The following is a 72,089-nucleotide window of genomic DNA, read 5'->3' on the forward strand; positions in this document are numbered from 1 at the left end:
ACCAGAATGCCATAACCTCAACCCCTAAATAACTTGATGGTAAAAATATAAAGAATGTCCTGTAGTACTAACTATTGAATGTCCTAAAATACTAACAATTTTAGCATTTTGGAAAGTGGGCTAGCCACATTTTGCCTGCTCTATGCTTTGTGACAAAGCTCCTCAAGGAAATTTCATAAGAAGAAAAAAACAAACTCTATTACACTACATAGAAACAAGCAGACCCAGAATTAAAATTAATGATTCTTGATTTAAGTTACGATTTAGCAAATGTAGAAATGAGTGAAAGAAAAACTAAAAAAGCTTCTCCAGGAAGGTTCATATAAAGAAAAAAAAACAAAATCTATTACACTATATAGATACGATAAAACCTAGCATTAAAACTACTGGTTCTTAATTTAAGTTTCAATGCTACAAATATAGAAACTAGTGGAAACATTAATTACTGAAAAAACATATATAAATTTATCAAAATATATCAAAAATTTGGAAGAAAATTAACTCGACATTTAAATTCTCCAAAGAAATTCACACAGAGAAACTCCTCTTCCACACACATATCATCACGAAAGGTTGTGGAAGAGCAAAACATTCAGAAATTGCAAATATTTATGGGAAAATCGAAACCTACCTGAAGCAGAGTCATCGAAGCCAGATGTTTTTCCTTCGAAGCAAAGAATTATAAGTAACCCACTTCATGAAAACATAACAAAAAAATTTAAATCTTGACAACAACAGCCGCAACTTGATTCACTCTAAACTTTGGAAGTAGATTCAAATTTCTAATAGATAGGGATAGAGTTCAAATCAGCAAACGAAAATACTTGGGTCACTAGTGGAACCATAGTTTCATAGATGGTGTCGTAAAAATTATCCTTGAAAGGATTTAAAAAAATCCCCATTTGTGCAGTAACGCTGTTGTTCAAAAATCGCACCACCACTTGAAAGATTTTAGACTATAGAGACGATGGAGGAGTACAAGAAGAAACGGGAGAGATATGACATGTTCTTATACCTCTATCTCATGGAGATTCCAGCTCTAATGCAAAACAAACGTATTTAATGTATCCAATATTTCAGATCTATGGCAACTATACTCTCTTTTAGAAAGTTGGAGAGATTTTTTAAATTGTTTATGAATTTTGTTTGGTCAAATAAAATTTGGAGTTAGTGTTAAATTAGTTGGAAGGAGAAGAATATTTTAGTGAAAACTATAAAGATACACTTTGCAAGTGTTGTTTTAATAATTATAAAAATAGATCAATTTAAACGTGTAGTCATTTAGATAAATAGGAGTGGCAATTATATGATGTGACAACACTTATAAAGTGTAGTCTATACTACTAAAGAGCACATTTTATAAGTGTTTCCAATATTATCGTGGCCAAAAGCTAAAAGCTAAGGCTACACCTCAAAAGTGTAACCTTAAAAAGTTCAGGCAACACTTTAAAAGCGTTATCTTGACTTAGTGTTGCTTTAGGCCTAAAATGGTGTAGTGTAGGGTCCTTACCTTACTTTTATTGTCCATTTTACTTTAGGGAAATTATAGTATAAATTTACACTAAGACCATTGGTGCTAAACATTAAAGTTGGTGTTTTAGAGCCTTAAACCAATAGAAGGTGCTCTACCTAGCAAAGGTAGAATATCAAACATGTTAACATAGTAGTGAAATCACTTGATAGATCTAATGTGGCACACATAGTCAAGGACATGGAGATATACATAACCCTCTACATTCTCATTAGCATTGGAGCCTCATCTCATGAGAAACCATGGGTGAATATTCCTCAAGGAAAGTTAACACGTCATGTGGAACCATAAGTGTGTTCCTCCAAGAGAAGTCAAACCCTTATTAGAAACCAATGGTGAATCTTCCTCCAATGGAAGCTAACACCTATCATTATCAAGTTCACTCGGTGCTAAACTAAGTTCCCTTTATTGAAAAGCCTTTATTACATTACTTTATAAAACATAGTCCTTAGGATATTGACACGTCATATGGTTAACCAATATGTTATAGATGAGAAGTCCTTTCTTCAACTTATATCATGTGAGAAACCCTTTCACATTGACATCATATTCAAGCACCATATAGTGTAGGGTACACTTGAGTACATATTTTAATGCCCCCATTGACTAGATCGTCATACATATGTGTGTGTGTATTTATATATTAGTGATCCTTTCACATAACACATTAAGGCCACACATATTCATACATTAAATCATAAGTATATAGGTGTAATTATATGAGCAATCCTTTCATATAAGCATTCTAAGACACTATGCACATTCACATCATATCATACACTTGATATAATAGCATATAAAAATATTCACAAAATGTTCATACATTCCTATTCATGTACATAGAAGACCAACCTAGGAGCTATCCTATCAAGGTACACATGTGAAATGCATGGACAAGGTCCCCTACCCTTATCTGTACTACTACACCTATCAAGTCCTCCTAGTTAATGATACATCACATACTTTCACATAGGGGTACATAGGTAACGTATCATTAACAATTTATTATAGTTTAAGGAAAAACCTAATCAAACCCCAACATAGCCATACATATACTTGTAATATGATCAATACAACCTAGATCATAGCTAGAATAGGAAAACTATGGAAAAGTTTCACATAGGGTGGTCATCACCAACACATATTCATAGTATAATTTCCTTCAAGTCCATGATTGCATCACATATATTTTTACAATAAAGTAAACGCTGCCACCATAAGTGAATCATTCCACACAATGTCATACAAGTCCAATTCTATCAACAATACTATAGAGAATTAGAGAAATAGCGCAATAGAGCAATTCTTACCAATTCTTTAGATTTTGATTATCATTGATCAATACTACTCTTTCATCAACAATTCAAGGATAGGGAAGTAGATAAGGTACAATAATCATATACAAGTCATTCATAAGACACTATAAGATCATGTTACTAATATGTATACTACATTATCAATTCACTATAAAGTAGAGAAATATAAATCAATTACAAATATCCCTTCCTTTTATCATCAATTATCCTTACTTACAATTCATTATAACTCCTAGTCATCTTTTTTTTTTGAGGTAAATTCGTTTTTGAGGTAAATTCCAAATAACACCTTGATCAACCATTGATTGAGTTTAAGGAATTGGTTCTAGGTAATCTTAATGAGTCATTCTCCTTGGGGGGGATGGTATCTTAAGGTATCAAAGAAGGTTTTGTGTTCCCAATGTAAATGGTTTGAGGAACCGGATCCTTGAGAAAGCCCATGGGTCCTGTAAATCCATTCATCCGGGTTCAACAAAAATGTACAATGACCTTAGGGAAGTATTTTTGTGGGAAGGTTTGAAAAAAGACATAGAGAAGTTTGTTGTTAAGTGCCAAAATTTCAAACAAGTGAAAGGCGAACACCAAAAGTCAAGTGGCTTACTACAAGAATTCCAATTCCTACTTTGAAGTGGGAAGGCATCAATATGGATTTTGTAGTAGGTATGCCTCGTACACAAAAGCAATATGACTCTATTTGGGTGGTTGTGCATACCTTGACCAAATCCACTCATTTAATTCCTGTCAAGCCTACCTATTCTGAAGAGGAATAACAAGAATATTCATAGATAAAATTGTGTTTTGCCATGGTATTCTGTTATCCATCATATCTGATCAGGGTTCACAATTCACCTCTATGTTTTGGAGATGATTCCAATAAGAGTTGGGTACTAAGGTTAAGCTAAGACCCAATTTTCATCCCCAAATGGATGGTCAAGCAGAGCGTACTATTCAAACCCTTGAGGATATTCTTAGAGCCTTTATTATTGACTTCAAGGGAAATTGGGATAAACATTTTCCTTCAGTGGAGTTCGCTTATAATAATAGTATTTATTCATCGATATCCATGGCTCCTTATGAAGCCTTGAATAGTAGGTGGTGCGGGTCTCCTACTAGATAATTTGAAGTGGGTGAGACTTCACTTCTTGGCCCCGACTTGATTTATAAGACATTAGAGAAGGTTCACATCGTAAGGAACCGGTTGCAAATAACCTATAGTCGGCAAAAATATTATGCCGATCATAGGATTTAGAGTTTGAAGAAGGTAATAAGGCGTATTTGAAAATTTTCCCTATGAAAGTAGTGGTTAGATTTGGCAAGAAAGGGAAGTTGAGTCCTCATTATGTGGGTCCTTTGAAATCTTGTAAAGGGTTGGTAAGGTTACTTATTAACTAAGGTTGTGTAGTGAATTGACTTCGATTCATCCGATTTTCCATATTTCTAAAAATAAGAAGTGTATTAGTGATCCAGAATCTTTTCTTCCTATTGAGGGTCTCGGTGTGAAGGATAACCTCTCTTATGAGGAGGTTCCGGTTCAAATACTTGGTAGTCAAGTGAAGAGGGTTAAGGAATAAATAGGTTGCTTTCATAATGGTGTTATGCAAGAATCACTTAGTTGAGGGTGCAACATGGGAGGCCGAGGACGAAATAAAGTCCCGTTACCCTCGTCTATTTGATAACTAATGTTAGTAGTTCTTATTAATATTGAAAATAATGACTAAATATAAAAGTTTCTCCAATTTTGTGAGGTTTTGCAAAATGCAATTTTTTTGGATGTTCTTACAGGGAATTGAAGTGAAATGTGCATTTAGATTTCACAATTTGCAATTCTTTTTGTTTTCGGTCATGTTGTGCATTTTGTATGGTGAATCCTTATGAAATGATATGCATCATGTTGGTAGGTTGCACTTTTGCATAATTGACTCATAAATGCTATATGAGCTCTTTTCGTTGTGAGAAGGATATTCCTCATAATGTGATGTTGAGCCTTATGTGTGGTAATTGAAGTTTGTTAAATAGCCTTGTATAAGTGGTATTATTGATGTTGTAATTTATGTTGATATGTATTTTTGTTGGTTGTATGTTATTCTGGAGTCTATTCCTTCCATCTAAAGATTATTAGTGTCATTAGGGGATAAATATTCCTAAGGGTGGATAGTGTAACTCTTCAAAAATCCAAGATCTGTTCTAGAGCCTAATATAAGTTTCATAAGGTTTATATACTGTTTTAATGTGCATTTTTATAAATATAAGTCATTTAGGAAGTATAGAAACAAAAACTTCCAAGAACGTCCATGATGTCCGAACACTAGTTGAATGAGGTACTAGCGTACCTTAGCCTACTCGACTAGAATTTAGAAGTTAGAAAATGATGAAAATTGGTAAATGGATTCTTACATGTGGTTAAGTTGATTTATAGTAGAAACATCTGGGTACAACTCCCCAAGGAACAACCAAGGGCCCTTGAGGAGGACCCTTGCATTTTGGGTGAAGGACTGCTTGGGCATTGGGCACCACGAAGGGAATCTAGAGGATCGACAGGGAGTTGATGACATCCGTCGATCGTGGTCTGTTCGGTAAGGCCTGTGTTTTGCTGTACCTTTTGACTTGTTTCATTTCATTGGTTTAATTAGTTTGGAATTCAATTTGGGGTTAGGTAAGGTCTGATTAAGTGAGTTAACCCCCTATATAAATTCCTAACCGAATTAAACTAATCTAACTCTCACAACTCACAAACCAAACTCTCTTCCTTCACTCTTCCTTCATTCATTTGTGAAGAATACCATTGAAAATGAAGCTAGGGAAGTGTTTAAGGGATGAAAAGAGTCAAGTTGCACCATCAATATTCATCATTTAGCAAGGTATGGGATCTCTTTCACCTTTGAGACCTCTTTCCCCGAAGGGTTCCCAAAAATTCATTTCAAACGTTGAGCTTTCAAGTAGTTTTCATCCAATCTTTAAAATAATGTTATGAATTGATTTGTTTATGATTTCATTTGGATATTGTAAATATATTAACATGTATTCTAACTTAACAATGTTATATCTTGATTATTTGTTCTAGTTTATAGAAGATGACCTCTAACCCTTAACCATACGTTATGATCTTCATATGAATTATGTTATATTGGTTGAATTTACTTTGTTATTGGTTGAATTACTACTACATGATGTTTTTATACTATTGTGAATGAATTAAGGTGATTTATAGTTCTTTGATACTAGTTATTGAGAAGTGATATAGAGTATGAAGTATGATGTGAATTGACCTAAGTATCTTGTCTTAAGCTATAAACTAGTATTTAATTTTTATGTAGTGATCCTTTTAGCATTGTTATCATGTTGTTCATTGAATTATGATGATGTTTACCCTAATTAGGTTGAGTTAAAGGTTGATGGTAAGACCTTGATGATGGATTCTAAAGGATACTTGACAAGTCTTGTGATCCCTATCCTTTACTTAAAATATTGTTTAATGGTAAGACCATTGCGCCTTTATCATGATATGAGTATGTTAATGTGCTAACCTCACCTATATGAATTTTAATGAAAGGATTATACTCATGAATTCTTATTTAGCTACAATGATGATGATGATTATACAAGGGTTAGAACCGATGACCTACAATAAGTTATGATGATGAATGAAGAAATTTAACACATTTAAAAAAGGGAGTCTAGCTTAGCACCGACTAAACTAGAGTGAGGAGTGTCCCTTCTCATATAGGGAAGGTAGGATCACTAATGTATTGTAACAACTAAGATAAAACAGATCCTCATGGTTATTTCTTGAGTTGATCTTAATTTAAACTTATTTAATTTAACTTGGATTAAATCGACCAAGAATGTCTATGACGTGCAAAAAGTATGCCTTAGAATGTATTAGACGAGTTTTATGTGTTCCTTTTACTTGAAACTTTAATTGGATGTTCCTAAGAACTAGAAAGCATTGTTTAGGGGTTTAATGTATAGGAACGACCCCACTTAGGACCAACAAGGGTCCCTAGATGAAGGGCCCAACACTCAGGCAAAATCTGCTAAAAAGCAGTGGCCATTGACGACCCTAATGACGGTCCGTCGACCTAGACAATTTGGGGTGTTTTCTGCAAATACATCCCCAGTCATTTAAGAATATAGGCGGATAATTTTAGTTTTTTAAGGTTATAATAAATTTTTTTAAACCCTAGACCTATAAAAGACTCCTCTCTTCTAATATTCAAACTCTCTCTCTCTAAAGACAAACTCTCTCAAGACTCCATTGAAAGCTACATGTAAAGGAAGGATAGGAGGTCTGGTTAGACGTGTCTCTTCCTCAAAAACTCTTGGATTTTTCTTCCATAAGTGAGGTATGGCATCCATCCTTTAATATCTCATCATTGAAGAATCCAACTTCCAAAAAGGGTTTCTAACCTTAAACTCCTTCTAACTTTGATATCTAGTAGGGGTCTTCTTGTATTTAAGTTTTAATGATTTAAATGTATTTATATTATGTTGAATTTATGATTTAGATTTTAAAACTCTAATGACACTCTTTTTCATGTATACTTCAACTTTTGTCTTGGAAATGGGTCATGTGATCATTATTTGAGTAGGGTATGAAATTCAAGAACCTCAACTGCACATATTTGCAGGCTTCACAAACGGACCTTCACCAACGGACTGTCGTTGAGCCAACAGACCATTGGTAGGATCTCGCTGGTGGATACATAGATCCAAAATTAAGCATGGTTAAATGAACTAACTTGTCCAATCGACGCCCTAGGTCGACGGACCGTTGAGGGATCTATGGAACGTCGTTAGGGTCGTCGATGGCCTCTACTTTTCGGCAGATTTTGCCAAAGTCTTGGGACCTTCATCTAGGGAACCTTGTGAGTCCTATGTGGGGTCGTTCCCGGACTTTAAACCCCTAAAACAAATAATATATGTCTTAGTAATATCCAATTTAAGTTTCAAGTAAAATGAACACGTAAAACTCGTCTAAGCACATCAAGACACACAATACATTCTAAGACATACTTTTCGAATGTCATGGAAGTTCTTGATCCATTGAAATCTAAACTAAACAAAACTTAACACACTGCCTAAGGACATTAAACTAACTATTTTAACTAAAAATAAGCTCATGAAACAACCACGAGGCTATAGTACACCTTAGTTCATTTTTGGGTGTTACATTCTCTCCCACTTGAAATAACATTCATCCTCGAATGACACTTAAAATTTAAGAATAAAAAGGACTAACTTAGCATCACAAAAGACAATTAATTCATTAAAAATACAGTTAAAAATCAAATATCAACTAACAAACCGCATCCTTTCACACTTTCAAACACTTAGCATCACAAACTCTTTTATCGAAACTTTAAGAAGTCAAAATTCACTCTTAGTCTTCATTTATAATGGAACTACCTTTCCCAAAATTCAGAATGATCATACACAATACTTTTACACACATTGAACTTCAATTAAAGACAACAAAAATTTTCTCAAAAATCAAAATTCTCGTAGTGAAGTTCACAGTGTTCACTGCCAAGTTACCAATTTTTTTTGAAAATTCAATCTTTAAGTTATTCATCAAGATGACATGATCATATGAACTCTAAAATCATATAAACTCAATTCATATCACAAAGACAACAATAAAAAAGAGTTAAGACTTACCAAAACAATCAATCCGGATTAATTATCCTTCCTAGCCCCATCCCATAGGAATGGTTTTTCTTGGGAGCAATATGATCTAGGGAATCTTGATTGACATCTTTTCCCATTGATTAGAGGTTTGGGAAGTCCATTATCTTTTGTCCCTTATTACAAAATGCAAAAAATCATCCGTTCCAGCAAGACACTTACCCCCATGTTGCTTTCCACAAGTAGCACATCTAGCCCTTTCATAGGAATGACCACAACCTTGAGAATGTTTATTTGGAGACCTATTATTTGTTCCCATTGAAAATCATGGGGATAAAACCACTTCTTAGGCCATTGGTTATTAGAATCATCGATGTACGAATTTCACCCCTCTTGCCTTATCTCCCTAATTTTAGACTACTCAATTTTTTACGCATAAACCATGAGCCTAGAGATATCGATATCATCAAGAAACATTGTTGTACAACACTCTTTTTCCACCAAGCTATACACTCCCGTCACAAACATGTTCATCCTATCATTAGTCTTGGTTACCATGGTTGGGTCATACTTTGAGAGTTGGGTTAATTTGAGAGAGTACTCTTGCACACTCATTCCACCTTAACGAAGGTTCACGAATTTAACCATCTTATTATCACTCCGCTCTAAGAGAAAGAACCTATCTATAAAAGCATCTTTGAATTATTCCCAATCAACTAGCCCTCATTCTAGGGGTCTCTTACTCCTCCATTGCTCAAACCACTCTTTAGCCACCTCCTTAATTTGGTAAGCGGCTAAGTTCGCTTTCTCCCTAGGGTTCACACCTATAGCATCTACCACGTTGAAAACCTCATCTATGAAACCTTGTGGATATTTATCCACTTAGGTTCTAGGAAAAGTAGGAGTGTTCATCCTCATGACATCCCAAATCCTAGAGGTGAGAGTACTAGCATTTTGTTGGGGCCTATCTCCTTGGTTAGCTTGGCCCACAAAGTGATTGTTGAAAACATGATCGTTAGTCATCATGAGTTGGATTATTTTTATCAGGGCATCCCACAACTCTAAATTAGTCATATCACCCTCAACAAAAAGAGCGTGATGCATAGGAGGCACTTGATGTCCTTGGGTTCCAGAGGCACTTGAGGTTCTTGAAGGAGAACCTCTACATTCATTCAAGAAGACAAGTTCCAAAAAGGGTTTGTAAACTCAAGCTCCTTCTAACTTTGATTTCTTGAAGGAATATTCTTGTATTCAAGTTTTAATGGTTTAAATGTATTTAGTTTTGAGTGAATTGATGATTTTGATGTTAAAAATCTAATAAAAATGTTGTTTATGTATACTTCAACTTTTAGCTTGATTATGGGTTATGTGAGCATGATTGAGTAGGGTGTGAACTTAGGTCTTCTCGTATTTGTCATGTTGTTGTAGATAGAGCCCTAAGCTCCTTAATATGGTGAAATATTGATAAATTGCTTATGAGTGATGATGGTTTGAGTTGATGTTTAATTGCTTTTATTATATTGTTCTTATTATGAGTTTATTTTGAGTGGTATGGTCCATCTTATGGATGGCAGTGCTAATTAAGGAACTTTATGTTATTTTATATGTTTTAAATATGTAATATTGAAGGTATAACATGTGAAATGAAGAGATATTGGAAATGGGCATTATATTGTGTTTTGGTGTAGCTTAAATTGCATGCTTGACCTAGTTTAAGTCTAAATGAAGTATATGATATGATGTAGAGTGTGTAACTTTATGAACAAAGGTTAAAGTATGTGTGAAAATTGATGAAAATTAAATGATTCTTATATGCAAGGTAAGCACATGTACACACACACACACTTTAAAGAATGTATTATACCAAGCTGAGTAAAAAAAGGAATCTTGAGGTGGACGCACTTCGTGAGTTGAGAAATGGTGTCTAGTAGCAAACTCTCGATTCCTAGTGACCTTTCTATGATAGACTACTATGTTAATGAATCTATGGGGAGTTATTTCTGGCACCGAGAGGATATGAAGGGTGGTGGATTACACTTCGTGAGTTGAGATGTTGTAGTCCAAAGAACATCTCAAAATGAGTACTCCTCGTTAGTAGAGAATGAGTTACTTAGTAGCAATGTACTTATCCCTTAACTATGTGTCCACATCGGTGTAGCTATTGGGAAAGCCATGTAAAAGCTAAGAAACATGATATTACTCAATGCAAGTGAGGATCCCTCATCCGTTGGGGGTTAATATACGTAAAGCAAATCCCTCACAAACAATTGATTGAACAAAGTGTTCTAAACGAACGTACTACTTAGGGTAGGTGGTTGTATGGGACGCTATCTACTTATTGCACTAAGTATGCATTCCGAAAGGGAAGACTTTGGTGGTTTGTTGGGTGTCTTTTAATGTATTTCCATTGATTGAGGGGCTTGTTTCTCCCGAGTTGAGTAATCCAAAAGGGGTAGTCTTTAGGATTGCTTTGGTGTGTATTGGAGGATCCATATGCATACATCCATCATATCTTACCATTTTGACTCTTAGGATAACTCCGAGCTAGGAAAACTCTTAAGGAAAATGAGTTCACTTTCTTTTTTGCTTTGCCTTGGAAGCTCACTCATTTAGTGTAGAATAGTTCATTGTAATTACTCAAGATGAATTTATTGGGAATGCTTAAAATGATTTATTGTCAATGTTCAAATGTATTTACTGTAAATGCTTAAGGAGTTCACTATGAAGGTCATGTTGGTTAACTGTAATGTTTCTTGATGGCATAAAATTATAGGAATTCTTATCTATGTTGTAAATGATGTTAGTATGATGTTTTGACTTTGTATTCATTAATGTTTTACTTAAATTGCATGAAAAGATATTTTCACTAAAATATCCCTTTAAACATGTTTTTGCATATGCCATACTTAGTACATTGTTTTATACTAAACCCATACTTTTCTATACAATATAAGTATAGGTTGGAAGCTTTTGAAGGTTTGAAAGCTCGAAGGAAGAGCCTGGGAAATTTTCTCTCAACTCAAAGTATGTCCTCATATATTTGAGGGCATAGTCCTTTTCTTAGCTTTACATAAAGACTTGTTATGTGTTTTACTTTATTGAAGAGGGCCATGTCCCGACTATATTGTGTCTATTATGTCGTCTCTTTAAGTTGGATTATGACGATGAGATTCTCTATGTATTTATGAAAGATTGTATTTTATTAATTATTCGTGAAAAGTGTTAAATTTCCGCACTACTTTTCATATCTTAAGTGATGAACAATAGTAAAGGGCTTTTACAAGACCCCAAAGGGTCAAGTACGCCTGGTCACGAAACGAGGATTCTCCCTAACTTCTAGGTGGTGCTTTTGGGTCGTGACATGTATTCTTGATTCGAAACTATAGTACATGTAGCATAAAGAGGTCCCAACTATATCTCCTAGTTCTTGAACTATGTTGCCCCCATAGAAATACTAGCTAGTGGATCCACGTAGTTCCTATGTTCACGTTTTTGTACTACCTTTGAAAAGAGTCCGCCTTCTTTCGGTGTAGGATTAAATGATACCGGATTTCAAATTAGCTTATGGAGTCCATGTTGGTTAGAGAAAGATGTTCCCAAAGGGTAAAAAGAAAACTATAACTAGGATGACCTAAGGGGTTTATGTTAGTCTAGGTAGGTGTATGCGACTCTACCTAAACATTGCACTAGTTAGCCTTGAAGGGAGTCTTAGGAGGATTTTCTTATGTATGAATATTCTTATAATTCTACATGACATGTATATGGTGAACTGTCACATTGTTGATACTATATGTTGATTGGTGTCACTTATGAATATCTGTTGGTCTATATTGTTAATGTATGATACTATTGACTATTAAATGTTATGATATGTGAAGTGAGATGTTGTTCATGATTCTTTTTGAGTTACTTGATTGAGTAAGGTTATGAGGATTTGCTTAGTCATTGAACTTGTTGAATTGAAAGTGTTTCATTGTTAATTGTCTTACTTTGATTATAATGAAATGTACTCTTATTCATGCTTGTGGTTATTTATGAGTTGATAATAGAGTTACTTGACTATGTATTCAATTACATGATACAAATGTTGAATTGAATAGCTGGATGGTGTTGGTCTTGTGATGTACATGCCTATGACTTAACTAATATATCTAAGTGATTTGGTATAGTCTTGTTGAATGTGCATAATGTTTTTCAAGAAAATTGCATACTTGATGAAATTTTCCTTTTAGAATGTCTTCATGATATATGTGATCTCATAATTAGTACAAGTATTGTAACCCATTTCTTCCTTTTTCCCCAACATTTTAGGTTCATGTCGTTGAAGGGCTTTTTTTGATGACATTAAAGAAGACTTCGATTTCTTAAACATCCAAGTAGGGTAGGTCCTCACTTTCCAAGGGTAATGTCACTATCAAGACAATGATGATGTTTTTAGTATTAGGACTCTTATGTTTATTTCCTTTCATTTGGATACTTAACATTTGTATAACCTATATTTGGTCTTGTTTCATTGATATATGGTCTAGGCCAAAATTGATATACTATTGATACATGGTTACGAGATGAGACAACTATTTTGGGGACTATGTTATATTCTATATATCTATGTGCAATAAAAGTAGAATACTAATGTATATGAAGGGTCTAACAGGTATTTCCGAATGTGACATTTAGGATGATAATGCCTTAGTCGTTTAGGTATAATGATAAGTGACATTGAACAAAGTGAGAAAGTCAAATTCATGTGGAATACTCCACCTAGTTGAGAGGTTATGATATCCTTGAAGTTGAAAATCGTAATGGTATCCTTATTGTGTGAATGGTGGACTTAAGTTTGGTTTGCTAGAACGGCATGAATTCATACTTTGGAAATATTAAGCTATCATATTCACCATTGAAATTTAACCCTAGGGGACCTTTTTTGTAGGGTGAATGTTATTGGGTTAGTAAATAGTTATGGAATCTCTTCATGTGATCCTTTATGTAAATTACTCTATGAGAACAAACACTAGAACCTAGTGAGAATGGTAAGGGAAGTAACTCTAGTTAAATACTAGTATAGAGTGCAAAGAAACCCTTCATATTTCTTAACCATCTTCCTACATGAGGTGTGTCAAAGTTCTACCATTGGAAAGCACAACACCCTCCATCGGAGTAGGTTACAACTCCGGATTCCATGCTTGGCTACCACGGTATATGTAAGTTATTGATATTCTAATAATATGGGATACCCGTTAGTCTTGGAGATGTTCTAAGAAGTTTAGGTGGTTGTATGGGACGGTATCTAGAAATTGCACAATAGGCTTTGAAGATGTTAGTGAGTGAGTCCCTAGATCTTCTCCAAGACCATTACTTGAATGTCCTTATGTGATGATGTCTCTTGAATGATCTAATAAATATAATAACTTAAGTAAGAAAGCATGTAAATGAATAAGTACCTATCCTAGAGTAACTTTAAGGATTTCCTAGTTAAAGTGTGAAGGAGACATAAAAGATGGTCTCTTCATGTCTAACCTGGGGAATTCTTATGAATGACTCTAACTAGGAAGGTTGATTAATGAAGTGAGAATGATCTTTTCTTAGGTAGTCTAAAGGATATCTTAAGTGTGTGTGAAGGAATTGTACGGGAGGTTAATTAACAACTCACTCAAGTGAGCCTCAGAATCACTTTTGGTAGGAGAATCTCATGTGATGTGTTTTGGTGTACTGTAAGTGTATTTATCTCATTATTGGTAGTCTTGAGGATCATTTAGGTATTCTTATAAAGGGCATATGGGTGGTCTCTCTTTGTCTTGCTTAATTGAGTCTGGATAATTTATAGTGAGAAGGTTACTTATTAAAAAGGGTTCAGTGTAACATTGTTGAGTTCATTGTGAAGCTTGAGTTAGTTCACTGTAACAGAGGTATAGCTTACTGTAATGTTTTTCAAAAAATGATAAAATGTCTATGCGTTATATTATGTGTTTCTACGGTGTTAAATGATGTTATGCTTATACTATAATGTTATAATCAAATATTTCCATTAAATGTCTATTATGATGATTTTATGTAGTATGCCATACTTAGTAATGTAGTTGTACTAATTCCATACTTTTATCTATCTCTAAAGTGATTCATACGTGAGGTTCTATTGAGAGTCAAACTTGGATTATAATATTTTTAATGAAAGGTTGAAGTATGTCCTCATTTGACTCGAGGCATTACTATCTTAGAGTTTCTTTTATGGAAGCATTGACATAGACCTAGTAGTATATATTGTCGATTGTATGGGTAGTGTTCCAAGAATATTTTGAGTCTAAGATTTGATGACATGATACTTAGTATTTCCTATGGTTTATATATGAAAATTATTTTGAAAGACTATTCGCATGTTGTGAAATTTTTTAATTCCACACCATTTTAAATTTATGTATATTTGACGAACGATATGAAAGAACTTGTTCAAGAACATTGAGAGGTCAAGTACGTCGTGTCACACTCCAAGAGTTCCCTAGATTCTAGGGTGTACTCTCGGGTCATGACACTCAAAATACCCTCTATCTTGCGGTCGAGCGGCGATTTGACTAAAAATTACATTTTCAACCACTTTTCCAAATTCTAACTAAGTAAAGTGAATTCAAATTTTGTTTATTTACTTACCTATCTTACTACTTCATTTTAATTGATTATTTAAAGGGGAATAATTTAAATGTCAAGAAAAAAATATGATAAAGTAGATGAGCATTAAAATATAGATACATATTAAATTGAGTATAAGATAAATTAAGAAATGGCTTCTCTTTGGAATTTTATTAAGTTAAACCGTATGTATCAGTCAATAACAAGTAATGGGAAAAGAAAGGAGTTATCCGATTTTGGGCCTTTGGCCCAAAATCAAAACCTGTCCTCAAGTCTAGAAAATCCTCAAATTAAAGGGCCTTGGCCCATTTTCGTGCTTGCAAAAATTCATAAGGCTTTTCGCCTTGTTTTCTAAAAAAAAATAACCTGTGTATGCACTTAACTTATACTCACGTTTACGGACCGTTCCAACCCGTTTTGGAATTTCGAAAACCTGTATTTTTTATTGGATTTTATATTTTGTATTTTTTCAGACTACAATGTATATATCTTTACATTAATAAGTTTTAGGCCTTTTCCGGGCTGGAAAACTTTAGATTCCGCCATAATTTTTTATTGCCTTTAAACTGTACACCGATTTCATAGGGGCTTGCCGACTCAAGCACAAATTATTGAGCCTTTATAGTTCAACAAAGATCGCAAAGAGGAGAATTGGAGTCCAAGTGGACTCGAGAGGAGTTTCACATGCAACAATAAATGGAAGAGAGATAGGAAGGAAATATAATCCTTAGGCCAGACACACAATCTAATAATTAACTCATGCGGAAGCTTACACATGTCACATAGTGGAAAACCAAGGGAGTTCTTAACACAGAATGATAACCATGTATTCAGAAAAAAATAAAAATAAAACGAAAGCCAACCAAAGCAAAAAAAATAAGAGCAACAACAACAATTATTCTTCCAAAATAACATTCAGATTTAAGAGCATTTCAAAGGAAACCTTACATGAACAAAATAAGAACATATCATTATACCATCACACCTACATTAAACCGATTATATTTTAAACAGTTAAGGCTCCAAAATATTAAACATCATATTACCCCATGGCAAGCATAAGGAAAGGTAGAGACTCACTAAAATCTACCCACGAGCTTAAGCATATAATCAATAAAAAGAACTGTCATACAAATAGCCACGACAAAATTGAAGCTAAACTGAGTTATTAATAATATATAATCAAAATCAAGGGTTATGACACTAAATAACAATTTTGATTTAGCAATGGAATCAAAGAAAATACTATTAAGACATATGGATATATCAAAACGACCGTCCTTAAAAGAGAATTTGAGCTGCAGTAGTGTTGATAAATATGCATATTAATGTCGTACACTACACTTAGGAAGAGTTTAACTCCAAAGTGGACTACATCAAAGCACCAAGCCAAGAAGTATAGAATATGAAGCCTCCAAAATGTGCAACACATTCGAGACATAGATCGTAGACTTGGAAAGAGAAAATTTTTTTATAAAAGGAACTAGGAGCGGAATATGATGAAATCTGGAAAAGAGACAAAAAAAAACCCAACTTTGAAGACGACTTAACAAAATTCCATCAAAGGGGTTCAAAACGAACTACAACAAATACAAGACACAGGTTCCAAATCTTGACGTATTGGTCCCTTCGTGCAACTTTAGGTGAAAAGAAGGAAAATATGACATAGAATATCAAACATTAACACGAGTTCAATAGAATAAGTTAAGAAAAAAAATGCTTCGAACATAACATATTAATGTTATGAAGACAAAAGAAAAGGTAGAGCAGCCGACAATGACCAACCTCCCAGCAACCACATACATACGCATTTAGATCATAGTACACAGGAAAAACCATATTCTAACCCCTATAAGGCATCCTTATTCTTTCATAAGTTTTACAATAATGCATCAAACTAGAAAAAATCATAAATTCATATTAAGGAGAAAGATAGTGGAAGAGCGGGACTAGATACATTTTGCGGGAATCAAACCGAGAATTTCTCTATTCATAATTGTATTTCATCTGTATTAATAATACATCTTAAAAGGCTCTTTAATTATTTTAAAACCAAAGACAAAAATCACAAACAATCCTAGAGTGTCTCCCCTCCACAGTGAACAAGAAAAGACATTATATAGGGGGACAAATTAGGGTTTTGAAAATTGGGTGTGGGGCAGTGAAGGGGGAAGGGATGAGAAGAGGGCAATTTTCAATTGTATTTACAAAAATAGTTCACTATTTTTGCCAGACAACTTTTCCTTGGCATTAGAACCCATTTCGAAAGTTGAAAGGGGGATGGACGCTTGAGATCGATCTGAATGTCCTTGGCAATCAGCCTGGCACTATCACAAGGTTCAAGGATGAGATGCATCTGAAGTTTCTTCGGCGACAATACTATTCAATAGTGATGTGAAGAAGAAAACAAAGTAAAAGTAATGTGACGATCTTCGTGTATTGGCGTTGAGTTGAGTAGGTGTTGTTTTGATTGAGAGTGTTGACACCTTATATGTTGCTGATACACTTCTGGGTTCCCTTTGTGATGGGGAAAAATTGGACCGGGTCAATTTGGTGGTCTGATTAGGGATCGCTTAGTAGTTTGAGAGGAAAAGGGAAATGAGCTGGAATGTTAGAGTATTTCTAAAGTTAGCGGGTTGCTGGTTTGGGATTAGAAGAGTGAGCGGGCCATCTAAAATTTTTTAGATAAGAGCCCAAAAAATTTCACAATAGGTTGAGAAAAGATTAGATTTTTAGCTAAGAATTTTTCCAATGGGTTGCAATCTTGGGCAAAACAATTTCAAAACATAACCAAATTGAGTTGATTAGGGAATTTTGCTTAAATTTAAATAAATTGAATTGACGTTGATTAAATAACAAGCTTTTAAATTTTAACGGCATAAAATAGTTAACCTAATAATAACTAATGACTCAAAAAATCTAAACAAACAATTTATACAAAATAAATTTAATAAAGTATAAAGTAAAACATAAAGTCTTTTTTTATTATTTCGAATAATTATAAAATAAACTAATTACATATATATATATATATATATATATAATTGTATAAAACGTTTATACTAATTAAGGTAGAACAAGACAAATTAATAAATTTAACTATGAACAAAAGATATAAGCTACAAGTCACAAAAAACTAATTTAATAAAGCGTTAAGTAAAACAAAAATCTTTTTGGAGACGATTTTCAAATAATTCATAAAATAAACTAATTGTACAAAACATATAGAAATATGTCTCACTTCAAAACTACAAAAAAAACAACTAAAATTGCTTTAAAATAACTTGAAAAGCATTTGAATCTAATAAAGTCAACTATTTTGACTTGTTTGGAATTTAATAAACTCGTGAATTAGTTCGAATCGTGGAGGATCGAAATTGGGTGTCAATAACTATCCATTGTTTAACTTGGATTGATGCAAGAAATCTGAAAAAAATTAAATCGACCACAAATTTATATTTCCGACAAAGATATTTGTACGCACTATAGGAGTTATTGCCAAACCCTGCAAATGGGCTTCCTACATCTCTCGGGCTATATGAGAATTCAGGCCACTTGTAGTTTGATATGCTTAATTTGACACATAATTTTGAAAGAATTCAGAAGTCACTCGATACTTATTTATGTGGCCACATGAATGCTCGAGAATAAGATTTAAGACTGAGTGTCGGAATGCTACCGATTTTTTGATATTTTGTCCACCTACATATCTTTAAACTGTTTGTAGTTCAACTCAATGAATGAAAACGAAATCTATTATGCCAAATAACCTTCAGTTTTTGAAGAGTGACAAATAAATCGAGTATGGAGAAGATTCTTGTAATCTCTTAACCATGGTTGTGGTGAACTCCACAACTATAATTAAGAACTTACATGGGCATAATTTCAAAAACTTTTGTTATATTGTAACTCGGATTGGAACGCTACTCCCAATAGAGACCAGAATATCCGGATGTAAAACTGAAAACAACAAAACTAAAGAAAACCCCACATGCCTTTTGATAGGGGTGTGCTTTGATTGTAATCGAAGTTGCTTCTTTTCTCGCGTCCTAAGAATTTGACACTCTTCTTTGGACTATGTTCTACTACGTTGCTAAGTAAATTTCTATGTCATGTTGCATCCCTTTTGATGTCATCTACACCCGTGGTCGGTTTTGTAGAATTCATTCTTTCGGATTCTCTCGACAAATACTGAGATAAAACTCATTAATATAAAAATTCAATTCAAATGGGAGATAGTGACTTTTACCGTGTTGACACTCAATTGTTCTCCTTCAACTTTTGATGTCAAGTCTATTGGGTTTGACATAAAGAAAATAAAGCTTATGTCGTATAATCTTAATGTAAAATTCAATGTACTCTTCCTTTGATTTCTAAATAATGAAAGTTGATGTAGCGTGTTGAGATTTTTCTTGATGTCATCTTCGATGTTTCCCTTGGTTATTACTCTTGTTGAATAAAAGATGCAGTTGATGCTCACTTCTTATGATGGGTAAATATTTATCTATGGATGCTCAATTTCCTTCTCATGCAATGCATGACCTCTTTCTCTTGCAATGTATGAAATTTTCATCGCTATGCATGAATATTTTATCAAGACATATGACATTTTCCCTGCAATTTATTAATATTTCCTCGCGATTCATGAATATCTTTCCCGCAATGCATGAGTTTTTTCTTGTGATTCATGAATATCTTTTGCAATACATGCCTTCTTTTCTCTTGTATTACATGATTTCTTTTAGCACTGCATGACTCTCTTTCTCTTGAAATGCGTGATCTTTTCCACAATGCATGAATCTCATTACCTGCAATGCATGACTTCTTTTGTGAAATGCATGAATATTTTCTCGTGATGTATGAAATCTTCCCAAATTGCGTGAATATATTATCGCGATGCATGAATTCTTTTCTATGTAATCCATTATTTCTTTTCGTGATGCATGACTCTTTTTCTCTAGCAATGTGTGACTTTTTCTGCTATGCATGAATATCATTTTCTGGAATGTATGACTTCTTTTCACTATGCATTAATATTTTCTTGCAATGCATGATATTTTTCCCGCTATGCATGAATATCTTCTCGTGATGAATGACTTTCTTCTCGTGATGCATGTCATGTTTTCCGTAACGCATGAATATCTTCTCATGATGAATGACTTTTTTCGCGATCCATAAATTTCTTTTCTTGAAATGCATGATCCACTAACGACTACATCTCATGCTTTACACAATTGTCAATTAGAATGTGAATGTTTGGCAACGTGAAATTATCTTTAGGGTTTGCTTTGTTGACATCTCTCTAATCAACAAATATTCTTATCTTCCCATCCTTTTTCGCAAACGGAACAACATTGTCTAACCAAGATGGGTACAATGTCACTTCCACTAAATGAGACTCGATTTGTTTTTATAATATTTTCTTTAATATTCAAACATAACTCGGGCTTAAACTTTTGAGTTTTTTGTTTTATTAGACTGAAATCTGGAATAATCGGCAATTTGTGTGACAACACATTCCTACCAAAAACTAGCATATCATTGTAAACCTAAACAAATACATGAATGTATTCTGCATGCAAAACAATCATGTCCCTTTTTGAGATTCATTCAGGTGGACACTTATTTTGACCTCTTTGACGCACTCCTCATCTCCAAGATTCATAGTTTCAGTTTGTTCCGAATTCACCATATATCGATTGTCAAACAGCTGAAACTCCTTAGCGACGTATTCTAGTGCCTCACTTTCTTCTTCATATTCTTCACCTTCGTCATCACCTGCCTCATTTTGTTCGTTTGGCTCGTGACATGACATCTAATTGGCAGGTTTTTAAAATAAATATTACTGAAATCATAAACAAACAAAGTTAGGACGGTAGAATGGTTCAAATAAGAAAATAAATGTTTCGATAAAAGAGGATTTCAGTTAAATTTAAAAGGAAATGCAAACTATGGCCATGGCGAAGGGCAATGTTAATTTTTTAAACATAACGAGGGAATTTCAAATTCAACGATATATGAAACCGTTAAATGGTGGGTTTCGAGCCTCTTTCGGACTACCGCGGATTTTCAAAATAGGCATAAACAATTTCCTTTCTATCATGATGTTCGAGGAATCAAGATTGTTTTTGAGGTCCAGTTCTATAGCTACTTCCTAGGCTAAGCATCAAGGATACTAGATGTCTCAACCTCATTCTCGATGACAGTGTCAATTTCATTAAAAAGGTCCCATATTCCTTCCCCAAGGCCATTATAATCGGCCTTCTCTCAAACATGAAATGACTGGTACAAATAATGGATTAGCCTAGTCAATGCTTGCTCACCACTCTTGTTCTTCATTGTCCCTTCATAATATGTGGGGATGTATCCCAAAGAAAACCTTGTTCATTAAGTGGGAACATGAATAGTCTCGACATTTCCATGGAAATTCCTTCCTAATCCAAGACATGGCTCGAATCCATTTTGGAGTATCATCGTGGCAATCATCTTGTATACAGAGAGCATATGGGGATGCAGAGACAAATTATCATTGGTGTCATTTATCATCTCCACCATGTAGAAATCACAACCTCGGGAAACTTCATGAATGATCGACACATACCTTTTGAATGGCTTTCTTAACCCTGAATAACAAACATTTAATCCTTCCAAACGAATTTCATTAGTTGATGAAGGGTAGAAGGCAGAGGCCCAACCATGTGTATGAACAACTTTCCCAAAATAAAGTTGTAGCTAGTGTTTATGTCCAATACCTTGTAAAACCCTAAAAATGGATATACTAAGTAATGCTTAATGTGTTTAGAGTGCCTATGTTTTGAGGGTCTAGGGATGAAATGGTATTTTTCCAGGCTAAGGGTAATATCATAATTACCCTAAATATGTAATTAATTATTTAATTAACAAAGTAAAAGGGAATTTTGGGGAGAGATGGCTGAAAATTGGCCTTTGAGGGAAGTCTTGCTCCACCCAGGTTCGAACCTAGTCGAAGCAATGATTTAAATTACTTTTAGTTAAATTGGAAAATTGAATTAACTAATTAATATTTTTTTAGCCGATTTAATAAAAAGGAAAATCAGATTTTTATTAAATATTTGTAAGAGTCCTAGTTTGACCAATTCCCAAACTAAAACTCTTAAGGCCAGGAAAAACTCTCACTTCTCACGTCTATCTCTTCAAAACTCACGATCAAACAATTCTTTTTCTCACGTTCTACCTAAACCACATACAAGAACAGAATCATAACCAAAGTTCTACTCACTTGAAGATCTCACAACGAAAATTACAAACAAACAAATAATAAAAAACGTTAGACAAAAGGGAGGATTATTTCGTCGATTTGGTGTTGAAGTTGAGGGGTTTTGGACGTGATTTTTGGACAAGCTTTTGGGAAGAAAGTCAAGGTTTTAAATAAATAAAAAGTATGGGTTTTCTCACTCTTTCTCCCTTTCAAAAGAGAACCTTAGGACTCAGATGAATCTACTCTAAAAACTAGGGTTGTTCCCCTTTACATGTTCCCTGTCATTAGCTCCCATCGATTTGTAGGTTGGGTATGTTTGCTAGTAGAAATTAGGGATGTAATGTGATTTCGTTTTGATTATGTTCATGTACGTATGTTCGGAGTTATGTGAATGTTATGCATGCTGTCCAAAATTATGTGTTTATGTGTGTGCAATGTGTAGCTGTGACATATACTCTTGGTTTGATGTTCGAAAGATACATGTTATGGTTGTATTATTTCATGAACAAACTTGTATAAATCGTGATGTTCATATGAAATATAATGTGACGGATTTGAATGGAAGTTATTCGCTAAATTAATCCATGAAAATACACCTAATGATGTACTAAATTATCCATGAATTACCCTAAAAACTAACAGGTAAACGTTGATGAAAATGAGCTGAAATAGGTACAAAATTTCCAGCATCTTCTTGAGGAGTTCGGAAAAGATAAGTGATGCCAAAATTGTGTTTTGAGTGCAAAATCTTTATAGAATGTGATCTTGAAAATTAACCTATATAACTGAACAAAAACTACTCCAAACGTATACACATTTAACGTGAAAGAGGTGAGAAATAGGCTGTAAAAATGCGATCAAAATTCCATAACTTTGATGATAGTTTCGGTCAAGTTAATTCAATTAAAATGTTATGAAAAAATGAAGAAAAATAATTAAGGTCACTGAAGATCAAATCCGGGACCTCACTTAGTTAAAAGTTCTAAAACAATGTAAGTTAAAAGAATTTGTTAGACTTTGACTGGAAAATGAAATTGTGAATATAAAAAAGAGAGGAGTAGGATTCGAACCCAGGACCTCTTGGTAAGACTAAAGGAAATTAAAAGAAAATACAGGTTGAGGCTTGTAGGAATCGAACCTACAACCTCTAGACTGATTAAGGGAATTCAATAGAAAAATAAAGTGAGGCTATGGTAATTCAATTCCATAGCCTCAAGGTCAACTCGGAAAAGTCAAGGAAAAAGATAATAAAAGAAATGAGTATGTGGGAGATCGATACCACAACCACTCAGTCCCAAGACAAGCGAAGAAGAAAGAAAGAAAAATAATGAAAAATGTAACGAAGGCGTTGGGGCTCGATCTCGGGTCCCCAAGCCGTGTGTATCAAAATAGAATAAATAAAAAAGATGTAAGTGTTAACCAAGGATTCGAAACTGGGTTCCCTTGCCCAAACTTCGTATTGATACATAATTCATACGTGATTAAATGTTCAAAGAAATGTCGCCCACATAGATCAAAATCTAGGTACTTGCATAAATACAAGATGCATATGTCTTGTACCACATAATCTTAGGAAGTTATGAATCATTTAAACGAACTATGAATGAAGCCTCATGACTTTTATGTATAGACCAATAAGTCTAGCATACGCTTAAAACTAAGTGAACCTAAGATGTTTGCAATGAAATGATAAAACCCAAGAAGGGTTAAGTAATAGTGTGAAACACACTAAATGGCAAAGTGCATTGGCATATGATGAACTTAACATTCACGTAATATGAGGTGAGTAATTATTAAGAGCAAATGTCCTAAAGTTAATTAATGTGGTGACGATATGATTAGAGGCTAATGTAAAAGATGAGAGCAATCACAAATGAGCGTAAGTAAATGTTACCAAAACTAACTCATCTATGAGAGTGTAAAATAAATGAAGAGACCAGTCTCTATGAACACTCTTACGAAAGTATTGAGATAAATATGCACTTAATACTGATGATGAGATGAGAAATCATATATTGAGAAATGATGTCCTCATATTATAAGTCAGCTTCCATGACGTATGAGTTGAATGTAATAAAACTTTATGCTGAGCAGTGATAGACTAGTTATGAGCGGTGATGCCTTCTTTTGGGTATCATTATATCTCATAATCTTCGAACCTATACTGCCAATATTGGGATCGGTAGGATTCAATTCCCATGTATGGTAGCATGTTTTGATAACTTTGGCCTATGATTCCACCTATTTTCGGTGTGGGGGAGACACTGGATTTCATGATGCTCACATGATCTATGATGGTTAAAGTTAAAGTTCCCAATGAATGAATGACGCCAGACTCAAATGATGCACATAATGAAATGAATGATTCCAAAGGTGTTAGGATAGGATAATCAAGAGGTGATCTAGAATTAAGTAATGACACTAGGTCATTCTTGATCATTGTACAGCGAACCCGATGAAAGTCTTAAACTACATCTTAGGTATAGGTAATGTCTACACTAATTTATGAATGTATGAAGTGAAGTAAGTATGAATGAAAGAAGAAAACTCTGTGTTTTTTAAAGATGGCTCCCTAGTTGAGGTCCCATATGTTGAGCCCTCATTTTTGGGAAGTCCTGATGTCAAGACCATGATTACAAAGTTTCATGATATATGAATGAATGATATGAAAGATGTTATGTGTTGTATGCAATATGTTATGTGCTATGAGTAAGATGTTATCTGATATGTTCAATACGATACATATGAAGATCCATGTTACTCTCATCGCATGACTTTCCTAATCAATGTTTGGCAAGTCTACTGAATTGACTTTCCATAAATCATGTTGTTTATAAAGAGTTATTCTTACTAATACATGTCCTTGGTGTGTGTTGGCATATAACAACACTTAGTACAAGTGTGTACTAATCCCATACAATATCTTCTTTTGGGTGTAGGCCCAATTGGATGTTAGAGCTTACGGTACGACGTTGTAGCTATCCAGATATTGAGCTTACGTCGGGACTTGGTAAGCCCTCATGCTTTCGAGGATGTATAACGTTATAATCTAACTTAGATGTAGGCTTTATCTAGTGGAGAATGTTCCACTAGTTTTTCATTTCCCATTTCATTTAAGACTTTGTATTGGTGCCATTTTGGAAAGAATACATTTAATGCAAATATGAACTGCTTTTTTCATTAGATTATCTCTATATTAGATGGTTGATTTGTTAACGCCTATGATGTTAAGTATAATATGTTTCGCGTGAAATAAGAAAACCAAAAGTTCTAAATTTTCACTAAAATTAACTTATATGAAGTAAGTATGACACACATGAAACATTACATAGAATTCTATAGCTCCCATATGAATGATAAAAGTTACTGCCCCCAGTGTGTCTCTTAGTGCCCAATTGAATGCCCTTAAGTTGGCCTGGTTCTGTTGAAGCTTGACCAAGTCATATTTTAGCTGCCTTAGTTTCGATAGTGGGGAAATGTTGAGAACAGATCCATCGTCAACTACAATGCGGTTTGAAATTCTTTCTTGATGCATAATGGTAACATGCAAAGTTTTGTTGTGCATCCTCCGTTCAAGGATAACTCTTCATCGGACAATCTGATTCAATGTCCTTGAGTGACCAGGTTGATCATGGCTACTACTACATTGTCATTGCTTATGCCCACAGATGCATACATATAATCCAAATCTTACATCAGGGCTTGCCTATGCAGCTGCTAACTCATCAACAGGGCCCACACAGAAATCGGAGTCGAGGTACTCTCCAAATACTTCACAATTGAATAGTCCTTTTGCTACACCTTTCTCCAAAACTTTTCATCCTCAACCTCACTTATAGACCTCTTTGATTGGTCCTTTTACTGTCCTTCAAGAGCCTACTCCATTGGCATATAACATGTACTAGCCCTAGTCATACCTTGAGAAGAAACGATTTCAATCGTAAACCTCAGCTGAGTTGGATTTACTATATGCACCAAGGTGACAACCTTCTTGGGTATCTGAATCACAAAGACTTTATTTTCCTTGATACTCAACGAAGCCACGAACCTTTCTAGTTCGTCATGGGTGACCTAAAATATCAATTTTTCATGAACCGATCGTCATTTGTCTCTATCATATAAATAGCGACACCCCCATGAGAGAGACTACCTGTTGGTCGATCAAATCTTTGATTTTGTGCTTGAGTTTAATAGAATCTTCAGTATCATGTCCAATGATCTTTGAGTGATTTTCACACTTCTGATTAGGTCTTTAAAAACTAGAGCTAGTATCCACCGGCATAGGCCCCATTGGATGGATATAACCTTCCATAGTTAATCACTCAAACAACTTTGTTCGTCTTTATTCAACAGAGTAAAAGTTTTGGCAGGTTTTTTCTCAAATCTGGGACGAGGGGGATTGTAGTGGCCTTGTTGAAGAGGGGTCATCTGACGATAATTTTGGACGTTAGGATGTGGAGCATGATATCTTGGATTTGTATTAGTCTGGTAATTTGTCAATGGAGCTTGGTAGTCTGGGGGGGGGGGACATTTTTGTAAAACGGAGTTGGGGCTTGGTATGTTTGGGAAGGCGCTCGGTAATTTGACTGCACATGGGCATAGTTGGAAGTGACTCTTTGGTAATGATGAGATTGAGTTTGGTATGCTTCAAGGGAATTTTTGTAGATGAGATGTGGAGCTTAATAATTTGGAGTGGGAGTATTTGAGTAAGCAGGAGGAGGATTATTTTGATAAATGGATGGAGAGGTACTTTGATAATCATATTGTGTATAACAAGACATGTATGAAATCTTTGAAGGTCGAGAATGACATTGGTACGTTGAGGATTTCCTTGGTGTATTCTTCCCCTCATAAGAGAAAATAGACACATCTTCTCTCTTCTTTTTCAACAAACCCGAATATCTCCACGAGGCAGCGATGCGAGAAATCTTCTAGATTCTTAGTCCATCTTTGATAGTCTCACCACGACAAGCTTTGATCCAATGAGAAGCATGATTCTGTCATCATACCCGAGTTTCTGAACCCGTATTAATACTTCAGTAATTTACTTTTCAGACATAGGAGGCCGGATTCTGGCTGATTACTTTCTCCATCTTTATGAGAACTCTTTGTAGCTCTCGTTGGTTTTCTACTTAATCTTTTCTAAGGAATAACTATCATGGACAGTCTCCACGTTGTATGCAAATCGTTCAATGAAGTCCTTAGCTAGGGCATTCCAGCTGCGCCGCTGCTTCATTTCGTTGGATGTGAACCACTACAGAGCCTCTCCGCTTAGACTTCAGCTAAAGATTCGCATCAATATAATTTCATCTCTCCCAACACCCATGATCTTCTCATAGTAGGGCTATACATTAGCTAAGGGATTCCCTATTCCTTAAAAGACATCGAATTTTTGCACCTTCAACCCTTCTGGAGTTCCATGTTCGGATGAATTCACAATCTTTACAACTCATGCTGGCAAAATCAGGAATGCATTGAAGCTCCTTCATTGCCTTTGTTATCTTCTCTTTTATATCCATCTTAGTAGCCTCTTCCTTTAACCTCCACTCTCTTTCTTTATTTTCTTAATGGTCGAGCTCAGAAATGTTAGCATCCTTCTTGTTTGGAATGAGAATTTTTAAAGTGTTTTTAGGGGTAGTGGTGGAGCGACAAAGGGACTTGGGCCGTTTTGGGTGGTTTGGTAGTTTTGAGGCTATGTTTGGGGATAAGTGTGTTGATATTGGTCACAGAAAGATGTTTGGGGATGGAATGTGTTTTGATTTTTGGGGATAGAGAGGTTTGGTGATTGGCATTTCGAGGTGGAGGTGGTATTTGAGGATTATTGTTTTGAAGAGGGGGTGGGGTCTTGTAAGAGTTTAAAGCGTATTAAGGATTTTGTGCGGTTAATTCTATGACAGAGAGATTCTTGAGCAGGATTGGATGGTGAGTTTTGATCATGTTCCATGATTGAACCGGGAAAGTACAACAGAGGTCTTCCAAGTATCCAAGCATTAACATTAAAACCCGGCGGAGGCAGATCTTGTTTTCTCTGCATTTCAAACCTCATTTAAGCGATCTGCTGGATTAGTTCCATGATCATTTCATTTTGATATGCGATGGTAGGTTGATCCATCACAACGTAAGTCGGGCTGATTTCTTTATTGTTATCCCCCATAGTTTCTTTTCACTTATCTGAACTTTGACCGGGAAAGGAATATAATCCTTTTGATCTTGTGAAGTAAGGATGATTAACTAGCTTATCGACACAGACAAATTTTAAGTACCTGTGGAAGGAAAACAACTCAGAGGCAAGCAGGAGTTTGCTCATTTTATTTAGGGATTATCTCAAAAAGGTTAAATCATGTTGAGCTAAGGACTTCTTGTTTCATCTCTTTCATTATTTGTTGATCTGGACCTCACATTTCCTTGTAAAATGAACAAGGAGAGTGAAAAATTTGAAGTATAGGGGTCGGACCTTTGATGGCTGCATACACATCCCACAAGGGGAATTCAGGACCTACGTAGTTCGGGTACAAAAGGAGATACTTGTTTTAATTCATTATTTCTCCAACGATTACAAGGAAATTGAAAAAAAATAATAAATCTTCTGAAGACAAAGGTGATTCCATTTATCCCATTCTTCTTATCCCTTCTACATCATCCATAGGGAAAAACTCAACTTGAATCTTTCCACTTTTGATGAAAGATACCACGTCGTACAAAACCTTAGGAATCTTCCAATGTTGTGATCTATCGCATCATGATAAGCACAAGGTCTCCAGATTTCTACCCCAACAGAATTGGGATACTACCCAAAGTACCCCCTAGGTGTAACCGGCTTCGTCGTCCTCTAAGAGAACTAAGACAAGCCCTTCGCATACGTCATAGCACATCATAGGTAAATAGTGCGGAAACATTTAAAGCTTTCCATCTACCAATACTTTATGAGGTTTACATAGACCTCTCACTTACACATAATATTGATACATAGCGAGTTTACATAGATTCCAACATATGAAGTTTACTTAGGCTTCTCACACAGACAACATTACAAACATATGGGAACTTAACTAAATACTTTTTCACACCTTAAACCATCTATAAGAGCATAAATCTTTGGACATAGACAATACAATAAAATACTCCATACTAGGATCACAATAATTTTCTAAATGACAAGATAATGAATAACATTTCTAAATGCAAATGACTCCACATCTAAGGTGAATCTTTTTACCATCCCCGAACATGAGGACTCACCAATGACTCAGGAAAATATACAAGTCTTCCTTGCAATCGACCACAAACTCCTTAAGGGACTAAACGTAAAATGTTTGGGAAAAAGGGAAAGAAATATGGGTTAGTACAAACCATATGTACGAAGTATGACTTCTATACACAAAATCATCAATACATGAGAAAAGGACAGTTTTGTCAAAATTATGTTTTATATGAACTTAACTCAACATGTAATTATAATAAGCATAGTAAGTCGATTTAACATGACATCAACCTAACATGTAGACCACCCAAGCAATACTTGTGCAATACAAAAGATAGAACCCTATAAATCTATCCAAGACTAAGTATTACAATGTGCAATCAACTAAATACTTACAACATATTTTCATGATTCAACATGACACACTTAATACAAGGATACTACTCATATCTTATCAACATAATTGTAATAATAATCATAAAAGAAAAATACTAAACCATTACTCAGGATCACACATGATCAATGACTAAGAGAAGTCTCATACCCTCGTTTACCCTATATAGTAGCCTTCAAGAAAACCCTAGTAAGACTTCACATACTTAACTTATTCATTTCTTTTTTTCGTTAGGGAAAGAAGTGCAATAACCTACATGATACCATGTGAGCTACATGGAATCCTTTTTTCTACTCCCACACTGAAAAAAGAGGACTAAAACATTCCTTAGGTGTAACCATTCATACGTAGCTATCTACGAGGACCACTAAGCTAGAGTCCTATGTGCGCATCACCCCTCTCATGGGTGAAATTTCTAAATAGACCCGATCTCCTACATCAAATTCAAAGTCCCAATTTCTATTGTCATCATAATATTTTTGCCCACTTAGAGCAATTTTTAGTCAATCCCTTATGATCCAAACTTTATCGAGGTCTTCATAAACCAAGTCAGGACCAAGTAGAGCAAATTCATCTACCTCATATGTAAGAACCCAAAATGATTTAGGGTGTCTAGAGATAACATGTGTTTCTTCTTGTAATAAGGTCCTAAAATGTCTTATAATATGGGATAGAGGCAGTGTGTAAAGTTTGAGGTGATTTTGAAGTTGAACGTCCAGGGACGACCAAAATGTTCGACGTCTAGTCACCTATGTGCCTCATGTGTCTATGTATGCTTATACTTGTGGTTCATCACCTTATGAAGTCTTTAAATAATGTATAATGATGTTTAATGGTGCTATATTTAATTTCAGAAGTTTGGAGGTCAAATAACCAAGAATGTCCAAGGCGTTCGAAAGATAGCCCTTAAGACTCTCAACATGTGTCTTGATGAGCATAGCCTGTTTGGAAGACTTCCAGGTGTTTGTTTTGGGTGAAACTTATGTTTAAGGGATACACCTTGTTAAAGGGTTGTATTATGTTGTAAATGTCCAGGTACAATCTTTGAAGGGATCTACAAAAGGCCCCACAAGAAGGCCTTAAGGTAGGTCCTGAACTGCCTTGGCCGTGTCAATCGACTGGAACATACCTTGGTCAGGAATTAGGCCAAAATTGTATGAGTACCCACGATGGAAGACATACACGGCCCGTCGACTTACCTACGGCTAGTAGGCTGGTCCGTCGATGGTGGCCCGCAATCTGTAGCCTCCGTCTGCTTTAAAAAATGGGGTGAAGGGGAAATTTACCACACGTCCTAAACTGACCCTAATAGGTTTATTTAGATATTTTTGGGTGTATATAAGTCATTAAAAACGTGATCACCCTATTCTAGAATCCTCTCATACGATTGAAGTCTTTCCCTCCAACAATATGTCTCTTTAAACCTCCATTGTTGGTGAAACTCAAGAATTTCTTGTAGCTGGGTTTTCTAACGATGAATCATCAAGTTTTAGAGGTTTTTAACTGGATAAATGTATTGTGATCCTTCATCTCTTGTTATCCGTCCATCTAGAGAGTTAATCTCAACATTTTTAAAGAGAAAATTAGGGATAATGCACGAGTACCCCCTCAACCTATGCCGGAAATCTAAAATACACACTTATACTATAATAAGGTACTATTGTCCCCCTAAAATTATTTTATAAGTGATTTTCTACCCCTTTTTGGCCTACGTGACACTATCTTCTGGGCCCAACGTCCGTTCACTTTTTTTAAGCTTGTGCCACGTAGGCCCAAAGGGGTAGAAAATTATGTATAAAATAAGTTCTTGGGGGTAATAGGACGATAGTACATTATTAGTATTTCTGTGGGATTTCGGGCTTAGGTTGATAGGGTACTTGTGCATTTTCCCGAGAAAAGTGTGATAAAGTTCTTCTTTTTCATTTTAGTCATGGGTTCTTTCTTAAATTTATTTCAAAACATTATATGAACATATTGATGACTATATACTGATTTGGACGTAATTTTCAATCCTATTGCATGATGACCCCATGTTCTTTCACAAACTCGATTTTAGCCTATGTATGGTTTTGTGATCTTTCTTTATCATCGATTGAATTATAATTGTATTACATTGAAGTGGATATATCTACTGTTATTTACATTAATTGATCAGGATTTTATAAAGAATTATCCATGTGGATCCATGTGGATCCATGTATGAAGAGTTAAACATGCCTAGCTTAGTATTATAGGAATTCACTTTTTTAACATGACTCTTTTTAGAATTAAATGTTGAACTCAATTATGTTGTGGTTCTTGTAGATACTGTGTTAGGTCAATATTTTGGATGATTTGTGGTTATAAGTATTGTATGATGAAAATAAAGAATGGTTAATTTTAATTAATCTAGGTTCTTCTAGTCTACAGAGTTGTAACTTGTGATCTAGACGTTAGGTTAGTTGTTATATGAATTAATCATGGTTAATGTCTATAGCTTCTACCTATAACAAAATATGAGGATGAATTATGTAATGAATACAATATGGGTCAATTCTTGATAGTTTTAATAGAATTAACCTATGTAAACGTACCTTCCATGAACTCCTTATATGAAGCATGCTTGTGTTGACCTTAATGGCAATCGTAGTAGTTTCTCATCTAGACTATGATTTCATTAGCTACTGCCTAGAATGTACTTCACTGGTGAAATATGATCTATAATCCACATAAAAGAAATTGGCTAATGGTCTATGTTCTTCTACTTCCTATTACATGTAAGATGCCTTGTATTATGTTATAGTATGATCTTGTAGCAATTGGTACATGGTTTCTTTTATGATAAAAGTATATTTACCTACTTCCCTATATATTAGTTGTTGATGAATAATGTGTATTAATCAATGATGATCAAAGAGTGAGAAATTGGTAAGAATGGTTATGCCTTCTACTTTCCTTATTTGTTTGTAGTTGATGAAGCCTTGTATGGGATTGTGTGATATGGTCCACTTATGGTGGATCTATTCACATTATTGTCATTAGATATATGTTGACCATGTTCATTAAGAAAAATTGATGAATATATTAACATATGCTTATGATGCTACCATGTGAAGACTATGACTACTTTCCTATTCTAGTAGTGATCTAGGGTGTATGGCTATTCCATGAGTATGTGTATACATCTATGTTAGAATAAAGTATAGGTGATACCATTGATGAGTTAAAATAGTTAATAATCCCATACCTATGTACCCCTATGTGAATGCATCAATAACATAAGTTACGAGTATTTAGTATAATATGAAACTGACTTGTCTCCTATGTTATTGTGTTTTGTGTGGTTTATGCTTGAAAGACTATTATGGTCTATAATTGGGGCTTCCTCAATATGTTGTTGATATCCATTATGTGATCATGTTGACCAATGTACACACACACTTACTAACATGCATGTTACGAGTTTTATAGGTCATGGTGTCGAAATGAATGGTAGTTCTCATATTCACTAGTTTTCACTACTATGTATGTTAAGATGATATTTATGAAAGCATGATATGTGTTTCCTTAGCTAGAATGACTTGATAGGTGTACTAGTATGGTCAAGGTTATGGGACTTCCTATGTGTTGCACATGTGTACCTTGATAGGATAGCTCTAGTTTTGGTTTCTATATGAGCATGAATATGTATGTATGGTCATGTGTGGTTTTAATGTGCTATGTGACAGGTTGTTCACATCTATGTATTCACTCACGCACATTGATGATGGTCTAGTAAGTAGAGGGGCCTTGAGAGGTATACCGAAGAATACTCTAACTAGATAGGTTCTTGAGTATGCTAGATGCATATGAGAATCAAATACTCTAAGCCTATGTTTTATAAATAAATGTAATAAAGGCTTTTCAATAAAGGGAACTTAGCTTAGCACCGAATAAAGTTGAAATTGAAAGGTGTTGACTTTTCTTGGAGGAAGATTCACCATTTGTCCCTTATAGAATGTTGACTTCCCTAGTAAAAATATTCACCTATGGACCCACATGATGTATGAAATTTTCTTTGAGGAAGATCTATCATGAGGTGAGGCCCAAATTACAAAATGGTATCTCTTAGTTCCATAAACTATGCTTGACACAAATGATCTAGCAAGTGATATCACCTAATAAGCTAGGATATATGTTAATGTTCAACCTTGGCTAGGTAGGAACAACTTCTCTTGGTGTAATTCTCTACAACACCAAATTCCATGTTTACCACCCATGGTGTAACTTCTCTTGGTGTAATTCTCTTGGTTATGTCTATGATTTCCCTAAAGTAAAATGGACAATGGAATTAAATTACAAGTACCCTAAATAGAATGACTTAAGGGATATTACTTAGGATAGGTGGAAGTAATGAACCCATCTAGAGATTGCACAATTAGCTCCTTAGGAAGTTCTAAGAAGGTGTTCCAATGCATATCTCTATGTATGTGCTCCTTATGCATGACATTGTAGTATTTTTCTACTTGTTATGAAGATGTGCATGATATTAGTCTTTATACATGATGTTGATCTAGTTGACTATATGATGAAGGACTTGACTTAACTATGTCTATGTTGTATTATACTTCCATGATGGTCAATGTTGTCTTCTGTAGATGATATATATGTCTTTCCTTGTGGTCCTAAGGTGATACATTGAACCAAGTATCCCTAAAGGATAACTTGGGATACTAATGAATTAAATCAAATAGTTCACTGTAAAGAGGAATATGCTTACTTTAAAGTGACCTCAAATGGGACTTAAATTATATATGTGTTTTTCTATGATGGTTGGCCTTTGATTGTATTTCTATGAAATATTAAAATGATGTAAATGTTATTGCTTAAAGGTTTCATAAGTATTTACTCAAAAAGGCATGAAATATGATTAAAAGAACATGTCCCTTTTAAATGCATGTTTTTGCATGGTTTCCATTCTTAGTGCATTCTTATACTAATCTTATTATTCTCTACTTTTTACACAGGTGTAGGTTATGGATGCTTAAAGAATGTCTTGAAAGGTGAAGAGCTTGATAGGTGATTTTCCATGCTCAAGGAAAGGAATCCTTAAGACCAAGTATGTCCTAATGTGTAATTATTGTAAACTCCACTAAATATTGTATACTTTTGTATTATGTCTTAAGGGTCGTATCCCTAATGCATTTTAATGTTGTTGAGTATAAGATTGAAAAGAGACTTAGAGTCTATATATATATATATATATATATATATATATATTATGACTTATATTTTATATGTATATGAAGTAAAGATTCTAGCATATGAGGTGCTACTAATATTTTTAAATTTTCTACTAAATTTACTATGCCGATGAGATGTCATGTAATCCATCTTACTTCTAGGGGGTGCTTCTCCGAAGTGACAAACGAGGTATTAGAGCACGAGGTTTTTAAAAGTTATTTAGGGTCCAAGAAGTATCATATTGCCACGTCTAGTAGAGTCTTGTATCATTGGTGGTGAGTCACAACACATTAAATGGTACGAGAGGCTATTGTACGATAGAGTTTCCCTTCTTCATCATTCTCATATCCTGCCATAGCAATTAACTCTATAAGATCTCTCTCTTATGTTTTCTTTTCCTGGTCCTTTAGATGTGACTGCTTGGATGGGATTATATTTATGTTTGAGGGAGAAAAGGTGAGTTTAAATGCTTAACATGGATTTATGGATTGAATGAGTATGTGTGAAGGTGGATTTTGGTATGTTTTTATTATATGATGTCAATTATGTCTATGTATGAAGTTTATGTGAAATAGCATCTTATGTTGAAAAATGTATGTCATGATAGAAATTATTATGGTTAAAATGAGTTTCTTTTTGGAATAATGTCTTACTATATATTTTTGAATGATGGTAGCCTTATATTATTATTTGATATTAAAATGCTTAGTGACTACCTATATGTCACGACCAAATTTCTCGAGCCATGAAGGGATCAACTATAATCCACCAGTAGGTAAGCCAAACCTAACCCAGAAAAAAATGAAATGGGTGTGCGGGTACAAACTAAACAAGACTAAGCAAAATTACTATAAAAACATAAGCAAGTCAAAACATAATTACAATTAAGGATCCGTCCAAGAACCTGTAAGTCACTAATAAAGAGCTACCAACAAAATGAGTACAAGCCCCAACAGTGGACAATGAAATTAGACTCTCTCGAAAAGTAAAAGACAAGTATTTATATAAACAGATCGACACTGAAATAGTACAAAACACCGTGTGCTTACCATTGTCTCCAGACCATAAATTCTCCAAACTCGATAAACGCTGGCCACTTGTGCTCGGAACGGCATCACGAAAATCGATGTAGAGCATAGCATGAGTACCAAATAACAGGTACCCAGTAGGAATCATAGGCCGACAGAACTACAATAGTACAACAATATGAAAAGACGGAGTCACATAACTAGAGGTGAAGAACGAAAGACTAACTAACACAGGAATGCACATGAGTGTATAAACAACTATTTAAATTAATATAAATAAGCTAACTACACCTAACTGGACCCCGCATAAGCCCAGAAGGTACACTCGTGCGCAAAAATAAAAACCCGAACGAACCCCCATAAGCCCGACGAGTACACAAAATAACTATAACTTAAGGAGAATGGAATTCAAGGCCAAATAACACCAAACAACATAGTAGAATCGGATGGTAGGAAGATCGGGCCTTAAGCCGGTTAGTCACCAGAAATACACAAGTAGTCAATTGCAAATTATAAGTAACTGAGGCCGGACCTATAACAAGATGCTCTACATACTTGAGGCCGGACCTCTAACTGGATGCTCTACATACTTGAGGTCGGACCTCTAACCGGATGCTCTACATAAGTATGTGGATGGTTGAGGCCGAACCTTGAATCCAGATACCCGACAAAGATGTTGAGATAGCTGGTGAAAGAGTCTCTATCTATCCATAATCATAAATACCCATGGAATACCATCAACACTTAGTTAATAAATGTATGTCCTTGAAGCCAAATGGAAACTCAACTTTGAATCGCGGAGCAAAATTCATTGTCACTGTGTAACTCGAGAAGCCGTAACATCGAACAAATAAGGATAACTATCGCTGGTGCGAGTTCATAGTCTAGCTAAACACCAAACTATTAGACTCAAGTCTACCACACCAGTATATATGGATTTAATCCAGCCGAGTGATTTCGGGGCTAAACTGTCCTACCGACTTTGAATCATGCATTTCTAAGGAAAATCCTAATAAAATATAAACTAAGGCCCAACATACATCTGATAACCAGTATATACAAGTAATCCATATAGCAAAGAAGGTCAATTAATAACAATAAAAATGCTCACAGCTGCCCGTAAATACTCAGAAAAAAGACCGAAAAAATGATTTTTAACACCTATGCATGATCCAGTAACTACCCAACCCAAATCCTCACATGTTCCAGTTCTATCTAAGAAGGGAAACTTTAGCCTACCAGAACACAGATCACGCGCGCTCAAAAAATCACTTCCCCAGAGCTTTTCCTTTCCGAAAGGCCTCGGAACGTTGATACACTATCAAAAATAGAGTCACAACATTATTACGGTCATTAAAACACTAAAATCGCAAGAAACGGAGACGGGTCAATTCTCGGTCAAAACAGAAAAAGTGGGATCCGCGTTGCGAAATCCAGAATTAACCCTAAATAAAGATCCTAAACAACTCCCTAAACTTGTGTTCCAAAATGGAACACAATTCGGGACTCAAGACAATCCCAACATGAACATGCAACCAAAAAAACCCAAATTCTATGATAAAAATCAACAACAATGGCAGCAGCTATTTACAAGAATTTACCAAAAATGAAGGTCCAACTTCCAAAACCAATCACACCGAAATGATCATCACGAAAAACCTCACAATATAAGCTCTTGAATCACTATATTTGGACCTAAAATGGCCAAGAAATAAACTTCTAAAAGTTTCTCAACAGTTGAGCTCGAAAATGAGCTTTCACATCAGTTAAAACAAAAAATTTACCTCGATCGGGTCACAAAGTCAGATTCCAATCTCACCATTGTGTTGCCCTCGGAAAAATCTCACAACTTAGGCTTTTGAATCGCCCAATTATGAGTTCTATAGATCAATATATCGTAATTTAAAATTTAAAACATAAATGCTGAAAATTTGGCTTTTATAAGGATGAAGTTGGTCGCTAATAAACCCAAAAATCAGGTTGTTAAAGGGCTGCACCGATTTTAGCTTTGTCTAATTTCTTCAAAGACTCCGACGGGTGCTAGGAATCCGTTTGGAACTTGATAAAAATAAAAAGGATATGCTACCCTACCAGAGTCGACATTTCAGACTCAATGGTGCAGTAGATATTTCCACAAGAGTTCATGTCGATAAAATATGGGTCCCACTTCCATTTGCCATGTAAAGTCAAAAATCACAAAAAGGCTCGGAAAAATATTTGAAACTTCAAAACACGAAATAAGGGTAAAATAAGATCAAAATCGACATTCCAAAGCTAGCCGCGCTGACCGATTTCTCATCCGAGCGTGTTTACTCAGAATGTTGACTAAAGTCAAACATAGCCTTTAACTTAAAGTTAAAATTACTAGTATGGATTGGAGTCCTTGTATTAAACTTGGTCCTAGGGGTGATGAGAGTATGTTTGTCATGGTAAAGTTTTGTATATCATATTGTTAGTTTTTTCCTATCAATTGACTAAATGTTGAATATTTGGAATTTGGAAGCATGTTCATTGTAATGATTAGACATCTTACTGTAACATTTTTGGAAAATAAAATAAATTGTTCTTTGATTAGATGTTGTCAAAATGTGTATAGAATTGATGTATGTGAACATGATAATGGATGTAAAAAGAAGTTTTGCTATTTTTTTTAAAAAATGAGAGTCTTATGGCACGATGAATTGTAAAATTGTTTCTAACATCCTATTTTTTTGTGAGTTCCTTGATGTTGTGGAATTGATGTTTCCCTATAATTGTGGGTAGTACTCTTATCCTTGTAGGGTGATGATGTGGGTTTGGTTGACCTCGACGTCACCTTACATTAATGTTGAAAGAAAAGAAAGTGATCTTATGGTTAAGTCTCCTATATTGTTTCCCCTAAATGATGTATGACCTTGGTATCTATTGTAATGTATGAAAACCTTATTTGGTAGAAATGGATGACCTAATTTGTTAATTGGGGATAAATTACCTTGGAGATGAAGTTTAGATTTGCCTGGTTAACTTACTGTAAATTCCTTCTAAAGTGGTAATAACTTTTAAGTGATGAAAATGAATGTTGTTAAGTTAAGATCATCATAAGTTTGGGTTAATTTTCTCTTAATTGGGTTTACCTTAATTTGGGTATGGTGATTGAGTAGTAAGGTTGTATATATTTTCGACCATTAACCTTCTATTCTTACTTGAGCTTTAATCTATTGAAATTTAAGTAAGCTTGTTCATGAATAGAGTTTTGCATAAAGTTTGAATTGCATGACCTTTACATGTTTGGAATGTTTTGATTGACATTACCTTAAGGTATTTTAAGATTCCAAAGTGCATGAAAGAAACTTTTTATAAAATCCATGTTTTTATGTGTATTGTGCATCTTAATATGCTAATTGTGAAGTAGACTTCCTGAGATAAGACAAGAAACTTGTTTTAGTCACTTGAGAGGTGTAATATTTAGCCTTATAATAAAAAGTTGAGTCTCCATTAAAATGAATTATGTTGAGTATCTTAAAAAAATATGTCTGTTATGATTTGGAATGCAAAATTGTAGGCTCATTCTTTAGGTGAAGGTATGATTAGCTAAGTGCTCATGTGTGTGCCTATGATTTGTGTGATTCTTCTCAAAATATGATTACTCTGAAGGTGAGTACTATGTTAGAAATCGACACTTTGTGAAATTTCTCCCTATTTGTTGTGATGTGATTGGTGTGACTTACCACTTAGACTTCACATGGAAGGAACCACGAGCATGTCTTTGTTAAGAGTTGAGAGTTTCTAATTTTAAGAGGAAATTGACCTTCGACTTTGCTAAGGTGTGAACTCATTATACATTTAAGTGTGTTGAGGAGAAGGACATTCCTCCATGGACACCACTAAGGATGGTATGATTGAGTATGACCTTCATGGCACTAGGTCTAACTAATGATGATCTATGATGATTCAATTAACTTAGGTCTATGTGCCTTTAAGTATGATTGCCTAAATTGCTTCTTTAGTGTTGTTTAAATCATCCTATGTGTCACTTGAATAATAGTTGCAAAGATGATCTCTTATTGAATTAAGGTGTAATGACCATGTTATCATTAGGATAAGGATGTTCCTCCTATGAATATGATAAGAGCCTTTGTGTTTGATGCATTAAAGAGGGAGTAATGATTTTGCTTGTGTTATGCCTCGTATTTTTTTTATACGTAGTGCGCATCATGATCTAGTAGACGTAAGTCCGGGGAATGAGATTTTATTTTAAGTTCCAAGTGATTAAAGAAATATTAGGCAAGGATGTTAATTCCAAATGTGATATTAAGTATGATTTGGCTAATGTAAGTGCCATTAACTTTAAGTGAGGGATTAATTAGTGGCTGATTAGGATTAATTTAATCCAGTGGGCCCCACCACTCATAATTGGTGGCTGATTAATATTTAATCCAGTGGGCCCCACCACTCAAGGCAAAAATTAAAAAGATCAGATTATGAGCTGGCCTTAGTGGACAGGTGTAGAGGGGGGCTGCCTCCACTTCATACTATTAAATGAGGTGAAGAAATCTACTCTATGCTTTAAAGTGGTGAAATGCATTGTTGGATATCATTTTCTTCTTCACCACTTGTTTTAGGCAGCCATGGAAATGGAGAAACCAACCCTGCAACTCTTGGCCAGCAGCTGCAAATAATTTGGTTAGTGATCTCCTTGTTTGGTGTGTTAATTATTTAGAATACCTTTGTTAATTATCCATTAATTTTAAGAAGGGGGCGTGACCAGTAGCTTAGGAAGTTTGTTTTAGTTATTGAATGTACTAAGTATGAACAGAAACCATAATCGGATTATTAGTGGTGTCGTGTTGGTGCTTGGGCTGTTTTGATTAAAGCAAACTGCAGGAAAATTCTGTTTTGGCATTATGTATATGTTAAATGTGATTATGAGTATATACTCCAAAGGATGAATACGATAAGGTAGATATGTTGCGAATTATAAACGAGTTATCGCTAGGTGTGTTGTTGCTTCGCTGCTATGGTTGCCGAGATGGAACTGTTTTGGGGAGGGGGCTGTTTAATATGATTCGTTGGGTTATATATGTGTTATTGGTATTGCTGTGGATAATTTGGGTTGTTGTCGTATTGGGACGAAGTAAGGAAAATAGGGGAAGTGCTGCCGAATTTTCGTTAGATTATTAGCTAGATTACAAGAAAGTAAAGTGCGATGTTTATCTAATTGCGGCACGATTGTTGCTTGTTATAGATTAATAACTTGAGCAGTAAATATTGTACGTGCGGCCCGATTATATGGTATGTAACGCTGTCCCTTCTTTCTTTGTTTGGCATGACTTTTAAAAATAAGCGAATAACGGACAGGTTTGATACTTACCTCTAGAGCGTCTAGGTGACGTATATTCTTGCTTCCACAATTATTCCTCTATATATCGTCTATGTCTAAGGCTATGATGATCTCTAATATCTATGGTAGTGCTTCTTAGAGTCATTGAGATTTTACGTTTCCATATCGTATTAAAGGTTCATCATCTTGATAAAACATTAATCTTTGGTAATATTCCTTGCTGGTTCACGTTGATTGTTCTATTGAGTTATAAGAAATGATTTTAATTGCAAATGGTTGCTCATAATATTCTGCTCGTGCATAGAGTCATTTATCATTTCACCGAGTCCCGGGCCAGATAATGTTCGTGCGGAGTTTCTTGCATATGTCACCAGAGGGCCGGGTATGTATATTATATATATGATTAGTGATGAGGATGGTCATGATGATGATGGTGACGAAGATGACGTGATGATTAATTTGCCGAGCCCCTTACTAGGGAAGCTGGGCACCTTAAATGTTAAATATATGCATGATTTTCACTTAAAAGGGAATATGTGTAGCGATATTTTGTTTCGACTTGCCATATTGGTATCCTGTCATCTTTACCTTATGCTTTACATACTCAGTACATTGTCCGTACTGACCCCCCCTTTCCTCGGGGGGCTGCGTTTCATGCCCGCAGGTGTAGATGCACAGTTCGGTGATCCTCCCTCCTAGGATATCTACTCTGCTTATTGGAAGAGCTCCACTGTTCCGAAGCCCAGTCATTTTGGTACATAACTTTTTGTGTAGTCTTTTGCTCGTCTATGGGTATGGCGGGGCCCTATCCCGTCGATTTTCACTACTGTACTCTTAGAGATCTGTGGACATTATGTGGGTTGTATATATATGTTTTGGATAATGGTCTGGACATGGTTTGTTTGGGATGTCCGCTTGTACAGGGGCAGTCTTGTCGGCTGCGTACATCATTGTGTATTATGTAGTGGCGGCCTTGTCGGCTCGCGTATGCTGTTATGGTTGAATGGTTATGACTCCTTATGAGACAGGTCCTCTTTATATATATATATGACGTTGGGGTTGGCTTGATTTGATTAAATTCCATATTGTCTTAGTTTCAATTGGTTATACTTAGCAGGTTTGTATGTGGGTGTCCAAAACGGGCACTAGTCACGGCCCACCGGGTTGGGTCGTGACAAAGAGTGGTATCAGAGCGGTTCTTCCTCGGAAGTGTCTATAGACCGTGTCTAGTAGAGTCTTCTTTATCGGTGTGTTGTGCACCACATCTATAAAAAGGAAGCTACAGGACATTTAGGATGTCATTCTTTCTTCTTATTCTAGATCGTGTGATAGAGCTATATTAACAGGATAATCCCTCTCTAACGAATCCGTATGTTTTCAGCTATGCCTCCAAAGAAAGCGACAGCCGCCCAGAAGGGAAAATCAGTACCAGAAGGTACTAGTCAGACCCGGAGAGTTACTAGGGCCCGTGCCTAGTCTATGCCTGGTATTATGCTCCAGTCGGAGAGCTCTGCTACACCGCCACCGCTAGAGGAGCTTAGAGCAGCGGCAACTCCAGTTCGGGGGACACCACCAGCCCCCGAGGCCCCAACACTTGAACCTCCAACTCCTCAGTCAGGGGCGGAGGATAGGGCCATGAGAGATGCGGTTCAATTGCTGACTAGATTAGTGGCAGATCAGGCTCGCAGGCATGGACTAGGAGTTGATCATGGGGACAGATCTGATAGCTTAAGGGCTCGTGACTTCTTAAGTTGTAATCCTCCAGAGTTCTTTGGGTCAAGGCCCCAAGATGATCCGCAAGAGTTTATTCGTCAGATGCAGCGCACATTGAGGATAATCAAGGGTTCGGAGACCAAATCTATTGAGTTGGCTGCGTATCGTTTGCGGGATGTAGCTATTAATTGGTATGAGTCTTGGGAGTTATCTAGGGGTAAGAGTGCTCCTCCAGCGGTATAGGATGAATTTGTGGAGGCTTTCCAGGGCCACTTCCTGCCTCCAGAGATGAAGCGAGCTAGAGTCGATAGATTCTTGCGTTTGAAGCAAAATGGCAGGAGCGTTTGAGAGTATAGCCTCGAGTTTGATTCATTGGCTACGCATGCACCAACTGTTGTGGCTGATATGGCAGACATGGTACATCGTTATGTGATGGGATTGGATCGTTATCTGATTGACGGTTGTATGGTAGTGACTCTTCAGCCAGGTATGAACATTGCTCGGGTGCAGGCATATGCACAGGGGGTAGAGGATCGGCACCGGGGACGTCAGCCAGATAAAGATTATAATAGAGGCCAGCATAAGAGGGCTAGATCAGCAGGTTATCCTGACGAGTTTCGAAGCGGGCAGTCTCAGCAACATGTTAGATTTTCTTCCTAGCCAGCACAGAGTGCACCCCCACGTTTCATGGATAGGGGGTTCGATCGTATGGGATATTCGGAAGCTGGTCAGAGCTCTAGGGCATCAGGGTCACTGATGGGCAGGGGTTTGAGCCAGTCGAGGCAACCTTTGCCTCGGTGTTCTCGCTGTGGTAAGTCCCATCTTGGGGAATGTCGTTGGGCTACAGGTGCGTGTTTTTCTTGTGGCCGTCAGGGCCATACTATGAGGGTGTGTCACCTTAGAGGTAGTGCAGGTGGTATGGCACAGCCTACAGAGTCCATTGATGGTTCATCTTCTTCTATGGCTATGCGCCCTACGGGGCAGGGTATTCAGGCGCCAGCATGCCGTGGTAGAGGACGTGGTGGAGCTTCCAGTTCTAGCGGTCCCTCGAACCGTATATATGCTTTGACTAATAGGCAAGATCAGGAGGCGTCACCTAATGTGATCACAGGTATATTATCACTATTCTCCCGAAGTGTGTATGCATTGATAGACCCAGGTTCCACATTATCATATATATCTTCCTTTGTTGCTAGTAGGATCGGAATAGAGTCTGAGTTGATAGAACCATTTGAGGTAGCTACACCCGTAGGAGATTGTCATAGCTATGCGAGTATATAGGAATTGTTCAGTAGTTATATAAAGTCGTCGTACCGTAGCAGATCTAATAAAGTTAAATATGATTGAGTTTGATATTATCATGGGCATGGATTGGTTGGCTGCTTGTTATGCTAATGTTGATTGCAGAGGAAAGATAGTTCGATTTCAATTTCCAGGGGAGCCGATTATAGAGTGGAAGGGAAGTATAGTATCGCCGAAATGTAAGTTCATTTCATACCTCAAGGGCGGGAAGATGGTTAGAAAAGGCTATATTTACCATCTGATTCGGGTGCATGACATAAAGGCAGAGACACCGACTCTTCAATCAGTCCCGGTAGTTAATAAGTTCCCGATGTATTCCCCGAGGAACTTCCAGGCCTTCCTCCAGAACGGGAGATAGAGTTTACTATAGATGTACTGCCAGATACCCAGCCTATATCTATACCTCCTTATAGAATGGCACCTGCTGAGTTGAAAGAATTGAAAGAGCAATTGAGGGATTTGCTAGAAAAGGGCTTCATCAGGCCTAGTACATCACCTTGGGGAGCACCGGTACTGTTTGTGAGGAAGAAGGATGGGTCGCTGCGGATGTGCATTGATTATAGGTAGCTGAACAAAGTAACAATAAAGAACAGGTATCCCCTCCCAAGGATTGACGATCTATTTGATCAGTTGCAGGGTGCAAAGTGTTTTTCAAAGATAGACTTGCGGTCAGGTTATCATCAGGTGCGGGTAAGGGAGGCAGATATTCCAAAGATGGCATTCCAGACCCGATATAGGCATTATGAGTTTAGAGTGTTTTCTTTTGGGCTGACTAATGCTCCAGCGGTGTTCATGGATTTGATGAATCGAGTATTTAAACCATTCCTTGATATGTTTGTTATTGTATTTATAGACGATATTCTAGTCTATTCACGTTCAGAAGAGGAGTATGCAGACCATTTAAGGACGGTACTTAGGGTGCTTCAGCACCAGAAGTTGTATGCTAAATTTTCTAAGTGCGAGTTCTGGTTGACTTTAGTGGAATTCTTGGGGCATATTATTGGAGCTGATGGTATTCGGGTAGACACGCAGAAAATTGAGGCGGTAAATACTTGGTCCAAACCTACGACACCTACTGAGGTACGCAGCTTTCTGGGGTTAGCAGAATATTACAGGAGATTCATAGAAAAGTTTGCCTCAATTTTAGCGCCTTTGACAAGGCTAACTCAAAAGGCAGCCAAGTTCCAGTGGACTGATGCTTGTGAGCGATGGTTTCAGCTATTGAAAGATAAATTGACTACAGCTCTAGTCCTAACTCTTCCGGAGGGACCAGACGTCTATGTTATTTATTGTGATGCTTCGGGTATTGGGCTAGGATGTGTACTGATGCAGCATGGCAAAGTTATAGCCTATGCCTCCCGACAGCTTAGGAAGCATGAAAAGAACTATCCTACTCGCGATCTGGAGTTAGCGGTCGTGGTTCATGCCTTGAAGATATGGAGGCATTATTTATATGGTGTCCATGTGGACATCTATACAGATCATAAGAGTCTCCAATATATCTTTAAACAGAAAGAGATGAACTTACGACAGAGGCGGTGGTTAGAGTTGCTAAAGGATTATGATGTTGATATTTTATATCATCCAGGGAAAGCGAATGTTGTAGCAGTTGCTCTTAGCCGTAAGTCCATGGGTAGCTTGACAGATGTACAACCAGAAAGGAGGGATATGGTTTGGGAGATTCAGCGGCTATCCAGCCTTGTAGTCCGTCTAGCTAATTCAGAAGATAGTGGAGTTTCTATTTGAGAGGTTGCTGAGTCCTCAGTCATAGAGGAGGTAAAGAGACACCAATACAAGGACCCTATTCTGGCACATTATAGAGATGCAACTCTTCAAAAGGAAAAGACCCCATTTAAGGTTACACCTGACGGAGTGTTACGATATGAAGGCAGATTGTGTGTACCCGATACTGCGGGGCTACGACGACAGGTTATGGGAGAGGCACACTCTTCCCGTTATTCTATTCACCCAGGGTCAACGAAAATGTATCATTACCTCATATGCTTATATTGGTGGGATGGCATGAAAAAGGACATAGCGGAGTTTGTTGCTCAGTGCCCGAATTGTCAACAAGTCAAGATCAAACATCAAAAGCCTGGTGGATTATTACAGGAGATAGAGATCCCGACTTGGAAATGGGAGATGATTAATATGGACTTCATTACAGGCTTACCTCGCACTCAACGGAAGTATGACTCTATATGGGTTATTGTAGATAGGCTGACGAAATCGGCACATTTTCTTCCAGTCAGGACTACTTATTCGGCTGAAGATTATGCGAGGTTATATGTCAGGGAGATAGTGAGACTTCATGGGGTTCCCACGTCCATTATTTCAGACAGAGGAGCTCAATTTATAGCCAACTTCCATGTATCGATGCTACGTAAATGTATTGGTGATCCTTCTAGAGTATTCCCCATAGATGATGTTCAGGTAACAGAGGAGTTGTCATATGAGGAGAAACTCGTAGCTATACTTGATCGCCAGGTTAGAAGGTTACGTACTAAGGATGTGGCTTCCGTCAAAGTGTTGTGGCAAAATAACAATAGGGAGGAGATGACTTGGGAAGCGGAAGACGAAATGAAGAATAAGTATCCTTACTTGTTCCCCATACCTACAAGTAATTCAATTCCTAGCTTGACTATATTGATCGTTAATGAGATTATGTAGCTGTGAGGCATCTGTAAGTTACGGAATGCAGGTTGATAGGTATAACTAGAGAGACCTTGCTGGAATTGGTTTTTTTGTAAGACGCTAACTTAAAATTCGAGGATGAATGTTCCTAAGGGGGGAAGGATGTTATGCATCGTATTTTTTTTATACGTAGTGCGCATCATGATCTAGTAGACGTAAGTCTGGGGAATGAGATTTTATTTTAAGTTCCAAGTGATTAAAGAAATATTAGGCAAGGATGTTTATTCCAAATGTGATATTAAGTATGATCTGGCTAATGTAAGTTCCATTAACTTTAAGTGAGGGATTAATTAGTGGCTGATTAGGATTAATTTAATCCAGTGGGCCCCACCACTCATAATTGGTGGCTGATTAATATTTAATCCAGTGGGCCCCACCACTCAAGGCAAAAATTAAAAAGATCAGGTTATGAGCTGGCCTTAGTGGACAGGTGTAGAGGGGGGTTGCCTCCATTTCATACTATTAAATGAGGTGGAGAAATCCACTCTATGCTAAATAAAGTGGTGAAATGCATTACTGCATATCATTTTCTTCTTCACCACTTGTTTTAGGATGCCATGGAAATGGAGAAACCAACCCTGCAACTCTTGGCCAGCAGCTGCAAATAATTTGGTTAGTGATCTCCTTGTTTGGTGTGTTAATTATTTAGAATACCTTTGTTAATTATCCATTAATTTTAAGAAGGGGGCGTGACCAGTAGCTTAGGAAGTTTGTTTTAGTTATTCAATATACTAAGTATGAACAGAAACCATAATCGCATTATTAGTGGTGTCGTGTTGGTGCTTGGGCTGTTTTGATTAAAGCAAACTGCGGGAAAATTCTGTTTTGGCATTATGTATATGTTAAATGTGATTATGAGTATATACTCCAAAGGATGAATACGATAAGGTAGATATGTTGCGAATTATAAAATGAGTTATCGCTCGGTGTGTCGTTGCTTCGCTGCTACGGTTGCCGAGACGGAACTGTTTTGGGGAGGGTGTTGTTTAATATGATTCGTTGGGTTATATGTGTTATTGGTATTGCTGTGGATAATTTGGGTTGTTGTCGTATTGGGACGAAGTAAGGAAAATAGGGGAAGTGCTGCCGAATTTTTGTTAGATTATTAGCTAGCTTACAAGAAAGTAAAGCGCGATGTTTATCTAATTGCGGCACGATTGTTGCTTGTTATAGATTAATAGCTTGAGCAGTAAATATTGGGCGTGCGGCCCGATTATACGGTATGTAACGCTGTCCCTTCTTTCTTTGTTTGGCATGACTTTTAAAAATAAGCGAATAACAGACAGGTTTGATACTTGCCTCTAGAGCGTCTAGGTGACATATATTCTTGCTTCCACAATTATTCCTCTATATATCGGCTATGTCTAAGGCTATGATGATCTCTAATATCTATGGTAGTGCTTCTTAGAGTCATTGAGATTTTACGTTTCCATATCGTATTAAAGGTTCATCATCTTGATAAAACATTAATCTTTGGTAATATTCCTTGCTGGTTCACGTTGATTGTTCTATTGAGTTATAAGAAATGATTTTAATTGCAAATGGTTGCTCATAATATTCTGCTCGTGCATAGAGTCATTTATCATTTCACGGAGTCCCGGGCCGGGTAATGTTCGTGCGGAGTTTCTTGCATATGTCACTGAGTTCCTCACTAGAGGGCCGGGTAGGTATATTATATATATGATTGGTGATGAGGATGGTCATGATGATGATGATGACGGAGATGACGTGATGATTATTTTGCCGAGCCCCTTACTAGGGAAGCTGGGCACCTTAAATGTTAAATATATGCATGATTTTCACTGCTTTGGATGTGTCAATCGATGGTCCGAATGATGGCTCGTTGGTCAACCAATGTCACGTTGGTAAGGTCTCATCGACTTGAACTTACCTTGGGCAGGTCTCAAGCACAAAATTAGCTAAGTACCCAACGAGAGAAGACAGGCACGACCCGTCGATTCACCTACGACCAGTAGGTTGATCCGTCTATGGTGGCTTGCATTCTTTAGCCTGCGTCTGTTTTAATAAAAGAGGTGAATAGGAAATTCACCCCATGCCCTAACCTGACCCTTATAGGTTTATTTAGATATTTTTGGGTGTATATAAGCTCAAGAAATGCTTGGATCTGGATTTTCTATGGATGAATCATCATGTTTTAGAGGTTTTCAACTAGACAAAGGTATTGTTATCCTTGATCTCTAGTTATCCGTTTATCTAGAGAGTTAAACTCAAAGTTTTCAAAGAGAAAAATTGGGATAATGCACAAGTACCCTCTAAACCTACGCCTGAAATCTCAGAGACACACTTATATTATAGTAAGGTTCAATTGTCCCCCTAAAATTATTTTAAGTTATTTTGTACCTCTTTTTGGACGACAATGCATTATCTTGTGGGCCAAATGTTAGTTGACTTTTTTTTCAAGCTAGTGCCACGTAGGACGAACATGGGTAGAAAACTAATTATAAATGATGTTCTGAGGGGGTAATATGACCTTAGTATAGTATAAGTGTGTCTCTAGGATTTCAGGCATAGGTTGAGGGGTACTTATGCATTTTCTTGACAAAAATATGATAAAGTGCTTCCTCTTCATTCTATCCATGAGTTCTTTCTTAAATTGATTTCAAAAGAATAATATGAACGTATTGATGATTATATACTAATATGGAAGTGATTTTCAATCCAATGGCATGATGAACCCATGCGTTTTCAAAACTCGATTTTAGCCTATGTATGGTTTTGTGATCTTTATTTGTTATCGATTGAATTATGATTCTATTACATTGAAGTGTCTATATCTACTGTTATTTACATGAATTGATCATGATTTTATGATGAAGAATCCATGTGGATCCATGTATGAAGAGTTGAACATGCCTAGCTTAGTATTATAGGAATTCACTTTTTTAACATGACCCTTTTTATGATTAAATATTGAACTTGACTATGTTGTGTTTCTTGTAGGTACTGTGTTAGGTAAATATTATGTTTGAATTGTGGATATAAATATTGTATGATTATAATAAAGAAGTCTTGGTTTGAATTAATCTAGGTTCTTCTAGTCTATGGAGTTGTAACTTGTGATAATGACGTTAGGTTTGTTGTTATATGAATTTATAATGGTTAATGTCTATAACTGATGCCTATAATGAAATACGAGGATGAATTATATGTAAAGAATACAATATGGTTCAATTCATGATAGTTTGGATATGATTAACCTATGTAAACATACCTTCCATGAACTCCTTATATGAAGCATGCTTGTGTCGACCTTAATAGCAATTGTAGTAGTGTCTCATCTAGACTATGATTTAATTAGCTACTGCCTATCATGTACTTTTTTGGTGAAATATGATCTATAATCCATATAAATTGGCTAATGGTTTATGTTCTTCTACTTCATAGTACATGTGATATGCGTTGTATTATGTTATAATATGATCTTGTAGCGACTTCTACATGATTTATTTTATGATTAAAGTACATTTACCTACTTCCCTATATATAAATTATTGATGAACAATGTGTATTGATCAATGATGATCAAAGGGTGAGAAATTGGTAAGAATGCTTATCTCTTCTACTTTCCTTATAATTTTGTAGTTGATGAATCCTTGTATGGCATTGTGTGGTATGGTCCACTTATGGTGACGGTGTTCTCATTTTTGTCATCAGATATGTGTTTATCACGTCCATGAAGGAAATTTGATGAATATATTAACATATGCTTATGATGCTACCATGTGAAGACTATGACTACTTTCCTATACAAGTAGTCATCTTGGGTAAATGGCTATTGCATGAGATTGTGTATATATCCATGTTAGAATATAGTATAGGTTCTTCCATTGATTAGTTAAAATATTTGATAATCCTTTACCTATGTACCCCTATGTAAATGCATGAATAGCACAAATTAGGAGTCTTAAGTGTAATAAGAAGTTGATTTGTCTCCTATGTTATTGTGTTTTGTGTGATTTATGCTTGAAAGAGTATTATGGTCTAAGATTGGGGATGCCTCAATATGTTGTTGATATAGCCATTATGCGATCATGTTGACAGTTGTACAAACACACTCACTCACATGAATTTTACTAGTTGTATAGGTCATGGTGTCTAAATGAAAGGTAGTTCTCATATTCACTAGTGTCCACTACTATGTATGTAAAGATGATGTTTATGAAAGCATGATATGTGTTTCCTTATCTAGGATGACTTGATCAGTGTACTAGTATGGGCAAGGGTATGGGACTTAGCCTATGCGTGGCACATGTGTACCTTGATAGGATAGTTATAGTTTAATTTTCTATATGTGCATGAATATGAATGTATGTTCATGTGTATTTATAATGTGTTATGTGAAAGGTTGTTCACATCTATGTATTCACTCACGCACAAGTATGATGGTCTAGTAAGTAGAGGAGCCTTGAGAGGGGTGCCCAAGAATAATCTAAACTAGATAGGTGCTTGAGTATGCCATAAGCATGTGAGAATAAAATATTCTAAGCCTTTGAGATGTTGGAGTATTATTGATGTTAGGCGGGATTTTGGTTTGGGATTGGAAGAGGGAGTTGGCCGTCTAAAAATTTTAAGATAAGAGCGCAAAATTGGTTTTACAATGGGTTAAAAGAAGGATTAAATTTTGAGCTGATGATTTGGCTAATGGATTGCAATGTTGGCCAAATGAATTTCGAAATTTAACAAAATTGATTTGATTAGTTTATTCGGATAAACTTAAACTAAATTATACTAGCATTGATCAATTCAAGAGATTCTTAATTTTAACAAGACAAAATAGTTAACTTAATTATAACTAATGACTCAAAAATGTAAACTAAAAATTTACACAAAATCAATTTAATAAAGTATTAAGTAAAACACAAATCCTTTTGGATGATTTATAATATTTTTAAAATAAACTAATTATACACAAAATTAGATAAAACATATATACTAAATACACTATAACAAGACAAACTAATAAATTTGACTATAAACTAAGGATCCAAACTACAAGTTACTAAAAACTAATTTAATAAAGAGTTAAGTGAAACTAAAAATCCTTTTAGATGATTTCTAATATTTATAAATAAACTAATTATATACAAAAATCGAAATTAATCATTCGATGTCTGCTCCTTCTCCCCTCTTCAATTCCCAATGAACAACATGATCTTGACCTATTATTTGTTCAATTTGGTCGATTTGATACTTAACCCCCCGTTCACCAGCATCCTATAGAAGAGCATACTAGTGAACATATGTCTCTGGAAAATTGGGAGCGGCTTCCTCAAAATTAGAAGGAGGTTGACGCGGTTGTTCAAGAGATTCACCGGGAACTCCACATACACGTTCCGGGGGATAGGGGCATACTCATATAAAAAATTTTCTAACAAAATAAATTGGGGTGATAGACCCGTGAAGCAAAAGCTTTTTTCCTATAGTTTCTATTATATAATAATAGAAAAAAATTCTTATTCTTCTATATACGCCAGCTTGAAAAGCAACCCTTCCTCTTGATCTGAGGCGTGAAGAGAAAAATTTCTTTTTTTTTAAAACATAATACTACATAAACTATAAAAAGACAAACTAATAAATTTAACTATAAACTATGGAACAAGTTACTAAGAACTAATTTAATAAATAGTTAAGTAAAACTAAAATCTTTTTGGGCACGATTTTCAAATATTTCATAGAATAAATTAATTATATAAAACATATAAAAATCTATATCTCTTTAAAACAATAAAAATCGACTAAAGCTACTTTAAAATAACTTGAAAACATTAGAATCTAATAATGTCAACTATTTCACTCGTTTGAAATTTAAAAAATTCGTGAATTAGTTCTCATAGGGGAGGGTAAGAATTGGGTGTCAACAATGGGAACTATTAACCTTTAGGACTCCTTTATCCAAAGGGTTTTTCAAAAAAAATGGTTTTTCAGAAGATGATTTCATATGGGATTTTTTCTAATGCGAATTCGATCTTCTAAATTGTATTATCTATGGTTTATTTTGATCAATATACTTAGATTATGATGTTTTATGATTCAATTATGCTATTTAATGATGATTTAACCTAGTTGGATTAATAGATCATGAAATTAACCAAAGTCCCTACCCTTAAGTTATGAACTAGTGTTGAATTGAGTTGTAGTAATGCAATTGACTTCATTAATGTTTTAATTATAATTAAATGATGTTATTAAACCTATTATTTAATTGAATTTGTTGGTTGACGGTAAGTCAAAGATGATGGATTTTGAAGGAGATTGGGTATGTCTTGATATCCTAAACATCTTACTTCAATTATGATGACTTGTACTTGTTGATGAGGTTCAATTGAAATACATCTTGTGATTTAATTAAGTAGGTTAGTTATGATGATGAAATTGAGATGTCGTGATTATTAGATTGTGATATTATGCTTAAGATGATATTATATAAGGTTTGTTAAAAAGTACATACATGCCAGATCATATTATGGTCATGTTAATGTGCTAATCTAAAATATGAAGTGTTGTATTGAAAAGTGCTCTCACGCAATTCCTATTGAGCTAATGATTACGACTATATATGGAGCTATTTCGCTTATGACCTAAACTATGTTATGATTTATAAAGAAAGATATTTCAAAAGAGACTCTAGCTTAGCACTGATAGATCAAGTAGTGAGGAGTGTCTCTTGAAATTGGATACTATAATTCATGTTTCATAAAGAGGGTACGAAACCCATGTCATAGTTCTTGAACTATGTTTCCCCCGTAGGAATACTAGCTAGTTGATCCACCTAGATGCTATTTTCATGTATTTACTATTAGAAATTTTACCTACTAATGCACAAACCTCTTTCCCAACGGTTCATAACCGTACCAATACTATACTAACCGTCGGCAAGTAATTCAAGCGAAAACCGTGGCAATAGGTCCATCTATGGCTATGATTATATGAATTGCTGCCCCAAACTGTCGCAATAGATATATTGTTACACGATTTGTTGTAGCGGTTGACATAACCATAGCCTTAGACCTATGGCTACGGTAGGAATGTTTATTGCAACGGTAAATGATCTATTGCAGTAAGTCAAATTTCTAGTAGTGATTGGAACTAATTTTTCATGTAGTCCGCCTTCTTTTAGTGTAAGGTTCCGTGACAACAGATTCAACATTAGCTCATGTGGTCTATGTTGGTTAAGGAAAGATGTTTCCAACAGTAAAATGAAGTAATAAAGAGAACTCTAACTAGGAGAACTTAAGGGGTTCAACTTAGTCTTCGTAGGGGTATTGGTTCTACCTACACATTTCACTAGTTGGCCTTGAGGGAAATTATAGGAAGTTATTCTTATGTTTTTATTCTCTTATGAGATAAATGTTATGATTATATGAATTTTTCATGTTAATGGTCTATATTATTAAATATGACAATGAATTCTTATAATACTATGATATTTTATGTTGGACATTATTCATGAGGGTCGTAGAATAATTTCTATTAGAGGGGTCCAGGTGAATATACTTATGTGATGATTGTTACTTGGATATGTGTTATATGTGATTGATGACATAATATATGTCTCTTAAACTCTTTTATGAAGGTTTTTACTAAAATTCCATGAAAGCATGTTTCTATACTAAATGTCCTCCTTTCATTATTTTTGCATGGCTTTTATACCTACTGAATTTAATGTGCTAACCCCTTCTTTTCCTTTTTTGAATAAATTAAGGAATTGGAAGTTTTCATATGCCATAGATTATCGATAGGTTTCGAAGGGTTGAGGATGATGTGCTGGTGAGTCCTTATTGATTTGAGGACAAGACCCACATTTTACTATGTGTATTTAGTTTTATTTATGTTTTGTATGTGATTAGTTTCAATGTTGTACATTTAAAGTGTTAGATGGTTTAAAGAGACATTGTAACAGTTAGATGATTTAAAGATGTCTTACACTTGCATATTAATAAAAGTACTATTCGTGTGTGAAGAATGTTTTAAATTATCACTTATTTTCGGTAGTTTATTGTGCAATGATTGATATGAGAGCCTTGTGTGAGACTTCTCGGGGTCCATCCACTGGTAACTTTTAAGCTGTGATCCCCCGACGTTACAAAATGGTACCAGAGCATATGGTTTGGGATGGTCTTACACCGTCTCATAAAAAACATCTACTAGAGTCTTGTTTTTAATGTCAAGCGCGCCACATTATGAATAGGTGGATATTGGAAGCTAGGAAGGTTTTACTTCTTCATTCTTCTTATCGTGACTATCAAATTTTATATATGGTGTCTTTTACTAGTTCAATATGTGTTGTTCCTTAGATTGTGGCCTTTTAGAAGTTAGGGTTGAGGAAATGAAAAAGATGAGGTGTGACTTGTTAGATGGGATTTGGAAGATTGTGATGATGACCTTAGATTTGTTGAGTTACCTTATGAAGGGGAGTATTGTTAAAATATATGGTGAAAAATGATATTACAAAGGTGGAGGAGTTATAGTTGGTTTTAAGTTGTTTAGATCCGACCTTGTTAAGAATGGAGGTGATGTTTGAAAGAGTAAAGTTTAGTTTCTCCCTCCAAGAGGGATGTTTCGGATAGATTGTTAGACTTTTGAGAATCTTTGGTTTTTCATGAGATAGAATTTATGTTATTGTGTAAATACGTCTAGTATATTTGAGAATTTGAGAGATGGTGTTAGTAAGGTTTAAAGTTCCTTGAAAGATTTCCTTGTAGTATGGTTATGTCATCCTTTGATTTGTTTCTCCTAAATTGAGAAGTATGGGAAGTATGGTAAATAGTATGTTTGTTGGGAGTGAGATATCCTTTCTTTCCCTTATGTGCTTATTGAAGCCTAAAATAAAGAGTTCCTAGTATCTTTGTTTATGTTTGGAGTCTTTTGTGAAAAAAATGAGTTTTGAAATATTCTCCTTGTGATCTACATGTTTTGATTGAATTCTTGTTAAATAAGAAAATGTGTTTTGATGCATTGTATTTTCCTCATGTTCTTATGCAGCTAGTGTAGGTTGCCTAATTTCTTCATGAGGTTGAATAGTTAAAATGTATAAATTTTAATATGAGAGTTATTTGTTGAGCATAAGTAATGTGTTATTGAGAAGTTGAATGTTGGGCTTTTATGAGAAAATTGCTTTGTGCTTTATTGAGAATGTTGCATGACTAAGCTTTAATGAGAAAATGCATGATGTGTTATATAAGGTTCAGATGAGCATGGTGTAACTGTGAGAAGGAAGTTCCTTCAAGAGCTGGAGAAATTGAAAAATATTTCATAAGGAGTTGATATATGTACTTCTATTTGCTTGAATAAGATGAAGAGTTTTGATCTCCTTCTACATATCTGTATGTTTTAAGATATTGTGTCCTTGAATGAGGGTTGTTAGTTTGGTCGTTATCAATTTAAGTGTTTAAGTATCATTTGAAGAAGAATGTTTCGAAGAGTGGGAGAAAGTAACGACCCTAAAATGAATAAGGTCTATCTAGAGTTCACTAGTGATCTAAGGGTCGTTAAATAGATTAATAAGATTGTATGTGAGTTTAGAAGTGATTCCGATTTAGTTTAAAGTCTAAAATCTAGGAATGTTTAACACGTTCAATGACTAGTCCTTATTTTCTAGCATGTGTTTGTGTGCGCCTTTGCATATTTCTAGACTTTTTTGAGGTTGATATTAATAAGGGATATTCCTAAGGCCTAGATGTGCATATTTAGAGGTTTAATGTCTTTGTACGACTACAATTATGATGCACAAGGGGACCTTGAGGAGAAACCCAACTCAAATAAGAAGACTGCTTGGCAGTGACAATCAATGACCCCTAAATGATGGCTCATCGATCAAGCGATGGTTCGTCGACTTGGGGAGGTTTATGAGCGTGCAACCTTGAAAGTTTGGAAGATACAATTCAAGACTACGAACACCAAAAGATGGGGCATAGACCAAGCGAAGGTTCATAGTTTATATGGCGTTGAATGGACTTGCAAAATCTCACAAGACACGGTTTGGATCGGGGTGTTTTGGGAAATTCACTCCAAGTCTAATAAATTAGGGTGACGATTATTATAGGTGTATTTGTGTATTTTAAGAGTATTAAAGTTGATTAACTCTCATTTAGACCCTAACACTTATGTGAAAACACTTTCCCTCCAAAAATTTCTCCCAAAACCTCCATGAGAACTCAAGTCACGGGTTCTTGAGTGAAACGTTTTCAAATGTTTAGATATCATCTATTGATGCATAATTTACGTTTTACTACAAAAATATCCATGAACCATTGAAATTCTCAAATATCTAAATTTGACACTATAATGTGGGTTAATTGATTATGGCTTTATAGTAGTGAATTCATGTGTAGATTGCTTTGGGCTATTGATTTCTCTATAGATCTTAATTGAGTGGTTTATAGGATGCTTAATTTTGTTATGTTCATATCATATATTTTTGGATTGTTGAGTTGGCATTGTGTTGATGGATAGTTGTAAGAGCCTGTGTGAATTGAATTGGTTGGAATGGCTAATGATTGTTGATGATGATGTTGATGGAATGGTGGTAAGATGATCTCATCTCTCTATATTATGTAGAAGTGGTATTTAATTTTATTCATTGGTATGGTCCACTTATGGTGGCGGTGTTAATGTGTTGATTATGTGATGATCATGGACTTGTCAACATTATTATGTAAATTGTAGTAGTATTATGTTAAGGGCTTATATGAATTTTTAATGCGTACATGTTTCTATGAGGTAATGTGATAATGTATAAGATATTATGGAAGTATGAACATGTGAATAGAAGTATGATGGGATGTCGGGTGTGAATCTTGTATAACATAAAAACATGAAGTAAAGTACTCTTATAATGCTTATGTGGTATTGTAAGAGTGACTAAGTTATGATTCTTCTTTAAATGATGGTATATGGTTATAGAAGACTAGGAAGGGTCTTATGTAGTAATGTTTTGTATGTATGAGTGAGGTTCAAGCATGTTGTCATTGAATGATTATATGGGACTACGGTAAACTATGATGAGTTAGTATTTGTGTTTATGTTGTATCTTGTGTGGTAGAGTTATGTCCCTACTTGTTACTTGAATGACATTTTATGAGTGATATGATTAATGGTGTGTCTTGATTTGGTAGACCTAAGTCCCAGTTCTTGATGCATTAAAGATATGTGAATATGTGATTCCTTGACTTGGTAGGCTTAAGCACCCTTATCTTGTATGTAGGACCTTGAATAAGTAAAAAGCATATGATATCCTTGAAGTGAAAAGCCGTAATGGTATCCTTCTCGTGTGAACGACGGACTAAGAGATAGGTTGGCTGGAACTGCATGAAACCATCTCTAAGAAATTCATTGAGCTATCCTTATTGACCATTGAGTGGCAGCACTAGTGGACCCATCTTTTGTAGAGGCATTATGGGGAGGTAAGACTAGAAGTTTTTCCTTTTCATATGTTGTGATTGAAATTACTCTATGAGAACAAATGCTAGCACCGAGTGAGTATGCTTGAGGAGTGAATCTACTTTGTTTGAGACTAGAGTACAAAGAAACCCTTGATATTCCTTAACCATGTGCTTACATGTAATGTGTCCTAATTCTACCCTTGGCAAGTAGAGCACCCTCCTTCGAAGAACGGAAGACTCCGGATTCTATTCCTAGCTAGTTTTATCTATGTTGATTAATTCCTATTTTCACCACATGGGATAGATTCTAGTGTTGGAGAAGTTCAACAACATCTAGGTAGTTGAATGGAATACTATCTGTACATGTCACGAGTATTTTTTGAAGATTTTAGTATGTAGGTTCCCTATGTATTCTCCAAGAACAGTATGTGAAATCCTCTAAATGTATGGTTTTCTCTCAAAATGGCTTTAATGAAAAATGGCTTCTTAGTGAAGTATAATTTGTAGAAAGGGTACTTTTTTAGGGTAGCTTTGAGGATTGCTTAGGTAGGCTTGAAGATGGGAGTTTACATGATGTAAAGTATTGTTTGTTGAATATGAACTATGTGATATGTGATGTATTAGGATAACATTACTTTACATGGTCTTGACGAAGACTTAGGGGTGTGAATGGGTTTTACAGAGGACCAGTTCATATCTTTCATAGGAGGGTCTCAGGATAACTTTTAGTAGAGGGGTCCATATGAATATGCTTATGTGATGAATGTTACTTAGATATTTCTTATATGTGATTGATGACTTGATATATGTCTCTTAAACTCTTTTATGAAAGTTTTTACTTAAATGTTATGAAAGAATGTTTCTATACTAAATGTACTTTTTTGCAAGACTTCCATACTTAGTGCATTCAATGTGCTAACCCCTTCTTTTCCCTTATTGACTAAAGTTTAGGGAATTGGAAGTCTTGATATGTCATGGAGGATTTAGATGTTTCTAAAGGTTAAAGATGATGTATTGGTGAGTCCTCATTTATTCTAGGATAACACCCACATGTTAGTTTATGTATTTAGTTTTATTTTAAGTCTTGTATGGTCTTAGTCCCAATGTTGAAAATTCCAAGTATTAGATGGCTTAAACATTGTAAAGGTTAGATGTTTTAAAGAAGTCTTCCTGTTCCGTATTGATAAAAGTATTCTTCATGTTTGAAGATATTTCTCTAAGGTCTTACTTTTTTTGATAGTATATTGTTGAATTATTGATACGAGAGGCTTGTGTGGAATTTCTCGTGGGCCCATTCGCTGGTAACTTCTAGGGGGTGCTCTCCAATCATTACAAAGCAGCCCAAACAAAGACCCTAAATGATAGGTAGTAGATTGATTAACGCCCCATCCGCAGAGGGTGTGGCTCGACACTTAGTTGGGGGAGCTTATCCTCTATGTTGGGCATTCCTAACAAAAACCACGACAAGAAGGACAGGTCGTGGTTCTATTGCTGCCTCATCCTTATTAACTAGTTTATGGTTATTTTAGGGTTTTAATGTATTTTATGTTAGTTTTTACACCTAGGACTAATTTTATACTTGAACATTTAAATTCGATACCCGTCTAGCAAGAAAATTTCTCTCAAACCTCCATGAAATCTTGAACTAAAGTTGGAGCTAAGATTGAAGATTTTGAGTTGTTTCGTCATCAATTTTCGTGGGTTTTCTTAGAATAACATATGGTAATTCATCCTTAATTTGTCTTTCATTCAAGTATAAAATCCAAAGGATGTCCAACGAGGTTTCAAAATCCTAAGATATTCTATTTCTAATTCATGGAATTTTTGAGATCCTTTCAAAAAATATTCTCCTAGTTTAGATTCGCAATGTGACTTTAGTCTCAACTAGATGTAGAGATTTTCTTCTTGAGATGTTTTTAGCCCTTTTGAAAAAATCTATCCCAATTTCTATTGTAAAGAAAAATAGAAATCTTACGGGAGATATGACCCAAATATTGTGGCGCCTACGTATCTCAATGAAACTTTAGTCTTGACTTGTTGGAGAGATCCTTTTCGTGATATTTTTCAGTCCCTCTCAGAACTTATGTTCTAATTACGAGTCTTAATGTAACTTTAGTCTTGACCTGTTGGAGAGATTTTCTTCTTGAGACTTTTTTGTATGCCTCTCAAAAATTTTGTCCCATTTTCTATTGTAAAGAAAAACATATATCTTACGAGAGATATGATCGAGTTGTTGTGGCGCCTATGTATCCCGTTAAGACAAGAATCAGGTGAAACGTAGTTCTCATATCTAGGATTAACAAAATAATAAATTTAAAAAGAAACGACTGAGGCCGACATAAGCCGCCTACGTATCTCATTCTTGAGAATTTATGTCGAATATAGTTCAAATACAAAAGGAAAATGCTGAAAATATCTAATGGAAAAGCCGAAGTCGACATAGGCCTCCTACGTATCTCATTTATGACAATTCAGGTAAGACATATATCATTGCAAGAGATTTTTATAACTACAAAACATAAGACGATTACAAACAAACAATGTGATTACAGGATAAGAAACATTCTAGATCTTCCAAATAGTATTTTTTGATAGAATCTAAGTTCATTAAAAACATGAGATGAATATCTATGTTATATCAGGGCATGTGATCGGACAAATGCTTTGATGTATCTTCGATCAAAACTGTTGAATTTTCTTTTCTGAGCTTCTCTCAGCTAGACCCTGATTTCGACTAATATGACATTATCATTCTTTTGTAGATTTACAATTTCTGTCTCATCCAGATTTTACTTACTTTGAGTCTAAAACTGTTCAAAATCTTTTAAATGTGTTGGAATATCATGACCTCATTACCATACTCTTAAAACTAATCTTTGTCTCCATTATTTTATTCATTCAACTTGTGACATGACATGACATGATATTGACTGTTTTTTTAAGAATTATTTTCACTGAAACAAAAAAAATTATATAGAAAAATAAAAGCAAGAAAATTAAGATGCTTTCATCGAAAACAAGGAAATACAAACTTTGGCCATTATCATGAGACATTTTTACTTTATTAAAACATTACAAGGGAACTTAAAACATAAACAAGTAAAATTGAATAAAAAGTCATCTTTTGCCAATAAAGTTGAGTGAGAGATAAATAACGTACTAGAAGTCTAACTAAGAACTTTCTTTGTTGGCTTGGCGTCTCGTATGCCTGGTGTATCGATCATCTTCTTGGGTACAACATCATCTTCTTCAAAAATATTCGTAGTTCTTTCTCCAAGACCATCATCTTTGGCATATTCCTCTACCACAAAGGACTAATATAAATGAGCCAAAGACTTTGGTAGAATATGATTAATCCCCTTCTTGTTATTACCCTCTCTTGACATAAAGGAAAATCTTAATGGAGTGTAATGATTATAAAATAGAGTTTCTCAATTATGCTTAGAGAACCTGCAATTTTCTCATTGGAACTATCGCCTTTACTATGCACAACCAATCCTCCGTGTCTATCATATTGATAGTGTGACCTCCATAGTTCAGCAGATAATTACTGTAGACATTGGGTGTAGTGGTCTTGACTACATTCTGGTCGATCGAGTCTTGGACCTTGTGCTTTAAATTGATACAATCTTTAGTATCATCCCTAACAATGTTGGAGTGATATATGCACACATCCGATCAGCTTGGTAAAATTGGGAGCTAGTATCAACAAGCTTGGGACTAACTGGATGAATAATAACTGTCGCACTGAGTTGATCAAATAACTTCATTCGAGTTTCAATGAGTGGCGTAAAAATATGAGAAGGTTTCTTCCCAAATCTTGGATGAGAAGGAGTATAATGACCTTGTTGAGGTGAAGGATTCTGATGATAATTTTGTGCTCTTTGACGTGGAGGTGCTTGACGTTTTGGGTCAGTCATATTAATGGTGAATCCTTCACAATTCCTCTATGAAACGCCATTGTTATTGGAAGCGACAGATTGAAGAGTGACAATTTTTTTATCAATCACGTCTTTAATTTTATGCTTCAAGTTAATGCAATCTACAGTATATGTCCAACACCTCCTGAATGGTAAGCGCTAAGAAGATCAGACCTATAATGTTTGGAATTGCAATTGGCATTTTTTGGATCAATTATTCGTATTAGACCAGCCACCTTTAATCTCTCAAAGAATTGAGTTCAAATTTCAACCAAAGGAGTAAAGACTCGAGAAGTCTTCTTTGAAAACTCCTCACACAAAAACTTTTAATTATTTCGTGCAAGTGGAGGTACTTTAAAGTTACTGGGAAGGTTATGGCAAGTAGGTGTTGGTGTTTGGAAATTTTGATATTGTCGGGCTTGGTAGCTATGATGGGATTTTGTGTAATTTAGAAATGAAGCTTTGTGACTCGATTGGATATTCGGATAATTTTGTAATGGAGCTTTGTAATTTGGATAATACGGTGGTGGATCTTAATAGTTTGGTTGGATAGGGTAAGGATATTGTGGAGCTAAATGGTAGGTTTTGGTAAATAAAAGTTTTCGAACATTGAGGGTGGCATGGCTTTTTGACTTTTTGCTTGATTAAATGAAATAAAGGAAACATTTTCCTTTTTCCTCTTTTATGGTCCTGAGAATTCATATTGGGGAGTCATTTGGATGATTTTTCCAGTCCTATGGACATATGCAATAGTTTTTATAATTTTAACTATCACACTGAACTTTCCTCGTAGAAAGAGTTACATTCTGTTGTAGTACTCTAGCTCTTGAATGCACACGAAGACTTCAATAATTTCTTTCTTCGTCATGGGAGGCCTAACCTTTGCAGCCTATCTTCTCAAACGGTAGGCATACTCTCGATAACATTCAATAGAATTATATTTGATTCTCTGTAAAGAGTATAGATCATGAATGAATTCTACATTCTAACCAAACCTGTCAATGAAGTCTATAGCCAAAGTGTTCCAACTTTGAAATTGCCTGATTTCTTTATAAATAAACAATTCCAAAGCTTCTCATTTGGGACTTTTACTAAAGAGTCGCATCAAGGAAGTCTCATCTTTTCCAACTCTAGTGAGTTGATCACAAAAATTTCTCAAGTGAGTCAAAAGATTCTCAACTCCACTAAATTTATAAAAAAAATTTACTTTAAAACCTTCTGGAAGTTCCAAAAGTGGATGGCGAAACAAATCTTTTTAATTCAATCCCACAATGTCCGGAGTGTATTTGTAGTCCTTCATTGCATTCATGACTCCTCTCTAATGCTTTGCTCAATATTATCTTTCATGAACTTCCACTCAGTCTCCTTTTTCTCAGAATGTTCAAGTTCAAAATATGTGGTGAGAAGAGGGTACGAATCAGGCGATATTCGAAGATGAAATGTGGTTTTTAGAGGTATGGGCTTCTTGATAGGTGATTTTTGGGTAATTTGAGTAGGAACTTGACGACTAAGAGGAAGATTTTGTTGAATGTTGGTATCTGGATTTTGAGAAGTAGGTGACTTTTTGTGTGAGGAGCTAGCATGATGCGGGTTAGGAATAGAAAAGTCGATGTTGAAAGGTTTAGGAAATGTTGATGTAGATGAATTGTTTGGAAAACATTATGATGTTGGATCAGACGTAGGAATATAAAGTTGAGGCCTTTTGTTGTCTGGAGTAGGAATGTTGGCAATGATAGGCAAATTTGTCAATTCTCGGGTCTTGTCCATTTCACCTCTCTTTGAAAAACTGTGCAATCTACTTGTTCTGTTCAGCTATGATAGGGTTATTCACAGTAACCTCATTAAAATTAGTATTCTCAACATTTTCTACAAATTTCTACTTAACTTTTGATGAAAATTGGTCAGAGAAGGAACCTTTATGGTCTTTGAACCTCGTGATTTTTGAATACCTGACAAAGAAATACAACTCAAAGGCAAATGTTTTAGTTTGTGTAGATGATAAATAATACAAAATATCACACACAATATTGTAACACATAAGTGTTGTTTCACTTAAAGATAAATTACCCCACGTATATAGAAAGATGAAACTTAATAGATAGTAATTTGTCTATTGATTTTAGATTTAATGAATCAGAAATGTCGACTTGAGTCGGGAAAAAGTCGATCATTTCTTTCATTGTCGTACTTCTAGTTTTTTATAAAGATCAAAACTCTAATTTCTTTGTAAGAGTAAAGAAGATAAAATTTCTCAAAACATGGACCGAACCTTGAAAAGTTTCCTACGTATCTCACAAAAGAGACTTGAGGTCCTACATAGTTCAACCCACTTGAATTTTTTTTTCACTTTGAGATGATGAATCGTTTTTCTGATAGAAGAGTAAGACATGAGAAAAGAAGATCGATTAAAAACTCGAAGGATAATTTGATGCACTTTGGTGGTTGACTTGATATTTATGCTTAAGGAGTTCTAGAGAATATATTTCAACAATTATTAGGCCAAAACATCTACAATTGAAGAAACATAATCACACAAGTAATTATAATAGTTAAACAAATATTGTGCTTTCTAAATAAATGTTTGACCCTTTTAACGTCAACGGTAGGACTAACGATTTGAGAGATGTATACATCATTTGAAAAATTATGTTACCCCCTAACACTCAAATTTACATGTCCTATGAGTAAACCGAATGGGGATACATGGCGGGGATATGGAATACAAATAATTTATCCCACACAGGGGTATAACCTTAAACTATGCATTCGTGAAATGTCTTTCGAACATGATTTCTTCTAACCTCCAAAAGTTAATGCCTTTGGATGGAGTAAGGGCTTGTATTATTATTTGTTTCACTAAAAGAATCCATAATCTACTCTTTACTCTTAGGGCAACAAATTTTAAGATTACATATACATCCTTCAAATTGAAGCAAATAAATATGATTGTCCGTTTAGGTTGTGGGCCATTTTGTTACTCAAGGAGGTCTCTCTAATGGGTCCAACGCGCCTTGGGTGTTGGATAATCTTAGGCTAGTGCTTAGATTTTGATTTGGTTTCTCTATATTCTAGGTTTACTAGAATTGGTTTAGAAATGACACTTACCCGAGTCAGACAAACAACGAGGCGTAGATTAATAAACAACATTGGACGACCGCAAGCCAACTATTCATTTATCAATTCAAAAAATGAATGTGTTATTTCTCAAGGACAACCGTGGTAAGCCACGTAACTACCTTTGTCCTAATGCATTCTATTTGTCTTTTCGCAGAATTGATATCATGAAGTTGGACAATTTAATAATATGATAAAGTAAGCAAGTAAACAGTTATTTGCACATAGCCAAAAAAGGTTAATTTTAAGGTTAGAATCTTTCATATCCCTAACAGAGTCGCTATTCTGTTTTATTTTTGAAAATACAGTTTTTGAGTTTTAAGACATGGTTCTATGTCCCCAATTAATTATATAGAAATAATTACAAAATATCAATTTTAAAAGGAGAAAGAGTAACTCGATTGAAAATCTTAAAAAGGTGTGGGGGGGGGGCTTGAGGTTCTTATTAGTATTTTAGAAAGGTGTTTAACGCACCTAAAATACCTGTAAATCTGTTTTTCGGACAACTATAAATGTTTGGCTTAAAATAACTGTAACTTGAGATAAAAAATTATTTAGAGTTTGTTTGAATGTGAATTATTAGCTTTTTATCTAAGTGAGACATCTAACTTGCAAAAATTTATTTAGTTGCATAGATAAAACTTAATGACGTCTTGCAGGGATTATAATATTGCGGCCCTAAAACTAACGAAAATTATTTACAAGTAAATAAGTGTAATAAAATAAAGAAGGGAAAAACATAAATTTAGGCCTTTGGCTCATATTAACAAAATATAATTTTTGTTATTAAGAGTGCAATTTTTTCAATCCTCTGATTTGCTGCATATTTCGTTCAACTTTGGGACCTGTTCGTTGATTTGTATGGGCTAGAAGACTTGAGAAATAGCTATTGGGATTTTGTGTGCAATCGAAATGCCAATGTGGAAAAGTATGAGTCAGAATAGTACTCCACCAGTGATCACATGCAATACAACAAACAATGATGCATCAATAATAAATTTAACCTCAGTATATGCTATTCCACTAAAAAAAAGGCATGATTAATATTGATAGGGGTCATTCACAACGAATTGAGTTTGACAGACTATAATCACAACTAGACAAAGAAAATATTTCCACAAAGTTTGTCTATTTTAATCCTAACATTTCAACTCAATAAAATGATATAACAATATTTTTCAGTCAATATTATACACTATACAAATCACTTGAACAAAATATAGATAAAACTGAGCAACCTTCATATAAATGGCAAGGAGCATCAATCTTGTGCAATATACAGAATTTTTATGTTAGAAAATGGATAGACCAAAAACTAATAATGCATAACAAAATATAACAAGATAGTGCATTACCTTTAATTATGAATAATAAAAATTAGAATAAAATGGGAGCGTGACATGTGCAAATTAAAACATGCTCGTTAACTACTCAAACATTTCCAGAACACATTTATCCAAACAATTCAATTCAAACAAACCTATTACTACTGGCAGCATCGAACATGTATGTTCAAGAAGATACTAAAATGGCTAAACATCCTTAATTATTTAAAAGATTGAACACAGAATATCCCCTTTATTTTTGTTAAGTAATTTAAACTCAAAGTTGTTGAGATAAATTATCAATTTGACAACGAGTTAAAGCGAATATGAGCAGCTAAACATGTTTTGACAACTCATCAAGAAAACAAACTTTGCAAGAACTGAACCATACATACAAATTAAGTTGATCAAGTAAGAACGTAGATAAAATAAAGAAATATAACCAAAATAATCAAGAAAAACAGCGGTCGAATATTCATATGTCTACCTGAATCATGTCACGCAAATTACAACTTCAAACAAGACCCAAACTAATCAAAACAAAATTATTGATCAAAAACTCGAGGATAGAGTAAAACAAAGGGGGAATATCATTTGGTATCTTCAAAACGGGTTTTAAACAACAAGAAACAAAATATCGTGTTGTTAAAATAAGGACAAGGCAATATCAATGTGCTTAACAAGTAGATATGCTAAGATGAAGACGAGCATAACATTCAGTAAACTTGGGGAAATACTATAAACATAAAGGACATGCTTAAACAGGGGGGAAAATCTTAACAATGAAAACACACCCCCACCGGCTTTTTAGTGAAACAAGACGAAAAATAAAACTTAGACTTGACATAACCCTCATAACTCATCTCGAAAAAAAGAATATTTTACGACTTAAAAATTATTGAAATAGGAATGAGAACAAGAGTTGTTTTACCTCTTGTTGTGAAGCGTAACTGAGATGGGACGAGCAAGGGGGTGATCTTCCTACCACGAGAACTCGAAAACGGGTAGTGAACAAGGAGTTTTTATGGAAAATCGAACCGAAACACTAAACAACAAGTATATTTTCTCTTTCTTCCCTTTTTAAGTGAACTTGGTAGGTATTAGTGCTTAAACTATTTTCTATGCTTCAGTTAAAGTTTCCTAACTCCCAATCTCTTACTAAAAAAAATCTATAACCAAGAAAGTTCCCAACAATTTCTCTTAGAATTTTCTCCCGCCCTTTTTACCTTAACTCTTTCCCCATATATTTTTCCTCCCATTTAATAATTAAGAGGAGCGGATATTTAAAGGGATAACTAAGATTGAAAAAAAATAACGGGGGAAATTGAACGGATGAATTCAAAAAATTTGAAATTTGAAATTCAAACTTTAAAGGATAAGGAACATGCATCAAATTATTCCCAAACTTCAACAAATTCGAATGGAAAAATGAATTGAACCACTTGATTTTGGAGCAACGACGCTTAATGTGAGGATATTGCTCCACCTGAATTCTGTACGATAAAATGGTAGAGAGAGAAAGGTAACGCGATTTGAATTTATAGCGTGCTCGGATCATGGATTCATGGGCTGGATTTTGCGATGTTTCTGGGTTTCATGTTCCTGTTTCTTCACGAGGAAGAAGAAATGAAGTTGGATCGAGTTTGAACTCTATTGCTATTTGAAATGTTGTTTTGGGTATTTGGATTATGAATCGGCAGTTGATTATGTTTGGATGACTGATTTTGGGAGGAGAAGGAGATGGGCTGCTGTTATTTTATGGAAACGACACAAAAGCTTGCTTTTTTGATGGGATTATGATCTTGGTAGAAAAAAATGAAATTAAACAACGACTAAATTGTCTTAATACTTGACAAAAATTAATTAATGAGGGTCTTAAACTTGACAAAATAAAATAATAAACTTAATGAAATAAAATAATAAACTTAATTTTAAATTAATTAATTTGAAGATATAAACTATTATATAGCTAAACTAATTAGCCAAATATTTAATTAAAAAATATCTTTGATATGATTGTCAATAATCACAAAATATAATAATTATATACATAATTATGTCAATCACATATATACTATCTACAAATGATAAAAGTGACGAGATTAATCTAAAATAACTTGAAAAATCTTTTAAACTTTAATAAAATCTAATTATTTCATATCGTTAAGATTCAAGAAGCTCGTTAATTAAATATTATTGGGGAGGGTCAAAATTGGGTGTCAACAGACATTGAATGAGATGTAAATTATAATAGTATTTACATTCTTGTGATGTCTTATGAAGTTATAAATGTGTGTTTTGAAGTTACTATGTCTAAATGAAGTATAATGTGAATGTGAAGTATGATTGATGGTGGATTATGATGAATATAGTGTTATCATGCTTAGAATGTCAAAGTTATTGATGCTGGTTGCTATTTCAAAGGTGTTATCACATATACTCACACACACACAAAATTAATGAATGAATGAATGCAAAAGAGGTATTTTGGGGTGAAGACTATTCGTGAGTTGAGATGTAGTGTCTATGTAAGACCCCAAAAATGAGTTAGGGTGACTAGAGAGTAACCTGTGCCTATAAGCTTTTTAACATGTTAATTAAGTGTATTAAAGTATAAATGATTGATTTGAAGTCATTTGCAAGTTAAACGTCCAAGAACGTTCAAGATGTTCGAAAGTTAGCCCTTTAGACAGACATGTGTGACTTGAGTGTGCCTAGCATGTTTGGATGTGTTCCGAGTGTTTGTTTTGGGTGAAACTGATGTGGAATGTTTTTGACATGTCAAGGTGTATATTTACGTTGGAAACTTTCTGGTGAGACTCCCCAAGGGCCCCGCAAAAGACCCTCAAGGTGGACCCAAAGTCGTCCTAGACACTCCCTTGGAAGTGTCTACCTACGACCCTCAATAGACATCCAGTAGGTTCACCTGCGCTCCTTCGATGTTGAGGCGTCGGTTGGCACTTAGCCTGGAGAAGGCTCATCCAAATGACAGCCCCAAAACCAAACAACGGTGGCCACAATCTGCCCGTCGATAGGCCTAAGGGGCATTGTTTGGTTGCTGTCAATGAAGGCTGCAACAACTGCCATGCACATTGTTTTTAGTAAGGGGTGAATGGGAAATTATTATGACCCAAATTACCCCATCGGCGTAACCGGCATCGTCTTTATCTAAGAGGACTAAAACAAGCCATTAGCATACATAATAGGAAATCATAGGTCAAAAATGCGGAAAAATTTAAAACTTTTACACATGGAGTTTACATAGACTCTTCACATACGAAGTCTACACAAACTTCCCTTTTACAATAACGAATCATATAGAAGTCTAAAGTATCATCTAACATATAAACCATCTACATTGGTATGAATCACAATAATTTAGGCATAGCCATTAGTCTATTATAATATTCCATATAGGCTACAATGAAAGTCCCAACATTAGAATGGAATAGTTGTCTTAAAATATTAACAAAACTAATAAGACTTGGTTAGTGGCTCTATCCTCGGAACACATGAAGACTCACTAATTTACTTAGGAAATATCTAAGTCTTCTTCTTCAATATCCTCAATCTCTTAAATGTCTCCCCAAAATGTTTTGGAAAAAGGGCAAAATATTTGTTAGTACAAACCACATTTTCTAAGTATGACCCCTATGCACAAAATCATTTATGCATGACAAAAGGACGATTTAGTCAAAATCATGCTTTCTATCAATTAAACTCAACATGCATATATATGATGCATAATACGTCAATTAAATATAATAGAAACCCAACATGTAGATCACCCAAACAATATTTGTGCAATGCCAAAGATAGAACCCCATAATCTTATCAAAGGCTAAGTATCACATTAAGCAACCCACTTCATACTTACAACATATTATCTTAAAGTCATTATAACATGATTAATACATGAATACTACTCATATTTTATCAACATACTCATAATAATAAAATAACACTAGTAGATCCATCCCTTAGGATTCCACTTGTGCAATGAGTAGGAGAAGTCTCATAACCTCCCTCACCCTATATAGTAGCCTTCAAGAAAACCCTAATAAAAGTTCATATACTTGAACTATTCATTTAATTTTACTATAGGGAAAGAAGTTAAATAACTGACATGAGATCATTTGATCTACATTGAATCTGGTGTTCTACTTCGACACCGAAAAGGGAGGGTTAACACTTGCCTAAAGTGTAACCACTCGTACGTACTTGTCCAGGTGGATCGACTATGAAAGAGTCCTATTTTGGAACATAGTTAAGGGTCAGGAATATCTTTTCTAGAAACCTTTACATATTAAATTTGAGGTTTCCATCTCATGAGACTACAAATAACTAGGGAATACAGACTTATTAACGTGCGGAAACCCATATCAGAGGATGGACTTATTAAACGTGAGACCTCCATCTCATTTACATTCCCTTTCAGTTCTAAGCAATTATTCCCTTTTGTAATCCTATTATTTCATCATACAAGTTCACATTAGTGAACATCGTATCGTAATATCTCATAGGAATTCATTAGTGAGAACTATCCTTTCACTTTAGAAACCATATACAAGTGAGTAAACCTTTCACTTAGCACATTATTAAAATAATGAGAAACTACTATCAATCATATAATAATCATACCATAACATACTTGCATAATTAATATCCAATTCAATAGTCTAGGTTTAAGCATGAGGAATGCGTAACATCAACATCACAACCACACATTAAACTTAAAAAAATATTTTTTCTAAGTAACTCATAATTCATAAGTGAATCCAAGAAGAACCAATCAACTTACCTCTTTGACCATCCAAGAACCTTCATACTTCGATTACCAAGAACACATAACAAATTATATGTACAAGTTAAATTCTAGAAGCAATTACACAATTCACAACAATGTAGTCAATCAACACATTCATAATCTTCACAATTTACCACATCAACTCAAGGATTTCATGAAATTGGGGAAAGGACATGGGGTCTAGGGAATTCTCATAGGAAATCATCAAGTAACAATCAATAGATACTTAAACAACATTAATTCATCATAATTCATCACGATTTATTCATAATTTTATTTTTCGAAGAAGACATGGTGTAGAGGAAAAACCTACATTTGGGGGATTTAAAAATCATAT

Source organism: Solanum lycopersicum, chromosome 4, assembly GCF_036512215.1.
Source record: "Solanum lycopersicum chromosome 4, SLM_r2.1".
NCBI classification, from domain to species: Eukaryota; Viridiplantae; Streptophyta; class Magnoliopsida; order Solanales; family Solanaceae; genus Solanum; species Solanum lycopersicum.